This window comes from Mesoplodon densirostris, chromosome 2 (genome assembly GCF_025265405.1).
Source record: "Mesoplodon densirostris isolate mMesDen1 chromosome 2, mMesDen1 primary haplotype, whole genome shotgun sequence".
NCBI lineage: Eukaryota > Metazoa > Chordata > Mammalia > Artiodactyla > Ziphiidae > Mesoplodon > Mesoplodon densirostris.
In genome coordinates this window covers 154,085,575-154,157,663 of record NC_082662.1, presented here as the reverse complement: position 1 = coordinate 154,157,663, position 72,089 = coordinate 154,085,575, and the positions used below count along the sequence as shown (strand labels likewise).

The 72,089-nt window shown below is 44.6% G+C and overlaps 1 pseudogene; it reads left to right on the top strand.

Annotated features, from left to right (window-relative positions):
* Positions 1-53,466: 53,466 nt before the first annotated feature.
* LOC132483254 (antizyme inhibitor 1-like) lies at positions 53,467-62,547 on the top strand (annotated as a pseudogene).
* The last annotated feature ends 9,542 nt before the right edge of the window (positions 62,548-72,089 follow it).

The window sequence follows — 72,089 nt, the reverse complement described above, 5'->3', positions numbered from 1 at the left end:
ATTCTGTGGTTTGTTCTGTTAGTATATTTTATGACTCAGGCCCTCAAAAACAGGCTATAACTAACTGAGCGGGGACAATGATGATTTCTTCTTCAATTGATCATACGGCTAAATGCACATCGGAACCTGCAGTTGCTTTGCCCCAGGAGCATTCATGCTCATCTGTTCCGGATTCGGGCATTTCCTCCCTGTGCTGCAAGTTAACTAACAGCCCATCTGCATCATCCCAAGTTCATTACTGTGGAGAGGTGCCATGCTATGTAAGGGGAATGAACCCGAGATTTAGGGCCGAAATTTAACAGGTGCCTGATGGAAAGCAAAGAAACAATAAGGAAGGAATAAACACCACTGAGAAAAATTCTGGGCCTTGGAGCAACACTTGGCCCCTTGCCCCCAGCCCCTTTCAAGGAAAAGGTATGAAGATCTTCAAAAAGCAGAGTGAGGAGGAGAAGGGGATGGACAAGGCCTGGCTGAGCCCTGCTCCCTGCAGAATCACCTCACAAGAATAATTACCCCCCAACGAGCTGAGGGGCTGGTCTTTAGCAAGCAGAGATTTCATGAAAATTTAAAGACTGGAGCTGAGGCAGGCACTGCAAGTTGTCTTCACCGTGGCTTGGGCATCTTTGAAAACCCGAAGTCTCAGCGTTGCCTACGGAGGCCCCTGTGATGTCTGCATGGGTTTCCTGGATCCCAGAGCCATGGGGGCCCCATTCCCTGGGGACTCTGCACAGGGAAAGGAGGCCAGAGCCCCAATGTGAGGTTTCCGGGGTCCCTCTGCTGATACCTGTGGGCGGGTTACAGGTGTCCCCAAAGCAGCAGATCCACAGTGTGGTTACCAAGGCAACGCTCGCCCCTCCTGGGCCAGGGGAGGGAGAGAGTGCTGACAGAAGAGGATTTCATGAGATGCTTTTCCAGAGGGATCAGGGCTAAAAATACTCCCACAATTGGCACTTGCATGATTTTGGGAGTCTCTGCCTTGTGTGTTTCACTCCCCTACTGTGTTCTGATCCTCTGGGTGGGGGGCGGTCCTGCCTAGGGTGAGAGGGGCAGGCACTTGAGAAAACCCACAATGACCTTGATGGCCCTGGTGCGGAGGCGTGAGTTAGGGCTGGTGTGAAGAGGAGGGGGCCGCTGCTGCCCTGGCAGACACAGGGCCTGCCTTCTTTGACTGCACAAAAGTCATTAGCTTGGTCACCCCTGGGCAGCCTGCCTGGAATAATCAAACCACTGGCGGCTCCGGAGGGCACCGGAGACAGGCACAAATGCTCTGAGCCTGCCCACCCTCCCTGAGTGGCTGCTGAGGGTGGAAGAGGCCCTCCCAGTCACTGCTGGGCCTGGGCCCAGTCCATCCTGAGATTTGCTGGCCCTGGGGCTTCCTGCTGTTTTGTTCCATGTGGCAGAGACACACACCGTAGCAGAGACATGAGCTCGAGGCCCTGCTACTCCCGGGCTTCCAGCCTGCGCTTCTGAGGACAGCCCTGCTTCTGGGTCTACATATGGTGAAAGAGGAGGATTACTTAGGTCTGCGCTGTGAACAAGGACCTCTGAGGTGGGCCACTGAGTACAACCTCTGCGGCCTGTAGGAGGGTGATGTGGAGACTTGAGGCTGTGACCAAAGGGCCACACACCTGGTGACGGGCCACCCCTGGCAGGTCTCAGATAGGAGTCTGCTTGGCTGTCAGAGGGCCTACCCGGCTCACACAGAGGCTGCCTGGACGGCCTCTAGATTGGTGCTCCTCAAATGTTATGTGCCAAAGAATTCCCAGGGCATTTGTTAAAATACAGGTTCTGACTCCACAGGGCTTCGTGGGGCCTGAGACTCTGCATTTCTGACAAGCTCCTGGAAGGCTCAAGGGCAATGGTTCTCAAACAGGGGAGTAAATAAGAATCCCTGGGAGGCGTTTTAAAACTCCAGATTCCTAGGCTCTGTCTGTGATCCCCTGAATCAGCGTCATCATATGGCCAAATGTCGGAAAAGCTAACGGGTGATTTGTAATCACCATCCTCAAGCTTTTAGTGGGTGGCTAGACACGGGGAGAAATGCTTCTCCAAGCCAGTGTGGTTCAAACATTACTCTAGTTTTAGTAAGATTTGCCCCTTGCAAAGCTGGCCTACCACGGTTCATTCTTCAACAAATATTTACTAAGTCTCTTCTGTGTTTCCATAAGGGTCTATTCTTCCTCTTCTGGCTGGCCAGACAGACTGCAGGTGACTGTCCTGCTTCATGCCTCCAAGGCTGTGAAACTGAATTAGAGAAATCTCCAGTGGCTTAGGGTTCAGTGGGTTGGTTTCCTTACATGGTTACAGAGCCACTAATGTGTTCTTAATGAGCTGCCATCTACTTATGCAAATAGCAGGCTCCAGATGCCAGGGGGATTAGGGCTTAGTAGAGAGGCGTGCCTCTGCCTATCATTCATGTTTTAATACAGAAGCTGCCATCCTTTCGGACCTAACCCTGTTTTTCGTCTTTAATAGTCACTGTGCGGCCAGCGTGTTTGTGCGTGTGGATGTGTGTGTGTGTTTGGGGGGGTCTCAGCAAGCCACCCTGTCATGAAGGCATCTATAGCAGCCAGAGGTCCTGTGGAAGTCACAGACCTCTCCCTGCCCACGTCTGCTTTGGGCCCGGCCTCACGGAGCTCTGTGAAGACCAGACAGGGTGGGAGGCCAGGGCTGTTGAACTACATGGTATCACAGGCTTGCTAGAGCCAAGCAATGCTGTGAATGTCATTTCTGGTCTTCATGAAAAACTTTTAGCAAAAGTTCTTTTGCATCTTGTCAAAGGGCAAAAAAAAAAAAAAAAAAAAGATACAGCAAAGCAGTGTCTTCCTTTCTCTGCCGTTCTCCCAAGAAGCTTCCCCACCAGACAAGGGAAGGTGCTGCTTGGAGTGTGAGGGTGTGAGGTCTGGGTGTGTGTGGTTTTGGTATTGGCACATTACCTTAATTGGCACAGAGGAGCCCCTTGCTGGGGCTATTGACATTCAGTACCATACCAGGTGCTGTCCAAACAGAATTGAAAAGGCCTCTCTCCTCATTTCCCAGAGTTTTCAGAACGTGGATAGGAAAGCCAAAACCTGTCCAAACAGGTATGGCATTTTTTTTTTAACATCTTTATTGGAGTATAATTGCTTTACAATAGTGTGTTAGTTTCTGCTTTATAACAAAGTGAATCAGTTATACATATACATATGTTCCCATATCTCTTCCCTCTTGCGTCTCCCTTCCACCCTCCCTATCCCACCCCTCTAGGTGGTCACAAACCATGGAGCTGATCTCCCTGTGCTATGCGGCTGCTTCCCACTAGCTATCTATTGTACGTTTGGTAGTGTATATATGTCCATGCCACTCTCTCACTTTGTCACAGGTTACCCTTCCCCCTCCCCATATCCTCAAGTCCATTCTCTAGTAGGTCTGTGTCTTTATTCCCGTCTTACCCCCAGGTTCTTCATGACCTTTTTTTTTTTCTCTTAAATTCCATATATATGTGTTAGCATACGGTATTTTTTTTTCTCTTTCTGACTTACTTCACTCTGTAGGACGGACTCTAGGTCCATCCACCTCACTACAAATAACTCAATTTCATTTCTTTTTATGGCTGAGTAATATCCCATTGTATATATGTGCCACATCTTCTTTATCCATTCATCTGTTGTTGGGCACTTAGGTTGCTCCCATGTCCTGGCTATTGTAAAGAGAGCTGCAATGAACATTGTGGTACATGACTCTTTTTGAATTATGGTTTTCTCAGGGTATATGCCCAGTAGTGGGATTGCTGGGTCGTATGGTAGTTCTATTTTTAGTTTTTTAAACAAATTTATTTATTTATTTTTGGCTGTGTTGGGTCTTTGTCTCTGTGCGTGGGCTTTCTCTAGTTGCGGCGAGTGGGGGCCACTCTTCATGGCGGTGCGCGGGCCTCTCACTATCGTGGCCTCTCTTGTTGCGGAGCACAGACTCCAGAGGCGCAGGCTCAGTAGGTGTGGCTTACGGGCCCAGTTGCTCCGCGGCATGTGGGATCCTCCCAGTCCAGGGCTCGAACCTGTGTCCCCTGCATTGGCAGGCAGATTCTCAACCACTGAACCACCAGAGAAGCCCTATTTTTAGTTTTTTAAGGAACCTCCATACTGTTCTCCATAGTGGCTGTATCAATTTACATTCCCACCAACAGTGCAAGAGGGTTCCCTTTTCTCCACACCCTCTCCAGCATTTATTGTTTCTAGATTTTTTGATGATGGCCATTCTGACCGGTGTGATATGATATCTCATTGTAGTTTTGATTTGTATTTCTCTAATGATTAATGATGTTGAGCATTCTTTCATGTGTTTGTTGGCAATCTGTATATCTTCTCTGGAGAAATGTCTGTTTAGGTCTTCTGCCCATTTTTGGATTGGGTTTTTTGTTTTTTTGATATTGAGCTGCATGAGCTGCTTGTAAATTTTGGAGATTAATCCTTTGTCAGTTGCTTCATTTGCAAATATTTTCTCCCATTATGAGGGTTGTCTTTTGGTCTTGTTTATGGTTTCCTTTGCTGTGCAAAAGCTTTGAAGTTTCATTAGGTCCCATTTGTTTATTTTTGTCTTTATTTCCATTTCTCTAGGAGGTGGGTCCAAAAGGATCTTGCTTGATTTATGTCATAGAGTGTTCTGCCTATGTTTTTCTCTAAGAGTTTGATAGTGTCTGGCCTTACATTTAGGTTTTTAATCCATTAAAAAAATTTTTTTTTTGCGGTACGCGGGCCTCTCACTGTTGTGGCCTCTCCCATTGCGGAGCATGGGTTCTGGACGCGTAGGCTCAGCGGCCATGGCTCATGGGCCCAGCCGCTCTGCGGCATGTGGGATCTTCCTGGACCGGGGCACGAACCCGTGTCCCCTGCATCGGTAGGCGGACTCTCAACTACTGTGCCACCAGGGAGGCCCTTTAATCCATTTTGAGGTTATTTTTGTGTATGTTGTTAGGGAGTGTTCTAATTTCATTCTTTTAAATGTAGCTGTCCAGTTTTCCCAGCACCACTTATTGAAGAGACTGTCTTTTCTCCACTGTATATTCTTGCCTCCTTTATCAAAGATAAGGTGACCATATGTGCGTGGGTTTATCTCTGGGCTTTCTATCCTGTTCCATTGATCTATATTTCTGTTTTTGTGCCAGTACCATACTGTCTTGATTACTGTAGCTTTGTAGTATAGTCTGAAGTCAGGCATGGTATTCTTGAGAGAGTCGGAGACACACTTCTGACATGATTCCAGGCCTGTCTGCCCTGACATCTCATTAGCACAGTTTTGCTGCCCCTCCCCTTCTCCCGCAGTAACTGGTTGGATCTGCCGGGATGCCTCTGTGTTCACTGCTGAGAACAGCTCCCTCTGTCTATCCAGCCTGCCCCATAACCTTGTGGGAAACACCAGGTGGGAAACATCACAGATGCTGCCAAGTAGATGTCACACTTGTAAAATGCCCTTCCGGTCCAGTCTCCACCACCACCACCATCTCATGCCTCTTCAGGCCCCAACCCATCCCTTTCTCTCTCTGTGGCTGAGGACTTTACTGTGAACACATATAACTTCTTGCTGGGAACCCAGACTGGCAGGAACCGCTGGACACCATGACAGCTGGGAAAATGAGGGCATTTTTTGGTCTGTGCCCATTCCTCCAGCTCAGGAGTCAGCCCCTTTCATGAGGGATGTGTATCTTGAGCAGGGCGAGCCGATGTCTGCTTCTCCAGTGGGGAGAGAAGGCAGTGGTGGGGCAGACGGCAGGGCTGCAGCGCAGTAGATGTCCATGTGTGTTTCACCCCTGATTCTCACTTAAGACATAAATCACCTTGTCTCATGGGTCTCAGTTTCTTTATCTGCAAAATGGGGAGGTTGGTCTGAACTTCTCTGGCCTACACTGATTCCAAAAAGCAAAAAACACGAATGAAACAAACAAACGATTAAAGCATTAGAGCTCACCTTTGAAAGTTAGAGGTTTCATATAAAATTATGGATTTTATTCCTTCTCTAGAAAAATTGGCATACTTGGCCACATCACGGCTTCTTGGCAGCAATTGGCTAGTACTGAGTACCTGCTGCCCCATGCTGCAGGCAGTGCTCTGCAGTGGGGTCCACTTTGGCGCCCACTTCTGATTGCCACGCTGACTCACCTCATTGCTTTATATATTTGGTCTCTAGGTACCAGTTTAATTTCCTAGGGCTGCCGTAACATATTACCACAAACTGAGTGGTTTAGAACAACAGAAATTTATGCTCTGAGCTCAGAAGTCTGACATCAAGTTGTCTGCAGGGCCTCGCTCCCTCTGAAGGCTCTAAGGGAGAATCCTTCCTTGCCTCTTGCTAGCTGCTGGTGGATGCCAGCAACCCTTGGCGCTCCTTGACTTGTACATGCATCACTCTAATCTCCGCCTCTATTGTCACCTATGCATCCATGTGTTTCTTTATAAGGGCACTAGTCATTGGATTCGGGCCCACCCTAATCCAGTATGGCTGCATCTTAACTTGATTACATCTGCAAGGACCCTATTTTCAAATAAGGTCACAGCCTGAGGTTGCTGGTGGGCATGAATCTGGGTGGTGGTGGTGGGGGAACACTACCCAGCCCAATGTAGCATTTGGATGGGCAACCCTGGACCAGTGGCTCTGTGTCCTAAGACTTGCTGCCCTCCTGACTTCTACCCTCAAGTTTCTTCCTCTTGGTGGCATTTCACTCCTCCTTCAGCTCTCTGGATGTGAAAAGGAGGCACCACAGTTTTCTGGTCTTGGTTTGGCTACTTGAAGGCCCACCTTGGGGACAATCATTGTTCTTCTGGGTGTTTTGTTTCCATGTGTCACTGCAGGACAACTGATGCTGCCCTAGGCTGCCTACGGGATCACTTTTCTTCTGGGTCTGATGCAGCCCTCAGTGGCACTGTCTCTGAGCAGCCCCTCCCCTGACTTACCCCAGAGGTCAATTTTCCTTCTACTGAGCACTCACAGCACTTGAGACATACCTTTATTCTGTGATGGGGGAAGATATCTGACTCCATATTGGATCTGTTTCTTTTACTTTGACCTTTTTATTCTATTACTTTTTTTTTTTTTTTTTGCTGTACGCGGGCCTGTCACTGTTGTGGCCTCTCCCATTGCGGAGCACAGGCTCAGGACGCGCAGGCTCAGTGGCCATGGCTCACGGGCCCAGCCGCTCCACGGCATATGGGATCCTCCTGGACCGGGGCATGAACCCATGTCCCCTGCATCGGCAGGCGGACTCTCAACCACTGCGCCACCAGGGAAGCCCTATTCTATTGCTTTTGCTACAAGTTAATCACTGAAGGGATGTTGCCTATAGCTTAAAGTATCATGACAGCCCATCTCCGGGAACCCTGCTTCTCATGCCTGAACGTTAAGCTAAAATACCTTTGTTTAGCTCACAGGAAACATCCTAACCAGGTCCACCTATGAATGGTTGCACGAAGGAAGAAATTAACACATCCCCTAGAGAGTCTGGCTGGAACTAGGAAATATTTGCAACAACTTACTGCCTTTTTTACTTTACCTCCTCACCTCCCCCTCTTTGTTCTATAAAAGTAGTAGCATCCAAACCCAGGCAAGATGGTTCTTTGGGACACTATCCACCATCTTCTTGGTCTGATGGCTTTCTGAATAAAGTTGCCATTCCTTGCCCCATCCGCTTGTCTCTCAATTTATTGGCCTGTTGTGTGGGGAGCAGTATGAGCTTGGACTCGGTAACAATTCTAACACTTAATGACTAAACTGTAGTGAAGTGTTTACAGATCTGTTTCTTCTCTAGACACAGAGATCCATAAGGCCAAAGACTGTGCTTTTCATCTAGATATTCAGCTAGGAACATGGTTGGCCCTTAGTAAGTGTTTAATGAGCTGATGATGCTTGAGGGAGCCCGATCAACTTTATAATCAGGATGGGGTTACCCTCCTGCCTGACTCCTCTGTGCCACTGGAGGCCCAAAGCTTCAGTTTTACGTTCTTGAATGCTACAGCTTCTGACTCTTCCTAGGTCTACTGAGCTTTAATTGGGTGGATAATTGAGAAGAAATGGAGAGCTGGGCCCTCCCTTGACAGCCATTCTCACCACTAGGCCTGACATTGTGTGTGTTTTGGAGTTTCCTTCCCTCAACTTTCAATCCTGTTCAATAGAAACATTTCACTTAATTTCAGGAGGGAATAATCCCCAGATATATCTCCAGGGGTTGGATGATGCCCATGGTCTGCCTAATCCTGGCAGATTTCATGTCCTTGGTCAAGATCCTTCATCTCAATGAGACTCTGTTTCCCCATCTACTGTGTCTGGGCTTCATTCATTAAAATATTTCCCAGTAAACATCTACTGAGTTCTTATCACGTGCCAGGTGATGTTCTGGTTGCTAGGAATAAAGTAGTGACTGACTGAACACGGGCCATTGTCATAGAGTATGATTTGATTTAAATTGTGATAGGTGCTGGAAAAGCTAAACACACAGTCCTATGACTGTGTCTGTCAGGAGGATCTGACCCAGCCACAAGGGCTGGGGAAGGCTGGTTTCCTTGGAACATGGCATTTGAGCTGAGCTTTGAAGGATAGCTAGGAATCTGGTTGGTAGACATATGTGGGGACAGAGAATGGTGGGAACAGGACACGTGGAGGCCCTGAGGTGGGAGAGGTGTAGCCTCAACAAGGAGCAGGGAGAAGGTCTGTGTGTCTGGAGGTTGGAGAGTGGACGGGGGCGGTGGTAATGGAGAGGCCAGAAAGGCAGGCAGGCGCCTCACCAGGCCTCGTTGCCCATGTGGGTACAGTGGGAGTTACGGAAGCATTTTCAGCAGGGGAGTGATGCGTCCAAATTTGCATTTTCAAGTGCTCGTTCTGGCTGCAGTGTGGAGGAGAGATTGGAGGGTGCAAGAAGGAAAATGAGGAGAGCGGTGGGAAACTGCTGGAATCATCTCAAGCAAAACTTGATGATCGCTTGAACTGAGGTGCAGGGAGTGAGATGGGGCAAAGAAGGTGGATATGGGTAGTTGTTGGGAGGTCAGATGGCCTTGGCAGTGGATTGGATTTGGGGGGTGAGGGGAACGAGGTGTCAATGATGACTTGAGGCTTCTGGTTTATAACATCGGGTGGTGGCATCTGTCATGAATGGGAGCCAGGTTTGGGGGAAGAGCATCAGGAGTTCAGTTTGGGATATGACTGCACCTATTTCCTGGGACTCGTGGGAAGGACATTGCTCAGGAAAAACCTCGGGCTCTTTAGAGAAGCATCTGTGGTTAGATTCAGAGATGAGCCACTGTGCTTCCTTTCCTCTTTACCTTGGTCCACTTGAACCCTTGTAAGAAATGATCACAGAAAACATGCTCATTAGGGGGATGAATTGATCTGTCAGGTTAGCAGTTAGTGCCATGTGGCATTAAAAAATATGATGCTCGGGGCTTCCCTGGTGGCACAGTGGTTGAGAGTCCGCCTGCTGACGCAGGGGACGCGGGTTCGTGCCCCGGTCCGGGAAGATCTCACATGCCGCAGCGCGGCTGGGCCCGTGAGCCATGGCCACTGAGCCTGTGCATCCGGAGCCTGTGCTCTGCAATGGGAGAGACCACAACAGTGAGAGGCCCGCGTACCGCAAAAAAAAAAAAAAAAAAAAAAAAAAATGATGCTCTCGTTTCCTGGAAGAGTTAAACGTCCTTCCCACAATGAGCCATTCCCTCAATCCTTATTACAACCATGAGTGGGCGGGAAGCAGTGGACCACAGAGCTGGGCTTCAGCCACCCATTTGCTTGGTGACCTTGAGAGATCACTTACCTTTTCTGAGCCTCTACTTTCCATGGTGAGGATCAGAGAAGATGGTGTGGCTGAAAGGGCTTTAGAAAGTTAACTGCTGTATAGAAATAGCTGGTGTTTTATTCTTACTGTGGCTGCAGCTTCCTCAAGGTGCTGTCTGCTGCCCCTTGCAGATCAGGAGGCAGGTAACATTTGTGTCAATGACCGTGACATCACTTGGAGGGTTTGGCTGTCAGCATCGCCCCCATCTGTGGTCCCACAGCCAGATTTTTCTTCCACGTGATGCTGTTCTTACGCAAGAATTTTGCAAATTCAGTTCCTTGAGACACTGCGCCACATCCTTCAGCAAAATTGAAATCTTCCACATCTGCTCTATTCGTCTTAGTCACTAATTTTGGTAATTTGGTTACAGGGAAAACCCTCTCTGTTGGAGCTTTTGTGCTCTGGCCGAGGAAACTTGTTCTGCTTGAGGTGCCGTCTCCCCTCCTTCTGGAACAGGTTGTTTTTGCTCTAGAGTTTGGAAAATACAGACTTGCTGTGAGCTACAGTGGGCAAAGTGCCTCTAGTTCTTTTGAGAGTAGGGCAGGGAATAAACAAATAAATACATTCACATCTACATAAATACTTTGGGCAGCTGCTTCTGGAAAGGACTAATACCTGTGCGTGTTTTCCTGGAAAAAAAGAGGGACGGGCAGAGTGTTACAGATGACCTCACTTCTTGGCACCCGGAGCCCAGCCCAGCTGTTTGAGCTGTGAAAACGTGGGCAGGTCTTTGGTTTCTCTGGACCTCCATTTCTTCACTTGTAAAATGAAGGCATTTAAGGTGTCCTTTCCAGCTCAGAAGGTCATTCATTCATTCCACAAATATCTGTTCTAGGTGCTGGGGATGTAGCCTTGAATAAATTAGACACAAACTCTTGGTTTCAAGAAACCTAAATCCTAGTTCTGTAGTTGGATTGTTCATTCACGCAGGAATTAGTGGTTAAGCCCCTGCTATGTGCCGGGCACTGTGTGGGCACTGGGGAGACATTGGTGGCCCATGTAGAAGTGGGTGCTGCTTTGGGGGAGTTTGCAGTCCGAGAGGGAAGAAGTGATCACTATAAAGGGTCCTTATTGCATTGTGATGGGGTGAAGAGCAGGAATGCTAGGGTGCTGGAGGGCAGAGCATGGGGGACCTGCCGCTGTCTGAAGGTCTGGGACGGTCTCCTGAGAGGGGAAGGCTGAGTTGAAGGAGGGAGGAGGAGGAGGGAAGGAAGGGATGCTTTGGGCCAGGGAAGAGCCTTTGAGAAGCTGTGAGGAACTGGGAAAGGTCTGAAGTGGCTGCAGCTGGGAAGGAGAGGGCCAGCAGGGTCGGGGATGAGGGGAAGCAGAAATCTAGGCAGGGGACAGCTTACCAGAGTCATAGGCCATGAAGTCCAGATGGGGACAGGGAGACCCAGGGCCTTTGGGACCCCTTAGAGAGTGAGGTGCCCCTAGAGCCAGACCCTAGCCTGGGGGTGGCACTCCCAAGTTCAGGGTCCTCATCAGCCAGCCCAGGTCCCCCTTAGTTTATGCTCAGGCCCTCTTGCCTTCTGGGCCATTGGAACACCCCTTTATATTTGGCCTCTGCTGAGAAACTGCTCACCCCTAATTTCTTTCTTTTAACCATTTTTTTTCCTGAAGAGATGTTTATGGGATTTGAGGCATCTGAGGCGTTTGGTGATATGAAGGGGGTCTTTTATAACTGCACAGTTTTATTTTCCCAGTAAGTTTGGATCTTTCCCTGCATGTTTTCTTTGGAAGTTTTGCTGAGTGTTTGGCTGGACCCTGAACTCTGGTGAGAAGGCTGTGTAGGAGCTGGGGGTACTGATCATGAACCACGTAGTGCCAACGCCAGGAAGGATCCACAGACCCAAGAGCCAGTGCCAAACTCTAGCCACTCCGCACTGAAGCAATCTTGAAACAAAAATCTCATTTAAAAATAAAACACATTTTGGGCTTCCCTGGTGGCCCAGTGGTTGAGAGTCCGCCTGCCGATGCAGGGGATACGGGTTCATGCCCCGGTCTGGGAGGATCCCATATGCCGCGGAGCGGCTGGGCCCGTGAGCCATGGCCGCTGGGCCTGCGCATCCGGAGCCTGTGCTCCGCAACGGGAGAGGCCACAACAGTGAGAGGCCCGCATACCGCAAAAAGAAAAAAAAAGAAAAAAATAAAACAAATTTTGGGCTTCCCTGGTGGCCCAGTGGTTGAGAGTCCGCCTGCCAATGCAGGGGACAGGGGTTCGTGCCCCGGTCTAGGGAGATCCCACATGCTGCGGAGCAGCTGGGCCCATGAGCTATGGCCGCTGAGCCTGCGTGTCCGGAGCCTGTGCTCTGCAGCGGGAGAGGCCACAACAGTGAGAGGCCCGTGTACCACAAACCCCCCCACCAAAACACAGTTTTTCCACATGAATTATGTCCTCTGGGGTTGTGACACCCAGTGGCACTCCTGCCCTCTGAGCTTCAGCCACCCTGGCCACCTTGAAGCTCCTCAGACACTCTGTGTTCCCTCCCTCCTTGGGGCCTTTGCATGTGCTGTGCCTTCACCCTTGGAACACTTTTCCTTCACCTTGTACCTTTTGCCTCAGTTCCCCTTCCTCATCCTTCTTAGCTCAGCTTAAACATCACTTCCTCAGAGAAATCTTCCTTGACCCTCCCAGGCGAGATTATATCCTACCATGGCTCCCTGTTCTCTTCCTTCATAGCACACACTTCAGCTTACCGGCACATTTGCGAAGTGATTTGATTGGTTCTCCACTAGACTCTAAGTTCTCTGAGAGCAGGAACCGTGTCTGTTGAGTCATTGCTGTATCTTCAGCAGGGAGCACCATGCTTGGCACATAGTGAGTGCTCCATAAACGTTTGTTGCATGAGCAAACTATCATGAGTCACAATTTTCTAGCCTTTTTGGATGTGCTGTTACCATGAGGGACCTCAGAAAGTAGAAGTCACACTCTCCTTTGATGACTCTCTGGCTTGTGCTTTTGTGAAACCTGAGCTTAGACAAGCCTGTCAGGACATGTGTTTTAGACCATGTTTGACAACAGCTCTGGCCCAAAGGGAAATGAATGGGATATTTAGGGGTAAGGAGCTCAAGGTCCTGGGTAAAAGATCAGACATTTGGGCAGAAGCTGGGGGTTCGATGTGGCTGAGATAGTTAGTGCTCATCAAATATCCATGTGTTCCCTACATGCACTGGCATCCCTTGTAATTATACTGGGGCCATGTGCCTGGTTCTTTCCAATGGCCCACATGGAAGTGATGGGAGCCATTTCCATGGGGAGGCAGTTAAGATGCATGTGACTTTTTCATCTCTCTCTTCTCTTACGTTGAAGAACATGTGTCCATAGGACATAGCTGCAAGATGGAGAAGGGCCTCCTGACATGTGGCCGATTTTTTGTGAATGAGAAATAAATCTTTGTTATGGTAAACCTTTAGGACTGAGATTAATCTTATTAAAATTTCAGGATTTATTTGTTACTGTGGCATATCATAGACTGTCCTGACTAATACTCTTTCACCACGTGAAAGCATCCTCATGATTCAGTTTTCTCAAAAGCAAAATATTTATTTCATTTTAAATTCATCCCTTTACCCAGATGGCTTCAGACTTTCTGAAATTTGTATTAAGAATTCTAGGCATCCCACCAGTGATTTTCAGACACCATAGATCCTGTCAACATTTGGTTGCATAGGTCTCTTGATACAGGTTCCTTCCCCTCCTCCAGGAGCAATGTTTCACATCAAGTAAACGTCTTCCAGCCCTTGGTGGCATTTCTGACAGGTTATGGAAGACAGGTTCTGCTTGGCCGATCCCTGGAGTGTCTTGCACACCCTTCAATCTGACCTCTTCCAGGTGAGTTGGGGCAGAGAACACGTCCCATTCAGCCCCTGATTGCCTCCAATTATTCAGAAGACTCAGAATTGAAAGGCTCAGACCCCAAGCAGATGAAAAAAAATCCCTTCAACAGTCATTTAAAGCAGCAGTCCCCAACCTTTTTGGCACCAGAGACTAGTTTAGTGGAAGACAATTTTTCCATGGATGGCGGGGGGTCAGGGGTTGGGGGATATGGGTGAAGTGGTATTGCAAGTGATGGGGAGCAATGGAGAGCGGCAGATGAAGCATTACTCACTGGCCCACCGCTCACCTGCTGTGTGGCCTGGCTCCTAACAGGCTGCCGACCGGCACCAGGGGCTGGGGACCCCTGATTTAAAGGGTATAGGAGGCCCTTCTCTGTAGTAGCTGCTGAGGGGAAAGGGGCTTGTGCTGGGGTACGGGGGCTGCTGTCAAATGACAGATCCTGTTAGTGCTGAAGGGGACCTCTTGCTTTCCTCAGGGTCTAACTAGCTGGCTGACCTTGGGCAAGCCACTCCCCTTTCCTCGTGTGTGAAATGAAGTGTGTGAGTGGGGGTGGGGTGATGTAACACTTAGTAGTTTTCAAACCACTGACCCTCAGGGATCATAGGGCTGGGTAATGGGGGCATAGGACACTGACTCTCTTTGCTAGAAAAGCCCTGCTTTTATTTATGTCGTTTATGTGGTGGGATAATCCATCGATGCACTAACTACTCTATTTATTAATTCATACTTTGTTCTGGCTCTCATGAAAGATTCCAAAGAATGAGGTGAGGTTTTTTCCTCCCATAATCTGGAATTCTGGTCTCCTGGCCCTAGGGGTTTGTTAACAGCATTTGAGATTCAGGACAAAAAAGTTCATGCACAGGGTGGATCACTCTCCCCCAACCTGTTTTATTTTTTTAATTAAATTAATTTATTTATTAACATCTTTATTGGAGTACAATTGCTTTACAATGGTGTGCTAGTTTCTGCTGTATAACAAAGTGAATCAGCTATACGTATACATATATCCCCATATCCCCTCCCTCTTGCATCTCCCTCCCACCCTCCCTATCCCACCCCTCTAGGTGGTCACAAAGCTCCAAGCTGATCTCCCTCTGCTATGTGGCTGCTTCCCACTAGCTATCAGTTTTATGTTTGGTAGTGTATATATGTCCATGCCACTCTCTCACTTCGTCCCAGCTTACCCAAACTAAGTTTTGTTTGGAGGTGGGTTGTGTGGGAGGAGAGGAGAGAGAGTGTGGGCTTGGGGAGGTCCTTCCTGGGAGAGCAGAGCTGGCTGGGGCCAGTGAGGGGTGGAGACCTGTCTCACCTGCCAAGGTGATGGTACTGGTGGTTAGATGGCTGCTGTGTGCTTTTGGAGGCCAGTGCTTCGGCCTTGAGAATAGCCATGGGTGGGTCTCTGTGGTCAAGTATGGCTTGATGAATGAACCTAGAAGAGAGTTGTGGAGGGTGGTCTTCTCTGCACAAGGAGCAATGGTAGATGTGGAGATGAAGCCCCGGCCCCAGTGGCCCAAGGGATGGGATGTGGGAGAGGGTGCTTCAGTAACTGGCTGTTATTCATACTGGACTCCTTAGCTACCATGATTAGACACTTGGTGCTCAATTTAGAAGAATAAGGAATGTGAGTGATGTGGAGGGACTCCTTTGCCCTGCTTGTTTGGCCTTCTAGATAAAAGTCCTTTTAGAGAAGAGGTAACTAAACATTTACAACCCACTGTACTGAATGACCTCTGAGTTTCTTTCTAGAGCAGACAGTCTATGACACTGTACTTTTAATGGTGACTTAAGGGTGGTAAGTGTCTCCAACTGGGGGAAATCCTCTTACATCCTCCCCAGCTCTGCTCTGTACCAGGGGGCACATCTGTGGAAACTATAGAGGTTCAACCATGGTTGGGGAGTCTAAAAGGGTCCTCCCACAGATTTGGAACCCAGTTCACAGAGTGTACATGAGACTTTGGGAGCAGCAGAGCTGGATGTGTGGTTGGAGAACCTGGATCCTGGCTTGCTTGAACGAGCACTGATTCGCTGATAACTAGAAGTGCTCAGGGAATTTATACGTTTGACCCGCCAGGCCAGCTGAACTCTCCAGCTTTGGTGCTGTTACTCAAAGGCACAGCTCCTGCAAATGAAATGAGCCACTGGTCTCACTGGGGGCTCAGCTGGGGTTCTTGTGAGGTCATACGAACAACACGAATGCATACGTGAGCTAGAGGTGTTTATATGCCTGGTCACATCAGTGGCCGCCCTCTGTGTTTCACTGGCCAGCGGGGCACGAAGGTCTTCTCCAGGGCCTACTCCACAGACTTGACGCTGCCTTTTCTCTTGAACTTGAATCCAAGTCAATCGCTGGCTGGTTTGCTTGTGCTCACGGACAGATTTACCTGGAATTCATGAGGCTGAGGCTCCAGGCTCTGGGAGGTACTTGGGTTTGAAGAATATTCTATGTGGAGAGGGGAATTTCCATGGAAGCATAAAGAGATCTGGGGAGAAAGGTCTTGAATCTCTAAGGCTCCAATAATGACTTGCTATTATTTCTTACCTTATTTGAAATAAATGTACTCTTTAATACCTAATTTTGTATTAGTTATTGTGTGTTCTTTTTCTTGCAGAGGGCACAAAAATATTGTAAGTTTCAGATATCACAAAACCCAGATCTGTCCCTGCTTATGCTAACACACGTGTGTTTGGGATATGTTTGCAACCATCAGTGACTAGACAGGAGTGTGTACAGGATTCTCCCAAGTACACCCTGTACTTTCCATTGTTGGTGCTTTGGTCCAGCCCATTCCCCCTCCGGAGTGCCTTCCCCATCCTTGTAGGGGCTCCAAAGTCCACATCTGAGCCAGCCACTCCGGTGTGGCCAGATGTGATTTCTCCACGCCTCCAACAGTTCTGGACATTTTCTTTAAAGTCCATTTAGTGAGTTCTCATGTACAACTTTATGATATTTCTTTTGTTGTTTGTCTTGAATTGAAAGTCCAGTACCAGATTGTTATTTAACGTTCTATGTTATTTTGTCATATCTCCCCAAATCAGAGTGTAAGCTCCTTGAAGACAGGGGGCCGCCTTCACAAAAAGAACGGTATTTTCCACAGAGGTTGGCTCCAAGTAAACTTCTCAACATACACCTGTTAGTTTGTTTGAATAATGACTACAATGTTTCCAAAATTTACTATCTTACTCAACTAAAAGAGGCAAAATAGGTAGATATTTTCTGTTTTATATAATTGAAAAATTCAGCCGAGATGCAGCTCCTGTAGGAACTATTGTTCCAAGGTAAAACAATTTTAAATCATTTCAGATAGATGGTTCCATCTTATTTTTAAGTTTTTTCCAAAACGTAGAAATTTCCAGCAAGTCCCTTTCCAGCTGGTCCTGTTTATCAGCGAGCCTTCTCTTCTGGCTACCTTAAACCTCCTCTGTTCTGATTCAAAGTTTACCTGCATTTTCCCTACACCCCTGGAGAGATCTTTTCAAAACACTAACTGTGTCAGCCCCCTGCTTAAAATCCTCCAACGAGTTGAAAGGAAACCAGCATGTAGTGACTTTCCACCCTGAGTGAGTCAGCCTGGCCTGCCTCCCTAGCTCTTCCTGCCTTCCTTTTCCTTCTCTCTGCTCTAGTCACACGGCTCTTCTTACGCTTCCTAGGACACACCAAGAGCTTTGCACGTGCAGCCCCACTGCCCGCTCTTCCTCCTGTCCCTTATCCTTCAGGTCTCTGCTTAAATATCAAAGGATCCTCCTTCAAAGGACCTTTTGACCACCCATCACGAAGACATCCCTGCTCTTCTAGACTCTATCACAGCACTGAATTTATTTCCCGGACAGAATTTTTCACAGTCTGAAATGATTCTGATTATTGCTCACTTCAGCTGTTTATGATCTGTCTTCCCCAGGAGTGGATTCTGTGAGGGCAGGGACCCTGTCTGTTTTATACACTGTTGCACTATCCCCAGTCCCACCTCTACTTGTCACATTGCAGGGGTTCAATACATATTTGTCAGCTGGAGGACAGAAGTATGTCATTTGTTGATCTTGGGGTAAAAGAGAGCACAGGACCCACCTCTCAGATTTTGGTCATAAGAGGCTCAGTTGAGATCGAGAGGCCACCTGATGACAGGTGCCCATCTTTGGATGAAGGCAGTCAGTTGGCCTGGCTGGCAGGACAGTGGTCTCCTTCTCTCTCACTGCTCTAGCCCCTGTCTAGACTGAGTCATAGGCCTTCCTCTCACCCTCTCCATGGCCTCATCCAGCAGGTCTGAGAAGGCCAGTGGGGAGCTGGTGAGCAGCAGGTGCTGCTTGTATCTCTGAAAAAAAATGAGGTTTGGCACATGAAAGGATGCTCAGCATCACTAATCATTAGAGAAATGCAAGTCAAAACTACAGTGAAGTATCACCTTACACCAGTCAGAGTGGCCATCATGAAAAAATCTACAAATAATAAATGCTGGAGAGGGTGTGGAGAAAAGAGAACCCTCTTACACTGTTGGTGGGAATGTAAATTGGTACAGCCACTATGGAGAACAGTATGGATGTTCCTTAAAAAACTCAAAATAGAACTACCATACGACCCAGCAATCCCACTACTGGGCATATACCCTGAGAAAACCGTAATTCAAAAAGAATCATGTGGGCTTCCCTGGTGGCGCAGTGGTTGAGAGTCCGCCTGCCGATGCAGGGGACGCGGGTTCATGCCCTGGTCCGGGAAGATCCCACATGCCGCGGAGCGGCTGGGCCCGTGAGCCATGGCTGCTGAGTCTGCGCGTCTGGAGCCTGTGCTCCTCAACGGGAGAGGCCACAATAGTGAGAGGCCCAGGACATGGAAGCAACCTAAATGTCCATCAACAGATGAATGGATAAAGAAGATGTGACACATATATACAATGGAATATTACTCAGCCATAAAAAGAAATGAAATTGAGCTATTTGTAGTGAGGTGGATGGACCTAGAGTGTGTCATACAGAGTGAAGTAAGTCAGAAAGAGAAAAACAAATACCATATGCTAACACATATATATGGAACCTAAAAAAAAAACAAACATGGTTCTGAAGAACCTAGGGGCAGGACAGGAATAAAGATGCAGACGTAGAGAATGGACTTGAGGTTACGGGGAAGGGGAAGGGTAAGCTGGGACAAAGTAAGAGAGTGGCATGGACATATATACACTACCAAATGTAAAATAGATAGCTAGTGGGAAGCAGCCGCATAGCACAGGGAGATCAGCTTGGTGCTTTGTGACCACCTAGAGGGGTGGGATAGGGAGCGTGGGAGGGAGATGCAAGAGGGAGGAGATATGGGGATGTATGTATACGTATAGCTTTACTTTGTTGTAAAGCAGAAACTGACACACCATTGTGAAGCAATTATACTCCAATAAAGATGTTAAAAAAAAAAAAGAAAAAAAGTGTGGTTTGGGAGACCCCCCTACTGCCCCTCACAGCCCGGTCTTTTCCTGAGGCCTCCAAGTGTGAGCGTTGTCACTTAGCGACAGAATGGATTTGGTGGTTTGTCATCTCCAGGGAGGTGGGATCACTCAGGAAGATGAGTCCAGATGAGATTTTCAAACATGCTATTGTCTGAGGTGACAGAGAACAGCCCGTTTTAGGGCCCGGGGTCTCGCCTGGGAGTCCATGGATAAAAGAATGACTTAGTAGCTAGAGAAAGGGAAATGAGCTTCTGAGGCTTCCTGCAGCTGCTCAGTCATAATACCGTCCAAGAGCTGACCTTTAATGTGGGCGTGTGAGGCCAACCTGCTGGGTCAGACTAGAAGAATCAAGCCAAGAGATACTGATGGCAAATCTAAACCAGCAAGGGTGGAACAGCCAGGGGGCACAGCCTGGTGGGGAGGGCGGCCTGAGAGCCGGGAAATAAAAAACAGCAATCAATGTTTGCAGTGGGACCAGTGAATGCAGAGGGGTTTTGTGGGGTGTTGAAACAGTGGGAGCCACACTAGGCCTGAAAGCCATGCCAGCAGAAAGACAGCAGTGTCCAGGGAGGCGATGGGAAATGTTACTCCCACCCCAGAGCTGGGTGGGCATGGATGCCTGGGGCTGCTGCGGGAGGTGGGTATCATGCGACTTTGGAGGATATTTAGTGGTGCTTGGCAAAGCCCATTTCATGTAGACAGCCTCCTTCAAGCTTAGGAGGAATGTATCACCTGCATTTCCCAGTATATGGAAACAGGCCCTGGAGAGGCTGAATGGGTTACCTGAGGCCCCTGGCTAGTGAGTGGCAGAACCAGGATTGGAAGTTGGGTTTTCTGAGGCTGAGGTCAGGCTTTGGTCCTTTCTGCTAAGCCAGAGAGGTGTTTTGTGAGCTTTGGAGCTCCCCCTGGAGGGTATGGCCACCCTCCCTTGCTGGATCTTCCTCCTCCTCAGTTCCAAATCAAGTCCATCATCTTCATTTCCAATCAAGTCAGGTACCGAGAGGCTTCAAAGGACCCAAGCTTGAGCAGGTTCTGCTTCCCTGATCCATCAGTCCGGGAGGTAACCCTCCTTACCCTGGACTCGGCACTCCAAGAGATCCACACTGTGGGATTTGGGGCAGAGAAAGATGGCGGATTCTGGAGTCAAGCATTCTGTCTCAGACTATGCCATCAGAGGGATGGAGAGCCTATATGTTTGTAAGAATTGGATGATCCCACGAAAACCTCATTGAGGGTCAGGGTGGACCACTGACCTGACTTGGATGGCATTTCTCTTTTCCCAGAGAGGCTGTGGTCGATTGCATTAATGCTCCTATTCTTCGACTCTAAGAATGGCCTCTATTCTTCCCTCTCTCTTTATCCATGCCCTTTACCATGTAACTTTGTGTATTTTATTTCCTTATTTCTTGAATCTGGGATTAGTCATGTGACTCGCTTTGGCCAATAGCATAAGGCAGAAGTATAATTTCCAGCCTGGACCTCAAGAGACCTTGCGTGTTTGGGCTTGCCCTCTCACTCTCTCCCTCGGAAGATCATGCCTGGGCTCACCTGCTGGTTGATGAGAGGAAGAAGATGAGAGACGTGTGGAGCAATGTTGCCCTAGCTAAGGTACCAGCCAAGCATCCCAGAGAGAGCCCCACAGCAAATCTACAGATACCTGGGGCGCCAGCCTACACCAGCCACTCTGCACCGCCATGTGACCTAGAATTGTTTACTTTTGTGTGCCACTGGGGTTTTGTGGCTGGTAAGCAGTAGCCTGCTGGTGGTAGCTTACAGATACAGAGGTACTTGAAGAGCTAATAAAGTACCAGTGCCTGAAAAACTAACTCAATATATTATGTAGAAAAAGAAAAAAAGTGAGAAATTTGGTGGAACAGACCTTTGCTCAGGAAGGGGCTCAGGGCTGCTGAGTCCCACCCCTTCGTCCTGCAGGTGAAGAATTGGAGTCCCAGAAAGGTGAAGTGACTTGTTCCAGGCCACACAGCTGTCTTGAGAGTAAGAGTCCTGTTTCTCAGGCCCAGGCTCTTTCAGGCTCCTGCCTGCAAACCTGCCTGCCTCCTGGTTCAGACAGGCACACTGGGCAGGTGGGGGTCTGAGCATGTGGGTGAAGGTCAAGGGTGGGGTATGCTCCATAGCCATGCTCTTAACCTCTGAACCCTGCAGCCTCTTGGCCTCAGGGTCTGAGATTGAGTAAACAGCCTTAAAGCAGGAGGCCAGTCCCAGAGTGACCACTCCAGCCTTCAGTAGGGCTCTCCTGGCTCCAAATGGCAGCTGGTTGCTGCCTTCAGCTGCTAAGGCCCAGAGGTCACTTTTGAGCTCTGTCATGCCTAATTGGTTCTGTTCCCAGAAAACTGTGACATGGCCTCAGGCAGTCGGATTACACTATAGGCACTGGCATTTCCCTGCCCTTGGAGGCCCAGAAGCGCTCCTTTGTATAGCGGGCATGGTATAGAACCGTTGGCTTGTGTCTTCCTATGCTGCTGCAACTGCACTGCTTCTCAGGTTGGACTCGAATCCAGCCAGAACTCAGATTGGGACTTGAACCCACGATCCCTGACTAGGAGAGGGCTCCAAACCACTGTCTTTTCATTGAAACCACTCACCTGGGGTCAGGACTTACTGAAGCTCAGATTCTTTTGTCTCATCGTGGAAGGAATTCAGCGTGAGGCAAAGCGGCAGGCAAAGAGTGAGTTTATTAGCATAGGACGCTTGTGAGAGACATAAGCAGACAGGTGAGAAGGCTATGCCCCGAGGACTGAGAGGACTTTATTTTTATAAACAGAAGAAAAGTGGGGAGGGGGAGAAGACCATCTTCTTCCTCATTCTTGGGCAAATGTCAAGGCTTCCATCATTACTTCCTCCTTTGACCCTATATGGTTTAACTGGGACTGTCATGGTGCTATTTAAATCATGTGTATGTTAGCAGAAGGGTGGTAACGTATACTAAAATATGGTAATTCATCTCAGGTTTCAGTATAATGTCCCTTTTCATCTAGTTTTTTCCCCTTTCACTTATATTTCTGTCTTGGCTACATGCAGAAATGCTACTCTTCAAGGACTTTTAACTCCCTGACTTCATGTAACAAGATTCAGACCCCATATCTACTGTCTTGTGTCTTAACTATCAGGGTTTGTGGCTTGGGTGTGTTTGGCACTTGGATGCACCTGGTCTTCCTTCAAGGTGGTGTAGATTGTTGCTAGGTTACTGGATTCTTTTCTTGAATGGTCATTAGCTTACAACAGTCTTCCAAACACCCTTAAAATTCCCTTTGTGTCTTTAATCCCCTAGTGGGATTTTTAAACTATTTAATTAGCCTACTCTAGCCCTCTCACTGCCAGCTTCATCACTTGCATACCTGTTCTCCCAGAGGTGGGCCAGGGGGCCAACCGCTGCCAGGAAGCCAGGGGTGAGTTTGCACATATGCGTACATGTGCGCCTGTAAATGTGGGCACTGAGACTGGGGTGGGACAGTTCCAGGGTGTATATGATCAGGGATCTGTGAAGCTCTCCTTCTTCTTGGATAGACCACGATGGGTTTAATGATCCTTATGCTTTTCCATAGTTCTTCTGTTCCAGGGTCTCCCACTGGTCTTGTCTCCTTTTCATTCCCTTCCTACTGGACGTGCATTAATTAAATCTGTGTTTGGGAGAATCAACACTCCAGCCCAATTCTGAGAGGAGGGCAGGTGTGGGGCTCCAGGCAGCCAGGTTGGAAAAGAACAAGTCCTACTGAGCCTTCTTCTGCTTGGTCCCCACCTTCATCCAGGCTCTGGGGTTCTTGGGTCTGTTGATGGATCAGGACAAAGAGGCTGAGCTCAGGCTCAGGAGACCCGAGGCTGCTTTCCAGTTCCCTGAGGTATTTTGCACTGTGATTTCCAGTCTGGCTACACATTAGTATCACCTAGGAGTTTAAACAAATACCTATATGCCCAGACTTCACCTCAGTAAGATCAGAATCTTTGTGGTTAGGTGAGCACCCAAGCAAGGTATTGTTATAAAACTCTCCAGGCAACTCTTTTTTTTTTTTTTTTTTTTTGGCGGTACACAGGCCTCTCACTGTTGTGGCCTCTCCCGTTGCGGAGCACAGGCTCCAGACACACAGGCTCAGCGGCCATGGCTCACAGGCCCAGCTGCTCCGCGGCATGTGGGATCTTCCCGGACTGGGGCACGAACCCGTGTCCCCTGCATCAGCAGGCTGATCAACCTGATCAGCAGGACTCTCAACCACTGTGCCACCAGGGAAGCCCCAGGCAACTCTTATATGCAGCCAGAGTTGGACCCACAGTCTGGGCCTATGGATATTTTTTGAACTGAGCTCAGTAAGAGCTATGCCATATCTTAAATTCTTATTTTCATTAAAGTAATATATATATATATATATATATATATATATATACACACACACACATATACATATACATGAATTTAAAAGTTAAAAAAATGTACTGCAAGGATTATAATGACCATCATCTGTCCCCATCCTACTTCTTCCTATCTCAAATTCAGAGGCAATGTCTTTCAACTCTGTTAGCTATTTATTCTGGTTTTTAGCCTCCGTGTTTCTCAATGACATGTGGGTACTGCTATTTCTTGATTTGTCAGTTTGAGACATTATCTATTGACTCTCCACTAAGGATAATGATTAACTTTTTCATCCTTGTCTCTATCCCTTTCAACAGACCCAGTTCTCTCCCTCCGTCTTCTCCCAAGGGGGAAAGAAGGATTGGGAGTTTGGGATTAGCAGATGCAAACTATTATATATGGAGTGGATAAACAACAAGATCCTACTGTATAGCACAGGGAACAATTTTCAATATCCTGTGATAAACCATAATGGAAAAGGATATGACAAAGAATATATATGTATAACTGAGTCACTCTGCTGTATAGCAGAAATGAACACAACATTGTAAATCAACTATTCTTCCAAAAATAAGTGAAGGACTGATCCTGGTCCTCAAGAAGCCCACTGCCTAGTGCAGGGATGGAGCTGTGGGATGGAAATGAGGGGGGACAGGAGAAGACTTAAATCTGGGAAGCAATTATTGGGCTACATAAAAACTTCAGGATATACTTAACTGCTAAGTGAATGTTGTGGCACAGACTGTCACTGTTTTTGGAGGTCGGAGGTATATGAGATCAGTGAAGCATAGGCTTCCCGGAGAAGGTGGGATTTCCTCTAGGCCTTGAACAGTACATAATGTCCACACAACTGAGAAAATTTGGGGCTGAGAGGGGCCCAAACCCATTCATTCATTTAACATATAAGTTCTAGGTGTTTACCATGTGGTAGGTCCTGTGCTTGGTGCCTGGGATGCAGCAGTGAATGGAAGAGACCAATACAGTGTTTGTCCTCATGGAGTTTAATTCTTGGGGGGAGAGATAGACAATAACAAAGAATAAATGTTTATGGTATGTTAGTAGGCATAGAGTGTTTTGAGAAGAATAAGACAAAGAAGAGTGATATAGAGGGTCAGCAGATGGAGTGGGTGAAAGGCTGGACTCCCTGAGAAGTGAGGTAGAGAGCCATGCAGATCTTTAGGGGAAGAACTTGTGGGCAGAAGGAACAGCAAGTGCAAAGACCCTGAGGTACCTGCATACCTGGTTTATGCAGTTTGTTCAGAGAGAACTAGGGCAAGAATAGTAGGAGATTGGGTTCAAGCTTTTTCTCTTACTCGGAGCAAGAGGGGAAGCATGGGAGGGTATATTAGTTTCCTATCGCTGTGTAACAAATGACTAGAAACCTAATGGCTTAAAGCGACATACATTTACTCTCTCACCATTTCCAAGGGTTAGGAGTCTGGTATGCTTGCACTGGGTCCTCTACTCAGGGTCTCCCCAGGCTGAATCAAGGTGTCAGCTGAAATTGCAGTCTCATTTGGGACATGGGACCCTTCTCCAAGCTCACTGACTGTTGGCAGAACTCAGTTCTTTGCAGTTGTAGGACTGAGATTCGTGCTTTCTTGCTGGCTGTTCACCTGGCGCCATTCTCAGCTCCCAGAGGCCACTATTCCCTGCCAGGTGGCCCTCTCCACAGTGTGGCTGTTTTGGAGGGCACCTCTGCTGTTTCAAATCTCTCTGACTTCTGGACCTTCTTTTAAAGGGGCTCACCTGATTAAACCAGGCCCACCCGTACCAGGGACAGGAATCTTGGGACCATCTTAGTATTCTGCCTACCAGAGAGGGCTTCGAGCAGGGGAGGGGCACAGTCTGGCCTACGTTTCAGTAGGATCACTCTGGTTCTGCATGGAGAATAGACTGAGGGGAACATAAGTGGACACAAGTTAACTAGTTAGGAGGCCTAGTGGGGTGTTGGGCTGGAGAGGGCTGAGAGTGCATGTTGAGACTGCCGCCTGGCCAGGGACTGCCTGGACGCCTCGCTGGGGATCCTGGGCTTTGAAGGGGCCGTGGTAGCATCCTGAGTTGGGGAACAAGTGTAACTTTAGATTCACTAGAACACAAGGGCTCTGATGTACGTCTGCCTCATCCTGCGAAAGGATTTGCCAGTAGTTAAAAGCACAGTGGTGAATGTAAAGTAGATAGCTAGTGGGAAGCAGCCGCATAGCACAGGGAGATCAGCTTGGGGCTTTGTGACCACCTAGAGGGGTGGGATAGGGAGGGTGGGAGGGAGGAAGACTCAAGAGGGAACAGATATGGGGATATATGTATATGTATAGCCGATTCATTTTGTGATACAGCAGAAACTAACACCATTGTAAAGCAGTTATACGCCAATAAAGAGGTTAAAAAAACAAACACAGAAACAGCACAGTGGTTACCAGTGGGCAAGAGGCAGAGTGGAGGTGAGTGAGATGTGTCTGCGTTTGCTGAGGGTGCTGGGGCCAGGCGGGACAGGTGACACACCTGGAGAGGCTGCGAGCTTGGGCTCAGGCCAGCGCCTCCATATTCCTCCCTCGTCTGAGCACCTCCTATCACCCCTTCTTCCCCTGTCAAGAAAGACGTGTCACTGGCTCCCACAGAAGGGAAGGCAGCAATGGCCCTGAGCCGTGGAAGACAGACGCAGTGTGAAAAGCACAGCAGGGACGTACCCCTGAATATCCGCTCATCTGTCTCTGAGACTGTCAGCGCTCCCCGAGGGAGAGAGAAAGAGCACGAGGACGCATGCGTGAGGCAGGGGTGGTGAGGACTAACGTGGAACTCGATGTGACAACTCCTAGCCCGGTGCCTGGCACAGAGCAGGCCCTCGAACCGGTGATGTTTATTGAGCGCTAGCTCTGTGTGCTGGGTGACTAGCACTCCATTTCTGCCTCAAGGAGTTCACAGTTTTGTCGAATGTGAGTTTTCAAATAGCCCGTGTGCAACAAACACACACGTGTGTGCGTGTGTGTGTGTGTGTGTACTCTCAGGTCAGACTCTGTGGGTTGAGATCTTGGCTCCAGCACTTATTTGCATGACATTGTACAAACCACTGAACCCTCTGTGCCTGGGCTCCTTTTTGTAAATGGGGGCACAGTAAGAGGACCTGCCTCAGAAAATTGCTAGAAGGGTCGCATTTACAACACGAATTTGTAAAGTGTTTAGAGCAATGCCTGGGGTAGAGGTATGTCACATAAGTGCTTGGTGCATGAAAAGCATGAAGCTTGAAATCTCCAGTGATGTCTCCTCATCTTGTGAGGTTCTTTCTCAATTCTTGGAATCGCCTTGTACCGGGTGTGAATGGAACTGAAGGGCTGATGAACGAAGGAGAGAGGGGTCCCAAGTGCTCCTGGGGGGACACCAGTGGTCAGTGGTCATCTACACGTGGCCTCTGGCTCCACCCCAGACTACTGAAGCCCAGTGTCTGGGGACAGGAACGGGGACTGAGCTTTTAAAAGGAGCCTGGGAGATTTTGGTATCTAGCTAGCTATGGCACTCACTGATAGTATTGACTTGTCTTTTCTGCCTGTGTTTAATTTTGACTTTTGTCTGTGGAGAGTGTGCATATGTGTATGAGGTAATCCTTTGTCACCCACCTGTTCTGACAGAGCTCTGGGAACACCAGGCTTGGATGTGGGCTTTTGTACCAAAGCTCATTCCATTGTTAGGTCGGTGAATAATGCTCATTTCTGGTTCTGGTGCTCCTGTCAGGGTGTAGGGAGCTTTCCTCCTCTGTGCTCCCAGCCCCCTCCGTGTGCAGCAGGTGTGCGGGCCTGATGCGCCCTTCCTGACCATTGCCTGCATCCCTTTCTGAGTCAGTAGTAGAAATATCTGAGGGCCAGCGGTACTGACAGTTGCTGATCTGGGGGGTCAGAGAGGGAAGCAGAAAGATGAGGCCTGAGCTTACTGTGAGGAGAGCAGGAGAGCTTCTGAGACTTTCTTTTCTGGAGAAAGAAGAGTCCCTCCTCTGAGCCCTACAGCCCGCTGGTGTTGCTGAAAGGAGGGTCACGTTGAAGAATTCAGAATCGCATCTCTAGGGGGTTCTGTTCATCACCCCCCATCCCACCCGCAGAACTAGAACAGGTCACTTGGAATGGCGCTGTCGGTCTTTCCGACCCTCCCTGATTGTTTTGTTATGGCTGATGGGCTGATTTCTAGTTACATAACCTCCTCTCTGCTAGATGAGGTCTTATTATCTCACAGTGTGGTGCACTTCAGGTCTGGGCTCCCGTGGAGCTACCTTAGGGAAGCTGGAATGTGCTGTTTCTCATCATTTCCACCCAGCAAGGGAATCGGAGAGAGAGAGAGCTACACCCAAGCCAATAATGGTGAATCCTTTGGGGCTGTTGTGTAATCTTCCACGCACAGTGGAGTGGAGTGGGCCTTGCCCTTCTGGTGGTTGCACTGGCCAAGGCACCATCTTTTCCTTACTTGGCAGTAGTTCTCTTTCAGACCCAGAAGTTTGTGTTTTGTGTTGGCTGTGCCCACGCTGCTTGTGGGATCTTAGTTCCCAACAAGGGATTGACCCTGGGGCCACAGCAGTGAAAGCGCCGCATCCAAACCACTGAACCACCAGAACTCCCTCAAACTGAGAAGATTTTGAAGTACATTCATATGTGGTTTGGTGGGGACTCCTAAATTCGCTTGAGATTTTCTTGCACACCAATAAACAAAAATAAGGAAATAAACAAAAGCAAAGAGAGGCTTTCCTTCCAGGCCTGGTAGCTGCTGTGTCTTAGGTCCTGAGTGAGCTTTGAACTAGGCAAATCAGGTCACCAGCACAAGAACCTTTGAATCCAAATATGAAAACCCTGACCCCCAGGACAGAGACACGGCTGCAATGGAGAGCAGAAGCTTCGGTGAGATGCCAGGGCCTGGAGTCCTCTGAGGCAGTGATGTGGCAGGACGGCATGGCAGGGGGAGCACGGGGGCTTTGGGGTCAGCAGAACTGGTTTGACTCTGCTGCTTACCTGTCATGTGATCTTGGACAAGTCACTGTATCAGTCAGGGTCCAGTCAGGAAAACAGAAGCCACTCTTAATCTTTCAATAGAGGGTAATTAATTAAACAGGGAATGGAAGAGCCAAAGAGACAAGCAGTGGGTGGGGAACACGGGACCAGCACAGCAGGAAGCTCCCATTTCTGGGACCCAGGGAGCCAGTGGTCTTATCAGAGTTCAGAAGCCAAGGCTGCTGTTCCCAGGAGCTGGGACCACAGAGACAGGGAATGTCAGGGGAAGCTGGCATCAGAGGGGAGGTAGAGCCGTGGCTGGACATGCCATTCGTATCCAGAGAGATGATGAGGAGAGATGCCCCCATTGGCTGAGCCTGCTCGAGGGCAAAGGAACCTGCAAAATGAGTCTTCTGTGATGCAGAACAGAGCACGGCATGGGTCTAAGAACAAATAGGTGCATGGCTCGCACAACCACTAATGTCTTTGAATAAACAGTGTCTAATATGAACTGCTACTGCTATCCTCGGGCTGAGGCTTGGAGCTGGACTGGTGGATGGACACTCTCAGTTGTCTGGGAGGGGAAGGAAATGCAATGTCGCCCACTTAGGTACCTTCTGTGGACATAGCACCTCAGCCCTCCATGATAACCTCAGTGGGGCCAAGTCAGAGTAAATGTGACCCCATGTGCTTCCATTTTACTGCTTTGTTTCTTTCTTTTAGAAGCCACCTACCTCTTCCTTTTTTTTAATGGCTAGTAATTTTTATTTAACTTTGCAAGCCTAAAGTGCCACCTACCTCTTCTAAAAAGACTTTTCAGGCAAAACCCAAATCTGCCTGAGTGACTGCAGAAAAAGAAGTACTAGGGAGAATAGGAAGCTGATAGCACATGGGATGTGGTTGAAAGCGTGTATCAGACAAACCTGCTCTGCAGTGTCCTCTCCAGCTGATGCCTGGAAACCTCAGCCATCCTCATCCCCTCCTTCTCCTTTCTCTCCATTTGCTTTTCACCACCTGTCTTGATCAGCCCAGTTCCCAGTAGGAAAGAGATGGTTTAACTAAAGGAAGTTTAATAAAGGTTCTATTTCTGTGTGGACAGGGTTCAGGGAATCCCCACAAATGGTGACCCGTCAGGGACAAGTGAGATCTGGAAGCTGTTACCACCCACAGGCCTCCAAGGAGCCATAGTGCTGGAGCCTGCAGAAGAGCTGGAGCCTGGAGGAAGGGTCACCGCTCAGAGGCTTATAGAGATGCAGCTGCTGCATTTCCCAAACTGTGGCAAGACGTGAAGGGAGCAGAGAAATGAATACCCAAGCATCTCTCTCGCCTGCCCTCACATCTCCTACTGGTGCCTTGTATTGGCTGAACCAGAAATGGGAGGGCAGGATGCCAAGTGTAGCAGCCCATGGAGACCAGCCTCTGAGGTCAGAGCAGAACAGAGAGGGTGAGGAAGGGATTTGGGGGACAAATCAAGATTAATCAGCACAGTGTAACCTGTTTGTCACTTGGCATCTTTCTTGTCCTTTATTTAGTGAAGAAATGTGTGTTTCTCCAACACAGGAAAAGCCCCAAGTCCCATGAACCCCTCTATCATCATAGGATGATGTTGATTCAATAACACTCCAATCTCGAAAGCTATCATGTTGGCCATTGCTCTTCATATAAAGCAACAGAAAAAAAGTAGGGGAAAGAAACAACATAAAGCTTTTCTTTTTTCACCACTCATTTTGTGTTCCCCCAAGCCCTTGCCCGCACCTTGACTATTGGGCACCTGGTCGATGACCCAAACCTTCATTTGTGCAGGATCCACAATTTTAGTGGTCCCATCTTTACTGGGTTGCCATGGCTTCCCATTGACCCTTATTACTGGCCATGGGAGCACTGAGAGATGTCCCAGGGAATCCTCTCAATTTCAGTCTTAGTCCCTTTTGCCCCATGTAGCAGCAACCAACTTCCTCTTGTTTTAATTAAATTAATTCGTTAATCATCCCCTTCTCTGACCATCCGTGAAGAGCTCCAAATGGCCCAATGTAGCTCAGAGTGTGTTCTCTGGTGGCAGCCTTGCCTCAAATACACTATCTTACTTTGGGTTCCTCCAAAAGCTGACCTTGGGACAAGGACTAGGGTGTAGGTAGTTTATCTGGGAGGCGATCTCAGAAAACATGAGTGAGGGTGTGGGGAAATGAGACAAGGAAGGGAGAAGAGCCAATGAAAGGTGAATGAATGATCAAACGACTGTGGCCACTGGGCTTGGTCCTGCTGGAGACTCTGAGAAATAGTGTGAAACACACTTCAGAATCATCCTACCAGAGAAGAGGGAGGCTGGGTCTGGGACTCCCATCCACCGTTGGTAGAGGTTTCGATCTTGACTTCTAGGTGTGTCTGTGGTGGAACAAGCTCCCACAGTGCTGGAGAAAGCCCTCTGGAAGAGAAGAAGAGAGGTGTGCACTTGGCCCTTATGGCATGCTAGGATCTGCCTGCCCCACTTCGGGGTGTCTCAGGTGGGCCAAGGGAAGTGGGGCATAGCCTGAGTGGCATGTGTCACCACCACGGAGCCCAAGGGAAGGAAAAAAATCCCTAAAGTGGGTTACTGGGCAGTAAGACATGTCATTCTTACCTTTGCCTCTTGGTTCAGAGACCTGGGTTATCTGACTTTAGGGGAAAGAATACACATTGGCCACGGTACCTCACCTTGCGGGATAGCATCCGCACCTTACAGAGTGTGGCCCCCCCAGCTGGCACCATGGAAAAGGGACTGCCCTACTGAAGCTTTGGCCATGGGTGAATACAACCTGCCAAGACCTCAGTGAGGAAGGGAAGAAGTGAGGGCATAGTGGGTGTGGAAAGACAGTCCTCGACCTCTGTCCTCTGTTTCTTCCTTCTACAATCGCCTACTGGTGCCTCTCATTGGCTGAACTCAACTGGAAGCAGAAGGGAAGGTGGCCTGGATGGTGCAGCCCACAGGGGTCAGTCTTCTGGAGAACAGCACAGGGCAAAGAGAGCCAGAGGGATGGGGGGAGGGGAGGACAGCCATGGAGAATAACCAGTGTGCAGTCTGATCAATTGCCTCTAGAGTGCCTCCCCCCTTTCCATCCATCCCCACAGTCATCGTCTCTGTTCCAGCCTCATTATCCAACCCTGGAATGTTGGGATAGTCTCTGAACACATCTCTGCATCTCCAGTCCACCATTCCTAATGCCTTAGGCACAGACTGAGTCCCATCATTCCTCCTTTCAGAGAACTCCAGTGTTCCCCATTCTCTGGTCTTTACTGAAGATCCAGGTGCAAGACATTTTAGGACATAAAAAGATGATTCAGAGGCTGCACTCGTTATTTCTAATAAGGAGGATAGGTATTAAGAAGCTAGAAATGGATAATTTCACCATAAAAGAGGTGTGGTTAAAAAGAGGTGTAAATTTGGACTCTTAAATGTCTTAGCATCATATTCAAGGCTCTTCACAGTTTAACTCCAAATTTTCCTTCCAGACTTGTTTTCTAAGACTTGTGTTCTACTGCATTCTCCCACATGCCCTGGGTCCCAGCTCTGCTGATTGCCTGGCATACTTTGCCCCACACACAGTCAGGATTCAATGCCTTAGCTCTTGCTGTACCTTCAGCCCAGAAAGCCCCTCTCGAGCTGGCCTTCGGGATGGTCTGTTCAGTCACTCACAGCCGGGTGAGTCAGAGCACCAGAATTCTAGGGTCTCCTACTTGGAGTGTGGTCCTCAGAGCAGCAGCATGGCATTGCCAGGGGGCTCGTTAGAACTATGACTCTCAGGCTCACCCGAACCTAGACTCAAAATCTGCACTTGGACCAGACCCCCAGGTGATTCCTATGTACTTGAAAGTCTGAGAAGCATCAGATGTTTTGTGAGCTACCTAAGTGAGGCTTGTAGTGTGAGCAGGGCAGCTTGCCCCCTTCCCAGTATTCCAGAATAAAGTGCAAGTGCTTAGTTCTAAGTTGTAAACTGTTTATGTTCCTAGCTTTTAAGTTATGAGGATGAGGGGGGTTAACAAAATGATTAAGAGAATGGGCTGTTACATGATATAGCCATGGGTTCAAATCTCAGCTGTGCCACATATTATCTTGGGGCTTTAATAAAAGCAATTAGGGGGCTTCCCTGGTGGTGCAGTGGTTGAGAGTCCGCCTGCCGATGCAGGGGACACGGGTTCGTGCCCCGGTCCGGGAAGATCCCACATGCCGCAGAGCGGCTGGGCCCATGAGCCATGGCCGCTGAGCCTGCGCATCCGGAGCCTGTGCTCCACAATGGGAGAGGCCACAACAGTGAGAGGCCCGTGTACTGCAAAAAAAAAATAGCAACAACAACAACAAAAAACCCAAAAGCAATTAGGGAATTCCCTTGTGGTCCAGTGGTTAGGACTCCATGCTTTCACTGCCAAGGGCACGGGTTCAAGCCCTGGTTGGGGACTAAGATCCCGCAAGCTGTGTGGCTAAAGTAAATAAGACAATTATCCTTTCTCAGCCTCAGTTTTCCAAAACAGAATGTATTAATGACGTCACAACACAGGTGCAAGGATCAAATGAGATAAAATATGTACATTGTTTTATAAATGTTAACTGCATTTGTTATTTTGCAAACACGTGAAGAAAAGCAAAAAGCAAGAAACCCTTGGGTGGGAAGGTCTGGGCCAGATAGCCAGTGATGGGAGGGGCAGGTCTTTGGTGCCAGAGCTCAAGGGCCTCAGAGTTACAAATCAGAGCTGAGAAAAGCGCATCCAAGAGCAGCTGTGTTGACCTGGCTGAACAGATGGTCCCCCAGCAGAACAGTGTCCTTAGGCACTGTCTCAAGGCAGGTGGTATCCTGGTGGGCTCCCTGGAGGTGGGGTTGTGGCCCCTCCCCTGAGGTACGAAGTCAGCTGTGTCTTATCAGCCAGGACTAAGAAGGAGATGTGCGCCCTCTTCCTGGATGACTCATCCCAAATAACTGCCACCATCCAACGTCTGACTAGTGTTCTACTACTTATACAACACGCATCTTCATCATCTTGTTTAATTTGGGCAGTGACAGGGTATAGCCTGCTGGTTCAGGTCTCACACAACTGCCCACTTCTTCTGACTCACACAGGAGAAATGATCTAGTCAGGGTAAAAGACAACCTTGGGGCTTTCCTGGTGGCGCAGTGGTTGAGAGTCTGCCTGCCGATGCAGGGGACACGGGTTCGTGCCCCGGTCCAGGAAGATCCCACATGCCGCGGAGTGGCTGGGCCCGTGAGCCATGGCCGCTGAGCTGCGCGTCTGGAGCCTGTGCTCCGCAATGGAGAGGCCACAACAGTGAGAGGCCCGCGTACCGCAAAAAAAAAAAAGACAACCTTGAACATGTCTCCACAGACTTTGACATTTTGAGCAGGAGATAGAAAGACTTGAGGGCTTGAAAACGATGTGTTTTCATCCCTCCTTCCTGTCGAAGGTTGTGACCTTGGAAGAGAGAGGGGGCTGTGGGACGTGCGCAGCTGGCTCTGGGGAGGGTTTTGAAGTATGAGATCAGTGGACTTAACACACTAGAGGGATGGGTTGCTGGCAGGGACGGAGTGAAAACCCAGGAAGTGTGGGTTTTGGCCTGGATGCTTGCCAAACCCATCTCGAAGACTTCAAAGGGGCATCTGAGACTGTGGAGAAAAAGGCCCAGAAAAAAAAAAACGGAAAGCTCAATATGATCCACGGCATATGCAGCGACATGGAAGCAGTTGATAAATTTTCAAATGAAAATCAGAAGGAAGGGGTTGGGAATGTGACTGTAGACTCTAGACCCAACTGCTCAGGGTTTGGGCCACAAACAATTGAACTTGAATGTTAACGCAAGAAGGTAAATTCGTGTGCAGATTTATTTTCTCCATCTTGCAGGTTTATGTCAAACTGAGGACTCACCAGTGCTGTGGACATGCTGTATACCCTGTTCCAAAGAGGCAGTTGCCCAGTGGGTAAGTCTTGGCCTCAGGAGTTCAAATCCTGGCTTCTACCTCTTACTCTGTGACTTTGGGCCAGAACTCTGACTTTGCTTAGTGGTAGTTTTCTCACCTGTGAAGCAGAAGAATAACCAAGCCTAACTCATAAGATTAGTCAGAGGATTCAGTGAAATGATGTAAGCCAAGAACACCACTAGGTACACGGTAGATGTCCCATTTCTCTCAGTGGAGCCTTTTCTGTTCTGGTGACATAACCTGGCCCTTCCAGGTGTTCTCTCCAGGCCCCCGACCTGGCCTGATCTGCATTGCCAGAGGCACAAGGATGTCCAGAGTTCCCCAAAGCCACGCAAAATACCACATGGGTAGAGAAGGAGACATCCAGGCAAGAGATGGGAGGGTGCTGACAGCTAAGTAGGAGGAAACCAGGAGCAAGTCATGTCTCGAACGCCCCAGTAGGATGGATTTGATGAGAGAGGAGTGGTCAGGAGCTAGTGTGCAGGGAGCTGTGCCATCCAGGGAGAGCGCCTGTGGACCTGGGAGGTGAGCTGGGGTGGAAGGAGGGAGACCTGGAGACAGCCCCACCTGCTGTGAGGTCTTGGAGTCCGTGGACCTCTCTCTCTTGACCTTCCTAACTGTTACGATTGCCATAACAGTTAAATGCTTTAAATGATTCCATGCTTAAAGACTTGACTTTAAGCTGGACATGAAGTTTCAATTCAATAAGCATTTACTGAGCACCCAGGAAACTTACTGTGTCCGAGGCACTTTTGGGAACACACACCTGGTTTGGAATCCTGGATCCGTCACCCCCTGTAGTTTGATCTGGGATGAATCATTCACCTTGAGCCTCAGTTGCTGCACCTGTTCTAACAGTTATTGAGCCCTGGCTGCCCTGTCAAAGTACCAGGTGTTTTCAGTGAGATTATCTTATTAACTACTTAAAACCCTGTGAAGAGTTTGTGCGTGAATAGGACTTAGAGAAGTTGTGTAATTTACTCAGGGTCGCATGCCTGTGAGCCAGGGAGCTGGGAGGTGAGCTGAAGTCTGCCTCCCCCCACATGCTGCCTCTCCATGGCTGTTTGCCACTTTATGAGCAGAAGATGCGCTGCCAGGACGATGTGTGTGTACCATAGAGCAAGCCTGGTGAATTACAGTTAGTTATTCATCCGTCTCTCCTGCAAGGTGTAAGATTCTCAAAAGCAGGGGGTGATTCTGAATGACCTTTTTGTATTCCTAGAGCCTAGTAGAACATATGGTATATAACAGGGGCACAAGAGATGTTGGACCAGGGATTAGCACGGGTTCTGTGGATGGATTGAAATATATAGTCACTGCTCTCAAAGACTCACAATCTAATGGTGATATGGGAGATACAGCTATGTAAAGACAACACAATGAGATACTTACTTTAATGGACATATGTATAATGTGCACCTTTTCTTCTTATTAAATTTATCTACATGAATACATTTTTTAAATTAAAATTAAGGTAATTTTTATTATGGAATATTTCAAGCATACAAATATAAAGAATTTGATAAAGAACATCTGTGTATCTACCATCTAACTTTATCAAATCTTAACATTTGCCATATTACCTGAAAACATACGCCACAAATGCACTGCAGATCAGCTGAAAGAATCTATATATTTCTTCAGATCTCATTCTCTTGTTAATATGAATTTGGGTTTATTATCCCCATGTATATTCTTTTTTAATTTTTTTTATTTTTGGCTGCTTTTGGGTCTTTGCTGCTGCATGCGGGCTTTTCTCTGGTTGTGACGAGCAGGGGCTACTCTTCGTTGTAGTGTGCAGGCTTCTCATTGCGGTGGCTTCTCTTGTTGTGGAGCACGGGCCCTAGGCACGCGGGCTTCAGTAGTTGTGGCTTGTGGGCCCTAGAATGCAGGCTCAGTAGTTGTGGCACACGGGCTTAGTTGTTCCGTGGCATGTGGGATCTTCCAGGACCAGGGCTCGAACCTGTGTCTCCTGCATTGGCAGGCGGATTCTTAACCACTGTGCCACCAGGGAAGCCCCCCCATGTATATTCTTATATACTATTGCTTTGTCTAAATGTATTCATAAACAATATATAATATAATTTTTTGTTTTAATACTTTATGTAATTGTTTTCATAATGTAGGTATTATTCCTTAGCTTTGCTCTTTTGCTCAAAATTACTGTTTGAAATTTATTCATGTTGATATACTATAGCTCTAGTTCATTCACTTTTAACTCGTGTACAGTATTTCATATCATATTTTTGTGCTTTAAGATGACAAGTTAGGAGCTTCCCTGGTGGTGCAGTGGTTAAGAATCCTCCTGCCAATGCAGGGGACATGGGTTCGAGCCCTGGTCCAGGAAGATCCCACGTGGCGCAGAGCAACTAAGCCCGTGCACCACAACTACTGAGCCTGCACTCTAGAGCTTGCGAGCCACAACTACTGAGCCCACAGGCCACAACTACTGAAGCCCACGCACCTAGAGCCCGTGCTCTGCAGCAAGAGAAGCCGCTGCAATGAGAAGCCCACACACTGCAAGGAAGAGTAGCCCCCGCTCGCCACAACCAGAGAAAAGCCCGTGTGCAGCAACAAAGACCCAACACAGACAAAAATAAAATAAATAAAATTAAAAAAAATAAAATAACAAGTTAAAAGTAATACTTGCTACGTTAATCTGGATAATACAGATGCATATAAAGAAAAGTTACCCTCCCCCAGCCTGTTCTATTTCCTCAGGTAACCGAGGAGATTACCTGTTTGGTGGGTGTCCTTCCACAACTTTCTCTTGGCTCAGACAAGCATATATACAGCATATATAGATACCTTTCCTTCTTCCTTCCTTTCTTTCTCCCTCCCTCCCTCCCTCCCTCTTTCTTTCCTCCTTCCTTCCTTCCTTCCTTCTTTCCTTCCAACAACATAGGATTCTACAGAGCACATTACACTGAGATGTGTTTTGTTCCACTTAATCTGTGCAGATTTATTGAATCAATGACTTACTTGCCTTTCATCCTGTGTTGGCAAAAGTGAGAAGTTAGGTCGGGTCCTATGCCTCTCACCAGAGATGTCCTCTCTGCCCTTAAACTGGCAAGAGAAGGTCCCGAGAGAGGCAGGTGGGAAAGAGGCAGAAATGCTCTGCTGGGCTGTGTAGGAGCACCAGGCTTTGGGCAGGAAGGACCTTTGCCATCATCTAGAACCATGGCCCTCCACAGACGTGGGTATGTTCAAGCTGGAGTTAGGCTAGGCTACAAGAATTTTTTTCAATAATAACTGGTAGAAGCTTTAGAATTTTTGGTTCGAAGTTATCCCTGGAGCAACATAATTTTTCAGGCAACCCTGGGTCATCCATGGGCTGAGTTAACATATCACATACCTCTGAGAATATGATCTGAAACCCAACTCCCACTTCCTGCATTACCTTCGTGTCAGTTAGGATGCAGGTTTTGCTAGTCTGACAAAGACCTGAAGCTGGAGTTGTCACAAATTTTCAGAATTCTTATGAGCTGGTTGTTAAGCATAGCCATCCTTAAAAGTTTAATTATATAAACTTAAAAAGGAATAAACTATCCTAAAACCAAAGGCAATGAATACTCAAAACTCACCACTTCCTAATTATTTTACTACAGTTTACTATTTTCTGTGCTTTGATATACATCTATTGCATGAGCGTGGTTGTACTGCGCTACAATGGTGTGGTCCTGTAGCCCCACGGTTCTGACCATCCAGGCTCCTTTGATCTTGCTGCTCTGGCATCTCAACATCTGCATTCCATCCTGGGTCCAGGGAGGCTTGCCTAAGTTCTAACATCCTGCCTGTACCCCAGGCAGAGGAAAGAGGGGAAAGAGGAGGGGGAGGTTCACTCCTTTCCTTCTGAAGCCATGGTCTTAAATTTGCATACATCACTTTTGCTGACATCCCATTAGCCACACCTCACTGCAAATGATCCTGGGAATATGGCCTTTATCTGGGCTGCCAGGTACCCAGCTAAAACTCTCTTCACTCAAGAAAGAGAGTAGATACTAGGCGGACAGCTGGCACTCTCTGTTCTTACATTTCCTGGATTCTTCTCAGCTATCCCTAGGCCACTAAGCGTTCTAGCCCACCCTTGCCCTACTTCCCTTGAAGGCCTGTTACAGGGCTCAGGAAAGTCTCTTGCCATGGTCACAGCTGGTATAGACATGGCACCCTTCAGCCAATCTCACTCCTCAGCCTCCAGGCAATGAGAAGAGACTCAGAGGCACATGAGGCAGGACCATTTCTTCCAAAGACAGAGCTCCAACAGATGAACAGTGGTGTAGGAGCCCCCCTCTGTTCAGGGCTGAGCTGGGCTCCAGGTGGGGAGGGGATAAGGATACCAGGAAAAATGAGATCGTACCAGCCTCAAGGAGTTTCTAGTCCAGGTGAAACGCTTATACCTGGAAGATCACTAACAATACAGGCAATGGCTGGTAAAGACAAGGTAATTCCTCTCTAATTTTAAATTCTGGGCAGAGAACCAGTCTCCATGAGCAACCAACTCATGGATGGACTAGGCTCTTGTTTTTAGCTTTTACAGTTATAATCAAATAAAACTTCCAGGAAAGTTAAGTTGACATTAGTTAAAGATCTATATAATTGTTGTGCTGCATGGTAATTAGGCAGAAATGGTGAGCAACTCACATAAATGACTGTAATTAGCATCATTTTTACGTAGCCAACATAGTTTTAATTTTCCCTGTTACCCTGTATAGTTTATCCGTTGTCACTCTTGGCTCCAGCAGTAACTAACACTTTGCAGTAGGTAGGCTGCCTGGCCCTCTCCAGTCTCTGGCCAGAATGGCTTCTCCTGCGCTTCCCCTCCAAGCCCCTTTCATACTGGGAAGTGGCAAAGTTGTCACAGGCTTGGGCTCTGGAGTCAAAATGCCTTCACAACCCACTCCATGACTTAAGCCAGGTGACCTTAGCGAATCATTTAACTTTCGCTTCCTCAGAATCACCTAGACATCATTCCTGAGAATGTGTCTAGGACATAACTAATAATATATGTTAGTCATTATGCGCTCATTTATTCATTCATCTATTTGACAAAGAATTTTTTTTTTTAAAGAAGATGTTGGGGGTAGGAGTTTATCAATTAATTTATTTATTTTTGGCTGTGTTGGGTCTTCGTTTCTGTGCGAGGGCTTTCTCTAGTTGTGGCGAGCGGAGGCCACTCTTCATTGCAGTGCGCGGGTCTCTCACTACCGCGGCCTCTCTTGTTGCGGAGCACAGGCTCCAGACGCACAGGCTCAGTAGTTGTGGCTCACGGGCCTAGTTGCTCCGTGGCATGTGGGATCCTCCCAGACTGGGGCTCGAACCCGTGTCCCCTGCATTAGCAGGCAGATTCGCAACCACTGCGCCACCAGGGAAGCCCCTTGACAAAGAATTTTAGCATCTGCTGTCAACCAGGTGCTGCTCTAGGTGCTGAGAATTGGTAGTGAACCAAAGCCCTGCCCCCATGGTTTACATATGAGAGGAGGGAGACAGACAGCTCATAAATACCGCAGTTTATCAGGTGGTGATCCACTGGATGAGGAAAGCAAGACAGAGGAAGGTATCATGGTGGGGCAGGTTGCTATTTCAGCAGAAGAAGTGGATCAGGATAAACTAGGTGAAAGTGCAATAACAGAACAACTCCCAAATCTCAGGGGCTTCCTTTTGCTCATATGCTGCTTGTCTGCTGTGGGACAGTGGGGATTCTACTTCACATCTCTATCACTCTGGAACCCAGGCTGACTGTCTTCATCCTCTGGACTGTCCCTGGTCATTATAGGAGGTGGAAGGGGGAACGTGAAGACTTATGTCTGGAAGTGACACTGGCCAAGTCAAGTTGCATGCTGTACTTGACTTCAAGGGTAGCAGAGAATGTAGGGACCTACCCTGTGCCTGGAAGGAGAGGAGCCAGAAACACTGATGTGTTGAGTAACTTCATTTATTCCAGATCTGCTCTCTGTCCTTCTTTGCCCTGCTCCGTGCTCTTGTCCCTAAACTCCATGGACTGTATCACCCGGGCTCCCTGGCCCTCTGACACCCGCTTGGCTTTGGCCAAAAGGGTACACCAGGAGGAGATCCGAGGGTGGGGAAGGGCGGGCACATGTTCTTTGTGCTCCCTGCTCTGCCAGAGCTCTGCAGTGACTGTTCTCCTGTAGCCACAGCTCCACCAGGCACTCTCACACCCACGGCTCCAGCTCTCAGAAGGGCTCTGGTAGCACCATTTCCTTGCCTTGCTCCTTCAGGAGTAAGGGTGAGCAAGGGTGGTGTCAGCCTCCCAGCGTTGCTAGTCCTTGAGGCCTTAAAACCTATTCTTGGTTTCCTCTGTGAATACCATCACAGAAAGATCTTTTCAAAGATGGGTGTTCCATCTACATCTGGCTAGGCCCCCCTGAGACAATAGGCAAAACTATCTATGCCACAGAGGTCCCTCTGAGGAGATGACATTTGACGGGAGGGAGAAAGTCAAGCAGGTATCCGGCAGAAGATGGTCGAGCAGACAGGGAAGACCTAGGGGAGGAGTGGAGGGTGGTGCTTGACACATTCAGGGGAGAGGAGCCAGGCCTGTGTGGCTGGAGCCGTGAGCGTGGTGAGGTGTGGCTGGCGGGGAAGTGGGAGGAGTCCAGACCAGAGAGGTGGAGGCCCAGATTACATCAGACTCTTCTAGGGGATGGGAAGGATTTTGGATTTTATTCTGAGTGACATAGAAAACCATGAGAGGTTTGGAGCAGGTGAACAATGCGACCTAACTTACAGGTTTTTTTTTTTTACATCTTTATTGGAGTATAATTGCTTCACAATGGTGTGCTAGTTTCTGCTTTATAACAAAGTGAATCAGTTATACATATACATATGTTCCCATATCTCTTCCCTCTTGCGTCTCCCTCCCTCCCACCCTCCCTATCCCACCCCTCCAGGCGGTCAGAAAGCACTGAGCTGATCTCCCTGTGCTATGTGGCTGCTTCCCACTAGCTATCTATTTTACGTTTGGTAGTGTATATATGTCCATGCCTCTCTCTCACTTTGTCACAGCTTACCCTGCCCCCTCCCCATATCCTCACGTCCATTCTCAAGTAGGTCTGTGTCTTTATTCCTGTCTTAACCCTAGGTTCTTCATGACATTTTTTCCCTTAAATTCCATATATATGTGTCAGCATGCGGTATTTGTCTTTCTCTTTCTGATTTAATTCACTCTGTATGACAGACTCTAGGTCCATTCACCTCATTACAAATAGCTCAATTTCGTTTCTTTTTATGGCTGAGTAATGTTCCATTGTATATATGTGCCACATCTTCTTTATCCATTCATCCGATGATGGACACTTAGGTTGTTTCCATCTCCGGGCTATTGTAAATAGAGCTGCAATGAACATTTTGGTACATGACTCTTTTTGAATTATGGTTTTCTCAGGGTATATGCCCAGTAGTGGGATTGCTGGGTCATATGGTAGTTCTATTTGTAGTTTTTTAAGGAACCTCCATACTGTTCTCCATAGTGGCTGTACCAACAGTTTTAAAGGGTCATTCTGATTTTGGGGACAAAGTGTAGGTGATGAGTTAGGAGGCTAATGCAGGAGTCTCAGAGGGAGATGTGGTGGTTTGGACCAAGTTGAGAGCCGTGGAGGTGGTGAGAAGGGGCCAAATTAGTGTTACGTGTTTGAGGTAGAGATGATACAAGATTTGCTGACTGCTTGAATGTTGGTGTGAGAGAAAAAGAGAACTAAAGAATGACTCCAGGTTTTGGCTTGAGAGGGAAAGATTGAGGAGGTATTTTGGGGGGAGGTGAAATTGTGATCAGTTTCCATCATATTAAGTTAAAGATTCCTGTTAGGAAAGAGAGAAACAAATACTGCATGCTAACACATATATATGGAATCTTAAAAAAAAAATGGTACTGATGAACCTAGTTTCAGGGCAGGAGTAAAGAGGTAGACATAGAGAGTGGACCTGAGGACATGGGGTGGGAGGGGGAAGCTGGGGCCAAGTGAGAGTAGCATTGACATATATACACTCCCGAATGTAAAATAGTTGGCTGGTGGGAAGCAGCAGCAGAGCACAGGGAGATCAGCTCGGTGTTTCGTGATGACCTAGAGGGGTGGGATAGGGAGGGTGGGAGGGAGGCTTAAGAGGGAGGGGACATGGGGACATGTGTATGCATATGGCTGATTCTCTTTGTTGTGCAACAGAAACTAACACGGTATTGTGAAGCAATTATACTCCAATAAAAATCTATTTAAAAAAAGAAAAAAGATACCTGTTAGACCATTGAAGGTGAGCTGTTGAGTTAGTGGTGAGAGGGAGAGGTCAGATCTAGAAACAAAAGTTTGCTGGTTTCTAGTGGTAGGTGGTACTTAAAGCCAAGATATGGAGGAGTTTTCCTAGGGAGTGAGAGCTGTAGAGAAGAGGAGAGGTCTCAGGATCAAAAACAGGGCATTCTAACATTTTTTTTTCTTTTGCCGTACTCGGGCCTCTCTCTGTTGTGGCCTCTCCCGTTGCGGAGCACAGGCTCTGGACGCGCTGGCTCAGAGGCCATGACTCACGGGCCCAGCCGCTCCGCGGCACGTGGGATCCTCCCGGACCGGGGCACGAACCCGCGTCCCCTGCATCGGCAGACGGACTCTCAACCACTGCATCACCAGGGAAGCCCCATTCTAACATTTAAAAGTTTAGAAGATAAGGAGCCTCCAGCAAAGGAGATTCAGAAGGATTAGCTGAACAGGAGGAGAATTAAGTGAAGCAAGTGTTTCAAGTGGGAGGAGGGCGTATTAAGTACATCACATGCTGCTGAGAGACTGATTTAGATGAAGACACTCTTTCAGGTCTTAGCTTGAGTGGCCCTCCTCTAAGAAGTCTGTTCTAACCCCCAGAGTGGATTCAGGAGCTTGTGATGTGCTCTCATACACCACTGCCTCCCCTCTGCACTGTAATTACCTTCTGCCATGTCACTGTCCCTGACTGTACACAGTTCCTTGAGGGCTGGGCTGGTGTCTTACTCATTAACCGCACTGAAGTCAATGCCAAGCACTTAGTAGAGTTAAATTAACATTAGTTCACACACACAAAAAAAACCCTCATGAATCAATCAAGATGATGTACACACTCATTCCCCCAGCCGCCGCCCCAAATACATTCACTGTCCAGGGCTCCAAATTTTATTCCCAAGAGCTGAAGTTTCCTATTTTTTTCACCTTGCAGAGGACTGATGATTTGTGGGCTCCTTTTAAGCATTTCCATTATAGTGGTTGGGGCCCCACCAATGTTCCTCCTGCTCATGATGCTGGGAACCTCTGGGACTATTTTCACTGGTTGAGGAACCTAGGTACCCTGGGATGGCGCTGCAGAAACATGGAGATATGGATTTACAAAGTGTCTTCCTTGGTGATAACTTACTGAATTCTAAGAGAGAGACAGAAGTGGGGAGGAGGAGGTGAGAGGAAGAGGGAGGAAAGGAGGGAGGGGGAAGGAGAGAGACCCAGGACAGGGGCAGTGACACAGTACGTATGAAAGAGGTGGCCTTGGGGAAATGAGCTTTTTCTCCTCTGGCATCTCAGAAATGCTTTAGCGTAACCCCCTCTTTGTACAAAAGGGAAGTTGAGGCTGAGAAGTGAATGACTTACTCAAGATTTTGGCATTGGTGGTGTGGCAGGGTTGGCCTAGACTGTCTTCCTTGTGTCTGTCCGTTCAGTGCACTTTTTATAACATGGTGGTAACTTTAGAGACAGGAATAGTTGTCTCCTTTTCCAGGCAAGTATCTTCTACTTATTCAACGACACATGGAGCTGCTTTAAAAGACAAGCTTCTTGCTCCACAAATGAGAGGAGAAGGGCTGAAGTTGCAAATGATGGGGAGAGAACAGTGACAGGGATGCCTCTCTGCTGAGGGATAAAGGATGGCAGCTCCTTAGGGGAGGCAGGGAAGGGGGAGCTATCCCAGTGCCTCCTGGGAAGAGAGCGCGGAAGGGATAGAAAAGAAAGATTAGAGGTGTGGAATTCAAACTGAAATTGAATCCCTTGCCTGTTCCTTGATGGCTAAGTGGAGACATCTGAAGAGCTCCTACGTGACAGAGAGGGGAGCAAACTAGCTATCTAACTTCTGAGCATGAATAGAACCATTTCACGATGGAGCGACTGGACTGAGCACGTTGAGAAGGCGGAAGAAAGGGAGAGAGGCCCCGTTCTCAACCAGCTAATGAGAGTGGGGTATGAATCTTGAATCTTCTCCCATTAGGGGAACAAGTGGTCTGCTGAGGAGGGTTCTGGTTCGAGGAGTCAAGTGTGACTGAGTTGGGACGTTCTCCTCCTGGTGATGGCCTCAGTGCTCTCTTGGGCAGCATCCATCCTGTCCTGTGTACCACTGCGGGTGGGAGAGTGGGGTTGTGTTCCAGGCCTTATTGAGATCTGCAAATCTGGGCGATCCTGGGGTTCAGCAGTGGGCTTGGTCCTCAGTCCCGTGAGCTGAGCGTTCCTGGGTTGCTGGAGTCTGAAGGCTTTGCCAGACTGTCTCACCTAGATCTTTCTAACAGTGCTGATTTCCAAACCCAGTCATTTCCACAAAGAGCCTGGCAGCCTCACCTCCCTTCTCAGTGAAGGTTTAATAGCAGAGCACTGAAACAGGTCTCATTGCTAAGCCTTCATTATTTCCACAACATATACTACAGGACTCCTACTAATATACCGGGAAGTACTGTCCTCATTAAAACTAAACGACTCATGTCAGATTAAATAAGCGGAGTACATTGCGTTAGCCAGGGCTCTGGCTTGCAATTGCGTGTTTGTTTACTTGTGAATTGGCCAAGTTCAATAATCTACAGCAGCCTTTTCTTCTCATCAATACAAATTACTGACGCTTCAGACTTGGTCTGTTGGGGAGCCCTGGCCGGGGAGATGAGATACCTGACAATCTGTCCCACTATGTCATCTTGTAAAGCTGTTGAACTGAGGTTCTCCTGGAGCAAAGGGAGCATGATATTCACCAGCCTCCCACTTCTTGTGGATGCTGCAAAGCTACTGTAAAGTGGAGACATCTGAAGAGCTCCTACGTGTGCTCCCCTTTGGAAGATCTTTGATCCAGCAGAGCTTCGAAGGTTAGTGTACCCAGAAACAGCCTCATGGGTCAGACATTTTTCCAATTCACAGATGAGAAAACTGTGGCTCAGAGAGATTGCGTATCTTGCCCAAGTTCACACAGCTAGTACTTCCCTGTGGTTCTGGTGTCCCTCCTCAAAGCACACACCCACCATGGCATCCATCACAAGGTCTACCGCCCTTTTCCTACCTGCCTCTGGTACCAGCTCTGAGCTCTTGAGCACCTAGTGGCTTCATGGTGGGCAGATGTAGTTCATGTCATTAAATGATGGCCCTACGTGTAGATGGTCACCATGGGAGCCCATTGCTGTGAGAGCATATCCCTTGCCTGTTATTTGATGGCTACATTTCTACAATTTGGCATTTATTCTTTTGGTTTAAGGCTCATATTTTGTGTAAAAATGGTGAATACAGTGCCTTTGCCAGGTGTTATCATTTTCACCTACTTGTGAATGAGTATACCAGGTTAGCACTTTCTCCAGAGATGCAGCCTTCTCTCACAGGGGAGGGGACTACGACTCAGAGAAGTCCCACAGCTCCTAGGTGGCAGCTCTTAGGTGGCAGCTCCGAGGTGGCAGAGCAGGGCTAGAACACACATCCTTTACTTTCCAGCCAGGTCTTTTCCCCTTTGTGTGATGCACAGAGGGATGGCTTCGACTGGGCCGGTGAAGGAGGGCACCTGTCTTACTGGGAGCCTGGGGTCAGGAGGATTGTAGGAAGATCCTCGGGCAAGAACTCCCAGCCAATAGAGGAGGGGTCCCAGGGGAAGGGGCCCCGGGCTCTTCTCGCTGCACAGCACACAGGGCATGCCCTGGGGTTCCCTCCCTCACACCAAGGTGGGTTATTGTCAGAGTGAATACCCTAACCTCCTCCTGCCACTGGTGTTCAGAAAATAACGCAGGCTGTCATTAAACAGTTAGCGTAATTTAGAACCAGCATGAAAAAGAGCGAAAGAAAAGGGGAGCAAGGGAGAGAGTTTACCCAGGCGGGAGACAGCACAGCTTCCCGATGGCTCTCCCTGAAGCTGTGCTGGCATCCAGGTCTACCTGGAACCCCAGGTTGCAGCCAGTGTTTTGGTAGCTGAGGAGACCCACGTGTGTGAGCTGGCCCTGACCTGACCACACAATGGTCAATGTGCCCTGCTCTGCACAGACCATTCAGGGAGCTGTTAGCTACAATCCAGTGCACTTTGCACAAATGCAAAAAGATGTGTATGGGATCCTAGAATGTTCGTTGCTATAGCAACATCTGCCTTTATTATCACCTAAATCTATTCTCAGTATAAATATAGTAACTATTTAACTTCCCCACCCCCCGTCCACTTGGTAGAATTTTTTAAAATTGTGACAACCAAAAAATAAAAAAAATAAAAAAGAGAAGAAAAGAAAACGCCAATAAACTGCAGTATCACGGGTGTATGTGTAGAAGTGAATTTTGGAGGTGGTGAAAGTATGAGGACATTTGTGGTTGGGGTAAATTTTCACAGGTTGCAAATTAGTGGAGAGACTAATCCTTATAACCAGTTCAGGAAGGTGAATTCCTAGAAGTAATGGGACAAATTTCCACTTGGAAAGTTGAAGAGGAATAAAGTGGTAGAAGTGCAGAAGAGGGGAATATTGTAGTGAAAAGGATTCTGATTTGTAGTCAGACAGACATGGGCTCAAATCTTGGCATCACTGCTTATCACCTAAGTAACACTGGGCTACTTGATTCCCTGAGCCTCAGTTTCCTCATCTGTAAAATGGGAAAACCATACCCTGCAGCCTGTTTCAGCAACTTGATTTCCTTGGGCCAGAGCTTGACATTGGTTCACCAGCAGACATTTATTTCCTCTGCACCAGCTCAGTCCTCTGCAGGGGAAGGTGAAAAGGGGCAGGCCCAGCAGGGGTTGGGGAGGGTGATCATTGTGCCAGTTTTGGAGACCATCTTTGAAGTGAATGCCGGTCCAAGGTGGAATGGGAAATGGCATGGCAAGTACCGTGAGTACCCTTAGGATAAAACATTCTCCTTCCATCATATAGTAAAGGTGACCTTAAAAATAAAGGGTAGAGGAGTTTGGGAAGGAAGGAAAGTCTAACACCTGAGCTACACGTGGATATGCCATTATTTATTTATTGAACCATTTCTCCTTTGTGAGACCTTTGGTTTGTTTCAAGGTCCTTCTATTATATGACACTGCATGGACATTATTGCATATAAATCCCAGTCTGCATCTAGGATTATTTCCTTAGGATAAATTCCCAGGAGTAGAATTACTGGATCAGCGAAGGGAGGATTTTTAGGGCTCTTGACATATATTAATAACCACCTCCTCCTAGAAAATTTGTACCAAATTATACTATCATTAGCAGTGTACAAGATTGCTCATGTTCCCACGTGTCTGACAACATGGGGCATTTTAACTTAAAAAGAATTCTTGGTTCTCTTCTTACTTTTTCTTTGCTCTTTTTCTAGGTTATTCTTAGAAATATTTTTTTCCACTTTTATTGAGATATTATTGACATATAACATCTGTAAGTTAAAGGTATACAATATGTTGATTTGATACACTTATGTATTGTGAAATGATTACCACAGTAGTGTTAGTTAACACCTCTAACATCTTTTATTTCTTTTTTTGTGGTGAGAACATTTAAGATCTGTTCTTTAATCACAATGCTGTGATTAGACCCCCAGAATTTACTTCTTATAACTGGAAGCTCATGTTCTCTGACCAACATCTCCCCATTTCCCCCACACTCTAGCCTCTGGCCACCACCATTCTACTTTCTGTTTCTACGAGTTCAGCTTTTTAGGTTCTACATGTAAATTGGTATCATACAGTATTTGTCTTTGTCTTTCTGCCTATTTCACTTAGAATAATGCTGTCAAGATTCATCCATGTTGCTGCAAATGGCAGAATTTCTTTTGTTCTCATGTCTAAATAATATCCCATTGTGTGCATGAGTGTGTGTGCATGTGTGTGTGTGTGTGTGTGTGTGTATCAAAACTTTATCCATTCATCTGTCGGTGAACACATAGGTTGTTTCCATATTTGGGCTGTTATGAATAGTGCTGCAATGAACATGGGAGTACAGATATACCTTCGAAATCCTGAATTCATTTCTTTTGGATATATACCCAGAAATGGGATTACTGGATCATATGGTAGTTCTATTTTTAATATTTTGAGGAACCTCCAGACTGTTTTCCACAGTGTCTGCACCAATTTACATTCTTACCCACAGTGTACAAGGTTTCCCTTTTCTCCACATCCTTGTCAGCACTTATCTCTTGTCTTTTTTTTTTTTTTTTTTTTTTGCAGTACACGGGCCTCTCACTGCTGTGGCCTCTCCCGTTGCGGAGCACAGGCTCCGGACGCGCAGGCCCAGCAGCCATGGCTCATGGGCCCAGCCGCTCCACGGCATGTGGGATCCTCAAGGGCCCAGGCGCTCCGCGGCATGTGGGATCCTCCCGGACCGGGGCACGAACCCGCGTCCCCTGCATCGGCAGGCAGACTCTCAACCACTGCGCCACCAGGGAAGCCCTATCTCTTGTCTTTTTGATGATAGCCATTCTAACAGGTGTGAGGTGATAGCTCATGGTGGTTTTGATTGGCATTTTCCTGATGATTAGTGATGTTGAGCACCTTTTTATGTACGTGTTGGCCTTTTTGTGTCTTCTTTGGAAAAAGTCTCTATCCAGGTCCTCTGCCCATTTTTAAAATAGGATTGTTTGGTCTTTTGCTATTGAGTATGATTTTCTTATGTATTTTGGATATTAACCCTTTATCAGGTTAATTTGCAAATATTTTTCTCCCATTCTGTAGGTTGCCTTTTAATTTTATTGATTGTTTCTCCTGATGTGCAGAAGCTTTTTAGTTTGATGTAGTCCCACATATTTATTTTGGATTTTGTTGCTTGTGCTTTTGGTGTTATATCCAAAAATTGTTGCCAAGACCAATATTAAGGAGGTTTCCCCCTGTGTATTCTTTTAGGAGTTTCACATTTTCAGGTCTTATGTGTAAGTCTTTAATTCATTTGAGTTAATTTTTGTGAATAGTGTAACATAGGGGTCCAATTTCATTCTTCTACATGTGATTATTCGATTTTCCCAGCACCATTTATTGAAGAGACTATCCTTTCCCCATTGAGTATTTTTAGCTCCCTTGTCAAATATTGGTTGACCGTATACGTGAGGGTTTATTTCTGGGCTCTCAGTTTTGTTCCATTTGTCTATGTGTCTCTTTTTATGCCAATGTCATACTATTTTGATTACTAAACCTTTGTAATATAGTTTGAAATCAGGAAGCATGATGCCTCCTACTGGGTTCTTTCTCAGACTTGTGTTGGCTATTCAAGGTCTTTTGTGGTTCCAGACAAATTTTATGATCTTTTTTTTCTATTTCTGTGAAAAATTCCATTGGAATTTTGATAGAGATTGCACTGAATCTACAGATGGCTTTGGGTAGACTGGACATTTTAACTATACTAATTCTTCCAACCCACGAACATGGGATATCTTTCTATTTAATTGTGTCTTCTTCAATTTCTTTCACAGAAGTCTTATAGGTTTTAGTGTACAGATCTTTCACCTCCTTGGTTAAATTTATTTCTAAGTATTTTGTTGTTTTTGAGGATATTGCAAATGGGATTGTCTTCTTTATTTCTTTTTCAGATATTTGGTTGTTAGTGTATAGAAACACAACTGATTCTTAGAAAGTAACTTTTAATGGGCTAAATTAAAGAGTCTGTTTTCTCTTCAAAAAGTAAGGTGGGAAATATCATTTTGCTTTAGAAACCTGACAATCAGTTTTTTTCTTTTATCCATTCTCCTCAGTCAGAAGTAGAAAACTTTAGGTTGCAAATAAAGAACATGAAACCCCTTCTTTTTAATGTATGTTACAAATAGCAGATGGTCCTATGAGATTTTCCTGAGCCTCTCCTTAGCAATGGCCCCCAATATGTCTCTGCAAGAGTCTCAAAATCTTACTTTGGAGAACTTGTCTTCAAGTTTCAACATGCTCCTAAAATGAATTTTAAACAAGGGTTCCTGATAGAGATTTAAGTAAAGTCATGAGTTAGTTCTTTCTGTTTGTCCTTCCAATTGTCTGGATAAATTAATTATTGAAAGCCAGCTAAGTGTCTTGCACTGTACAAGATGCTGTGAAGTATGGGCAAGCTTCCTTATTCATGGATTCCATATTTATGACTTTGCTTACTTGCTAAAATTTATTGTAATCATAATCAATGGCTCTTTTATGGTTATCTGTGGACATATGTAGTACAGGGAAAATTTGAGTTGCTCAAAATGCACATTCCCAGATGAGGCAGAACAAGGTGTTGCTCTATTTTATCTCTCATACTCTAAATAAGCGTCCTTTGTGCAATGCATTTAATGCCATGTTTTTGCATTTTTCTTGGTGATTTCCCTATTTAAAATAGCCCCTAAGGGTAGTGCTGAAGTGCTGTCTAGTGTTCCAAAGCACAAGAAAGCTTTGATGTGCGTTAGGGAAAATATATGTGTGTTAGATAAGCTTTATTCAGTCATGAGATATAGTGCTATTGGCTGAGTTCAGTAAATCAACAACATATATTAAATAACGTGTCTTTAAACAGAAACACACATAAAACAAGCTTACGTATGGATTGGTTGATGAAAATGTTGTGACCAGAGTCTCACAAAAATCTAACCCTGTATTTTCCCTAGGAACGATGCTTCAGTATTTGCTAATTCAGTGTTTACAGCAACTATATGGAACATAACCAGCAGGAATAACCAGAATTGACTGTATATCAAAGGGTGACAGTTTGCCTTGGGAGATGAGAGGAACACACACAAAACAGATAATGAACAACGTAAACAGTATAAGTGGTATAAATACCAAAGAATCAAAAAAATCAGAGCAAGCTAGAGGAAGGCTTTGTGAAAGCGGTGGTCATAAGTCTGGGCTCTGCAGAATGAAGAGGGTATATGTAGACCGAGGAAGCTAAGAGTAGGAGTGAGGAGTAGTCTTGTTTGGGGAGGAGAGGTTGAAAGCCAACTTGTTTGCATTTCAGGGTAATATTGAATCTGAGGCATATGAGAAATAAGAGTAGAAAAGTAGTGTGGAGGGTCCTGAATATTAGTCTGAGAGAATCTGAGTGTGTTCTTTAGACCAGTTGTTTGAAAAAGAAACGAAATAACTTTACTGAAGTGTAATTTGCATAAAGTAAAATGCACCCATTTTAACTGTATAGTCTGATGAACTTTGACACATGTAAACACCACCACAATCAAGATATAAAACATTACTACAACCCTGAAATATTCCCTCATATTCCTTTGCAATCAACACTCCTATCATTCATAATATTGGCAAAAGATATGGCATAAATTTGCCTCTTACAGAATTTTATATAAATGAAATAGTAAGTGTTCTTATGAGACTGGCTTCTTTTGCTCAGCATAATGTGTTTGAGTTTTATCCACTTTGTATATAGCATATAGTTTCTTAAAAAATGCTGAACAATATTCCATTTTATGGATATACCAAAATTTGCTGATCCATTTGCCTCTTGTTACAACATTTAGCTTGTTTCCAGTTTTGAGCTATTATAAATAAAATTGCTATGGCCATTTATGTACAACTCTTTTTGTGGAAATATGTTCTCATTTTTCTTGGATAAATATCTAAGAGTAATACTGCTGGGTCATAAGATAAGTGTATGTTTAACTTTTTAAGAGACTGCCAAACTATTTCCAAAGTGGTTGAAACATTCTATATAACCCTAGCCATGTATGAGAATTTCTGTTGCTCCATATCCTAACAACTAATATAGTTGGTCTAATATAGTCAGTCTTTAAAATTTTTGCCATTCTAATGGATGTGTAGCGGTATCTCATTGTAGTTTTAAATTAAATTTTCTTTAAGATAAATGCTGTTAAACATATTTTCACATATTTGAGATTTTATATCTTATTTTGTGAAGTATCTGTTCAAATATATTGCCATTTAAAAAATTGGTTGTTTGTCGGAAGACGTTATTGGCTGGAAGACATTCCTGAAATATTCTGTATATTGGCCCTTTGTCACACATATGTATTGTGAATTTTTTCTTGTGTGGCTTTTCATTTTTATGATGGTGTCTTTCGAAGAGCAGAAGTTTTTATTTTTGATGAATATCAGTTTATTTTTTAATGGTTCATGCTTTTTTGTATCCTCTCTAAGAAATCTTTGCCTATCCCAAGGTCACAAAAATTTTCTCCTCTATCTTTTCCTCTAGAAGTTTCATAGTTTTAGCTCTTACATTTAAGTGTATGATCCATATCAAGTTAGTTTTTGGTATATATGATGTGAGGGAAGGGTTGAGGTTCATTCTTTTCTGTATGGATATCCAGCTGTTTCAGTAGCACTTGTTGAAACAACTCTCTTTTCCCCACTGTATTCCCTTGACACTTCTGTCATTAGTGATAACTGACCCATGTAAGTATGGATCTATTTCTGGACCCTCAATTCAGTTCTGTTGGTTTATATGATTATCCTTATACCCAAACCACAGTCTTGATTACTGTAGCTTTACAGTGAGTCTTGAAATCCCTTACTTTAAGTTTTCCAACCTAATTCTTTTTCAAAATTGTTTTGGATATTTTAAGTTCTCTGAAGTTACATATCAATTTTAAAGTCAACTTGTCAAGTTCTGCAAGAGAGCCTGCTGGCATTTTCATCAGAATCCCAATCTGGATCTACATATCAATTTAAGGAGAATTAACATCTTAAAAATAGTCAGTATTTTTAAGATGTTAATTCCAATCTATGAATATCAGATATCTTTCCAATTATTTAGTTCTACTTTAATTTACTCAAAAATGTTTTGTATTCCCCACACTCTGTGGCTCTTCACTCGGTTGCAGTGTTTCTTTTTTTCGCCTTCTCTGCCTTTTCTCATCCTTTCTCGCTCTCTGCTCTGCGGTGTGACGAGGCTGAATCCTCTCCGCGCCCAGCCCTCGCCTTTCTTCTGCCCGCGCTGTTGTTCTGTTTCTCTCCTTCGGCCGCCGCCGCCACTGCTCCATAGCTGGTGTCGGTGCCGCACTTTTCCCCCAGCGTCGTCCCCGCAGCCTATGGCCCAGGCCGCCTTGGGTATTTCTGCTCAAGGTAACCACACCCTTCTTTTAAAATTCCGCCTAAAAAGAGAAGACGCTTTACCCGACTCTTTGGGCCGTTATCTCACGGCGAACTTTCTGACCAAGTATACAACTACCCAGAGGGCCTAGGAGAAGTGCTGTATAGAGAGCAGTTCGACTTCAAAGCGGAGCCACCTTGGGAACCTAGATGATGATGGGGGGGTTCCATCTCCTAACTTGTCCATTTTGCTGCATATTCTAAGGACCCAGCTGTAAGGCTTGGTGGCCTGTCTCTTGTTTTTCCTGGTTTATGACTTTCGGCTTTGTGGAATACGGCTGAGATGAAAGGATTTATTGACAATGCAAACTACTCCGTTGGCCCGTTGGATGAAGAAACAAACCTTGGAAATGTTGTTGATAACTATGTTTATGAACATACCCTGACAGGGAAAAATGCATTTTTTGTGGGAGATCTTGGAAAGATTGTGAAGAAACACAGTCAGTGGCAGAACATAGTGGCTCAGATAAAGCCATTCTACATGGTAAAGTGCAACTCCACTCCAGCTGTCTTTGAGATTTTGGCAGCTCTTGGAACTGGATTTGCTTGTTCCAGTAAAACTGAAATGGCTTTAGTGCAAGAATTGGGTGTATCTCCAGAAAACATCATTTACATAAGTCCTTGCAAGCATCTCAGATAAAGTATGCAGCAGAAGTTGGAGTGAATATCATGACATGTGACAATGAAGTCAAATTGAAGAAAATTGCACATGATCACCCAAATGCCAAGGTCTTACTACATATCGCAACAGAAGATAATATTGGAGGTGAAGAGGGTAACAAAGTTTGGCACTACCCTGAAGATGCCTGCCCTGTAGGCATCTTTTGGAATGTGATAAGGAACTTGATGTCCAAATTATTGGGGTTAAATTTGATGTTTCAAGTGCTTGAAAAGAATCTCGCTGTTCCGGGTAAGATGGCGGAAGAGTAAGACGCGGAGATCACCTTCCTCCCCACAGATACACCAGAAATACAGCTACACGTGCAACAACTCCTACAGAACACCTACTGAACGCTGGCAGAAGACCCCAGACCTCCCAAAAGGCAAGAAACTCCCCACATACCTGGGTAGGGCAAAGCAGAGAGATTCCCGCACAGAGGAGCGGTGCCGAGCGGCACTCACCAGCACGAGAGGCTTGTCTGCTCCCCCGCCAGGGCGGGCGGCGCTGGAGCTGAGGCTCGGGCTTCGGTCAGAGCGCAGGGAGAGGACTGGGACTGGCGGCGAGAACTCAGCCTGAAGGGGGCTAATGTGCCACAGCTAGCCGGGAGGGAGTCCGGGAAAACTCTGGAGCTGCCGAAGAGGCAGGAGACTTTTTCTTCCCTCTTGGTTTCCTGGTGCGCGAGGAGAGGGGATTAAGAGCGCCGCGTAAAGGAGCTCCAGAGACGGGCGCGAGTCGCGGCTGAAAGCGCGGAGCCCAGAGACGGGCGTGGGACGCTGGGGCTGCTGCTGCCGCCGCCAAGAAGCCTGTGTGCGAGCGCAGGTCACTGTCCACACCGCCCTTCCGGGAGCCTGTGCAGCCTGCCACTGCCGGGGTCCCGGGATCCAGGGGCGGCTTCCCTGGGAGAACGCACGGCGCGCCTCGGGCTGGTACAACGTCACGCCGACCTCTGCCGCTGCAGGCTCGCCCCGCACTCCGTGCCCCTCCCTCCCGCCCGGCCTGAGTGAGCCAGAGTCCCCGAAGAGGCTGCTCCTTTAACCCTGTCCTGTCTGAGCGAAGAACAGACGCCCTCCGGCGACCTACACGCAGAGGCGGGGCCAAATCCAAAGCTGAGACCCAGGAGCTGTGAGAACGAAGAAGAGAAAGGGAAACCTCTCCCAGCAGCCTCAGAAGCAGCGGATTAAAGCTCCACAATCAACTTCATGTACCCTGCATCTGTGGAATACATGAATAGACAACAAATCATCCCAAATTGAGGAGCCAGGAGTCAGTGCTGTGCCTCTGAGGTGGGAGAGCGAACTTCAGGACACTGGTCCACAAGAGACCTCCCAGCTCCACATAATATCAAACGGCGAAAATCTTCCAGAGATCTCCATCTCAACACCAGCACCCAGCTTCACTCAACGACCAGCAAGCTACAGTGCTGGACACCCTATGCCAAACAACTAGCAAGACAGGAACACAACACCACCCATTAGCAGAGAGGCTGCCTCAAATCATAAAAAGTCCGCAAACACCCCAAAACACACCACCAGACGTGGACCTGCCCACCAGAAAGACAAGATCCAGCCTCATCCACCAGAACACAGGCAGTAGTCCCCTCCACCAAGAAGCCTACACAACCCACTAAACGAACCTTAGCCACTGGGGACAGACACCAAAAACAACGGGAACTACGAACCTGCAGCCTGCAAAGAGGAGACCCCAAACACAGTAACATAAGCAAAATGAGAAGACAGAAAAACACACAGCAGGAGAAGGAGCAAGATAAAAACCCACCAGACCTAACAAATGAAGAGGTAATAGGCAGTCTATCTGAAAAAGAATTCAGAATAATGATGGTAAAGATGATCCAAAATCTTGGAAATAGAATAGACAAAATGCAAGAAACAGTTAACAAGGACCTAGAAGAACTAAAGACGAATCAAGCATCGATTAAAAACACAATAAATGAAATAAAAAATACTCTAGATGGGATCAATAGCAGAATAACTGAGGCAGAAGAACGGATAAGTGAGGTGGAAGATAAAATAGTGGAAATAACTGCTGCACAGCAAAATAAAGAAAAAAGAATGAAAAGAACAGAGGACAGTCTCAGAGACCTCTGGGACAACATTAAACGCACCAACATTCGAATTATAGGGGTTCCAGAAGAAGAAGAGAAAAAGAAAGGGACTGAGAAAATATTTGAAGAGATTATAGTTGAAAACTTCCCTAATATGGGAAAGGAAATAGTTAATCAAGTCCAGGAGGCACAGAGAGTCCCATACAGAATAAATCCAAGGAGAAATACACCAAGACACATATTAATCAAACTGTCAAAAATTAAACACAAAGAAATCATATTAAAAGCAGCAAGGCAAAAACAACAAATAACACACAAGGGAATCCCCATCAGGATAACAGCTGATCTCTCAGCAGAAACTCTACAAGCCAGAAGGGAGTGGCAGGACATACTTAAAGTGATGAAGGAGAAAAACCTGCAACCAAGATTACTCTACCCAGCAAGGATCTCATTCAGATTTGATGGAGAAATTAAAACGTTTACAGACAAGCAAAAGCTGAGAGAGTTCAGCACCACCAAACCAGCTTTACAACAAATGCTAAAGGAACTTCTCTAGGCAAGAAACACAACAGAAGGAAAAGAACTACAATAACGAACCCAAAACAATTAAGAAAATGGGAATAGGAACATACATATCAATAATTACCTTAAATGTAAATGGACTAAATGCTCCCACCAAAAGACACAGACTGGCTGAATGGATACAAAAACAAGACCCATATATATGCTGTCTACAAGAGACCCACTTCAGACCTAGAGACACATACAGACTGAAAGTAAGGGGATGGAAAAAGATATTCCATGCAAATGGAAACCAAAAGAAAGCTGGAGTAGCAATTCTCATATCAGACAAAATAGACTTTAAAATAAAGACTACTAGAAGAGACAAAGAAGGACACTACATAATGATCAAGGGATCAATCCAAGAAGAAGATATAACAATTGTAAATATTTATGCACCAAACATAGGAGCACCTCAATACATAAGGGAAATATTAACAGCCATAAAAGGAGAAATCGACAGTAACACAATCATAGTAGGGGACTTTAACACCCCACTTTCACCAATGGACAGGTCATCCAAAATGAAAATAAATAAGGAAACACAAGCTTTAAATGATACATTAAACAAGATGGACTTAATTGATATTTATAGGACATTCCATCCAAAAACAACAGAATACACATTTTTCTCAAGTGCTCATGGAACATTCTCCAGGATAGATCATATCTTGGGTCACAAATCAAGCCTTGGTAAATTTAAGAAAATTGAAATTGTATCAAGTATCTTTTCCGACCACAATGCTATGAGACTAGATATCAATTACAGGAAAAGAGCTGTAAAACATACAAACACATGGAGGCTAAACAATACACTACTTAATAACGAAGTGATCACTGAAGAAATCAAAGAGGAAATTAAAAAATACCTAGAAACAAATGACAATGGAGACACGACGACCCAAAACCTATGGGATGCAGCAAAAGCAGTTCTAAGAGGGAAGTTTATGGCAATACAATCCCACCTTAAGAAACAGGAAATATCTCGAATAAACAACCTAACCTTGCACCTAAAGCAATTAGAGAAAGAAGAACAAAAACATCCCAAAGTTAGCAGAAGGAAAGAAATCATAAAAATCAGATCAGAAATAAATGAAAAAGAAATGAAGGAAACGATAGCAAAGATCAATAAAAGTAAAAGCTGGTTCTTTGAGAAGATAAACAAAGTTGATAAACCATTAGCCAGACTCATCAAGAAAAAAAGGGAGAAGACTCAAATCAATAGAATTAGAAATGAAAAAGGAGAAGTAACAACTGACACTGCAGAAATACAAAAGATCATGAGAGATTACTATAAGCAACTCTATGCCAATAAAATGGACAACCTGGAAGAAATGGACAAATTCTTAGAAATGCACAACCTGCCAAGACTGAATCAGGAAGAAATAGAAAATATGAATAGACCAATCACAAGCACTGAAATTGAAACTGTCATTAAAAATCTTCCAACAAACAAAAGCCCAGGACCAGATGGCTTCACAGGCGAATTCTATCAAGCATTTAGAGAAGAGCTAACACCTATCCTTCTCAAACTCTTCCAAAATATAGCAGAGGGAGGAACACTCCCAAACTCATTCTACGAGGCCACCATCACCTTGATACCAAAACCAGACAAGGATGTCACAAAGAAAGAAAACTACAGGCCAATATCACTGATGAACATAGATGCAAAAATCCTCAACAAAATACTAGCAAACAGAATCCAACAGCACATTAAAAGGATCATACACCATGATCAAGTGGGGTTTATTCCAGGAATGCAAGGATTCTTCAATATACGCAAATCAATCAATGTGATACACCATATTAACAAGTTGAAGGAGAAAAACCATATGATCATCTCAATAGATGCAGAGAAAGCTTTTGACAAAATTCAACACCCACTTATGATAAAAACCCTGCAGAAAGTAGGCATAGAGGGAACTTTCCTCAACATAATAAAGGCCATATATGACAAACCCACAGCCAGCATCGTCCTCAATGGTGAAAAACTGAAACCATTTCCACTAAGATCAGGAACAAGACAAGGTTGCCCACTCTCACCACTCTTATTCAACATAGTTTTGGAAGTTTTAGCCACAGCAATCAGAGAAGAAAAGGAAATAAAAGGAATCCAAATGGGAAAAGAAGAAGTAAAGCTGTCACTGTTTGCAGATGACATGATACTATACATAGAGAATCCTAAAGATGCTACCAGAAAACTACTAGAGCTAATCAATGAATTTGGTAAAGTAGCAGGATACAAAATTAATGCACAGAAATCTCTGGCATTCCTATATACTAATGATGAAAAATCTGAAAGTGAAATCAAGGAAACACTCCCATTTACCATTGCAACAAAAAGAATAAAATATCTAGGAATAAACCTACCTAAGGAGACAAAAGACCTGTATGCAGAAAATTATAAGACACTGATGAAAGAAATTAAAGATGATACAAATAGATGGAGAGATGTACCATGTTCTTGGATTGGAAGAATCAACATTGTGAAAATGACTCTACTACCCAAAGCAATCTACAGATTCAATGCAATACCTATCAAACTACCAATGGCATTTTTCACAGAACTAGAACAAAAAATTTCACAATTTGTATGGAAACACAAAAGACCCCGAATAGCCAAAGCAATCTTGAGAACGAAAAACGGAGCTGGAGGAATCAGGCTCCCTGACTTCAGACTATACTACAAAGCTACAGTAATCAAGACAGTATGGTACTGGCACAAAAACAGAAAGATAGATCAATGGAACAGGATAGAAAGCCCAGAGATAAACCCACGGACATATGGTCACCTTATCTTTGATAAAGGAGGCAGGAATGTACAGTGGAGAAAGGACAGTCTCTTCAATAAGTGGTGCTGGGAAAACTGGACAGGGACATATAAAAGTATGAGATTAGATCACTCCCTAACACCATACACAAAAATTAGCTCAAAATGGATTAAAGACCTAAATGTAAGGCCAGACACTATCAAACTCCTAGAGGAAAACATAGGCAGAACACTCTATGACATAAATCACAGCAAGATCCTTTTTGACCCACCTCCTAGAGAAATGGAAATAAAGACAAAAATAAACACATGGGACCTAATGAAACTTCAAAGCTTTTGCACAGCAAAGGAAACCATAAACAAGACCAAAAGACAACCCTCAGAATGGGAGAAAATATTTGCAAATGAAGCAACTGACAAAGGATTAATCTCCAAAATTTATAAGCAGCTCATGCAGCTCAATAGCAAAAAAACAAACAACCCAATCCAAAAATGGGCAGAAGACCTAAATAGACATTTCTCCACAGAAGATATACAGACAGCCAACAAACACATGAAAGGATGCTCAACATCTTTACTCATTAGAGAAATGCAAATCAAAACTACAATGAGATATCATCTCACACCAGTCAGAATGGCCATCATCAAAAAATCTAGAAACAATAAATGCTGGAGAGGGTGTGAAAAAAAGGGAACACTCTTGCACTGCTGGTGGGAATGTGAATTGGTACAGCCACTATGGAGAACAGTATGGAGGTTCCTTAAAAAACTACAAATAGAACTACCATATGACCCAGCAATCCCACTACTGGGCATATACCCTGAGAAAACCATAATTCAAAAAGAGACATGTACCAAAATGTTCATAGCAGCCCTATTTACAATAGCCCGGAGATGGAAACAACCTAAGTGTCCATCATCGGATGAATGGATAAAGAAGATGTGGCACATATATACAATGGAATATTATTCAGCCATAAAAAGAAATGAAATTGAGCTATTTGTAATGAGGTGGATGGACCTAGAGTCTGTCATACAGAGTGAAGTAAGTCAGAAAGAGAAAGACAAATACTGTATGCTGACACATATATATGGAATTTAAGAAAAAAATGTCATGAAGAACATAGGGGTAAGACAGGAATAAAGACACAGACCTACTAGAGCATGGACTTGAGGATATGGGGAGGGGGAAGGGTAAGCTGTGACAAAGTGAAAGAGCGGCATGGACATATATACACTACCAAACGTAAGGTAGATAGCTAGTGGGAAGCAGCCGCATAGCACAGGGAGATCAGCTCGGTTCTCTCTGACCGCCTGGAGGGGTGGGATAGGGAGGGTGGGAGGGAGACGCAAAAGGGAGGGGATATGGGAACATATGTATATGTATAACTGATTAAATTTGTAAAATAAAAAAAAAAGAAAAGAAAAAAAAATATAAAATAATGTGACAGACATAGCACAAAGGTTTCAGATTAAAACACAGTTAATGCAAAATACTTAGGAAAGTTTAAAACACAGGCAAAGATACATCAAACAAATACAAAAAGGTCTGGCAAGTAATGTACCCCATGGGGAAAATAGTCAATATATCGTAATATCTTTGTACAGTGACAGAGAGTAACTAGACTTACGGTGGTGATCATTTTGTAATGTATAAAAATATTGAATCATGATGCTGCACACCTAAAACTAATATAATATTGTAAGTTAATTTTACTTCAATTAAAAAAAAAAGAAGAAGGCCTGGCAATACTCATAGCAGAAAGCAGAAAAGTGGAATCCAAGGCTTAAGTCTTCAACAAGACAAAGAGAATCATTTTCTATGAATAAGAGGTAAAAGATGAATGAAGAAATATTAAAGCTTGTCATGTAATTTTCTAAATACACAATTGTAGCAATATGTTTGTGAGTTCCTATTGCTCTGTCACCAAATGAACAATAAATACATTTATTAAAAAAAAAAAAAAAAGAATCTCAAGTATATGTACATGCTCTATCTGATGCTCGATGTGTATTTGATGTGGCTGGAGAATTTGGCTTCACAATGAACATGTTAGACATTGGTGGAGGCTTCACAGGAAACGAATTTCGATTGGAAGAGGCTAATCATGTTATCAGCTCTTTGTTGGATGTCTACTTTCCTGAAGGATCTGACATTAAGATAATGTCTGAACCTGGAAGCTACTCTGTGTCTTCTGCATTTACACTTGCAGTTAATATCATTGCAAAGACAGTTGTTGAAAATAAGTTTTCCTCTGGAGTAGGAAAAACCGTAAGTGATGAACCAGGCTTCGTGTATTATATGAATGATGGGGTTTATGGTTCTTTTGCAAGTAAACTGTCTGAGGACTTAAATACCATTCCAGAGGTTCACAAGAAATACAAGGAAGATGAGCCTCTGTTTACAAGCAGCCTTTGGGGTCCATCCTGTGACGAGCTTGATCAAATTGTGGAAAACTGTCTTCTTCCTGAGCTGAATGTGGGAGATTGGCTTATCTTTGATAACATGGGAGCAGATTCTTTCACGAACCATCTGCTTTTAATGATTTTCAGAGGCCAGCTATTTATTTATTTTTTTTATTTTTAATTTTAAAAATTTTTTAGTTTTTTCATTTTTTTTTTGCGGTACGCGGGCCTTGCACTGTTGTGGCCTCTCCCGCTGCGGAACACAGGCTCCGGACGCGCAGGCTCAGTGGCCATGGCTCACGGGCCCAGCCACTCCATGGCATGTGGGATCTTCCCGGACCAGGGCACGAACCCATGTCCCCTGCATCGGCAGGCGGACTCTCAACCACTGCGCTACCAGGGAAGCCCCCAGCTATTTATTATATGATGTCATACGGTGATTGGTATGAGATGCAAGATTCTGGAATTACTTCAGACACAATGATGAAGAACTTCTTTGTACCTTCTTGCATTCAGTTGAGCCAAGAAGACAGCTTTTCCACTGAAGCTTAAGCAGGCATTAACGCTTTTCTAGATCTGAAGTTGCAGGTTAAGCTTGTCTGGTCTACATTCCAGTGTGGAAAAAATTTGAATAATCTTATTCAGTTAATTCTCTTGGAAACAAAAACTACTAGTAATTGCTATTTGGGACCAGACAAAATTAGCTCTCATCTATAATTCACTGGGGGTAATTGAGATGAAGATAATGTATCCACATTTAAACTTACCAGTTTGCTCTACCCCTTAAGCGTTTAAAATAAAATATGCAACAAAATGGATGACTTAGTGGAGATGGAAGCCCATTAATTGGGTTCCTCGTTAAACCGTTTACATACAAATACACAGTTTTTATACTAAGGATTTGTGTTAAAAAGTCTTGTAAAGTTAATGTCTTTCACCCAGATATATCAAATATCAGTGGAAGACCAGTGTGACTTCATTAGATATGTTTAGCGTATTTAGAATGTGTAAATTTGTGCTTTGAACTGTAGTTTAATAAATGTAAAATTGCATCATAGCACTTGTTGTATTTGACCTCATGTTACCCTTGTATGACTGCAGTAAAATTTTGTGTAGATTTTACTGTTTTTTCAGGCTAAAACTTTGGGAAAGGGGCTAGCTAGCAAAGGCAGTTTCAAAAGAGATGTGTATATGGACTGTTTAGAAGGTTATTTTCCTATATAGCCCATTTAAGTTTAGTCTGGCTCAGTACATTTTTCAGTTATTTAATTAGTAATTTAAGTAAAATGTTTGGTAAATCATTGTGAAGTTGAGATTCATTATGGAGAGTTGATGTGCAGTAAGCATGATGTTTAACAATTTTAACACCAAAAATGTTAAGCCTGCATAAACCAATTGTAATAATTAATAGCTGTTTCTGTACAGATAGAATGCATAGAGTACCTTAGTAAATCTTTGAATCACATATCTTTTGGCTGAAATGGAAGATTCTCTTAAGTACCTTGAATAAACTTTGGGGGAGGGAAATAAAATTGCAGAAAACTCTGCAGCGCACTAAATCTTAAAGAAGGGCTACATCTATATCCAGAAACCTGAGGCTCCTTTGCACGGAATATTATTTAAATTGAAAATTGTGAGGTGGGTTGTGGTGAAGCACACCTATTTTCAATTTCTCCATTGTAGTGATTTCAAACTTAGGGTTTGTTTTGTTTTAGCTATTCACTTAGCTTCTTGTATTTCCTATTTGTTCAACTTAGTGTAGTTTTAATTCTTTTCATACTAAAATTTTATGGTGATTGGGGGAAGTGAGTTAGAGTCACTAACCTGACAGTTGTTGCCAGGAATTTGCGTTGTTCACCGCTAGTATATTTGTTACCCTAGATCTCAGAATCACAACAGTAATAAACAACAGGGGTCATTTTTTCCTAACTTACTCTGTGTTCAGATATGGAATTTCTGTCTACCAAGAGGAAATGTGACTTCACTTTGGTGCCAATGGACAGAAAATTCTACCTGTGCTAATAGGAGAAGTTTGGAACGCACTTAATAGCTGGTTTTTACACCTTGATTTCAAGGTAGAAGGAAATTGGTTATGAATCTCTAATGAATTTCAATCTCTTAAACCAGTAGGTGTTTAATATTTTTGATTTGATTAATTCCCATTTGAATTTTGTGGGTTCTATTAATTTTAAAAAAAGGACCCCAATCTGTTGTTCTAATTACCCTTGGACTTTTCCAAGGTGTAATGTGGGGTTTTATGCAAAATTCCAAGCTACCATGCAACTTTTTTTAACTGTAATAAGGAGGAGACATTGTTCCTAACCTTCTTTACTTGTTGTGCTTTTTGGTCCAGAAATGCCAAATCTTTTAAGAGATGGTACAACTTTAGTCATTGGCCTGACTGTACAACTTTGAGCTTCATGGCATGTCAATTTTACCATATTTATAGGAGAGCTATTCTGTGTATAACAGCTCTGAGTTGCAAGTAAAACATGTGAATGATACGGTAACTTTAAGAAATATCTGCGTTGTATTTGAAGACTGTTTGCCATAAATCTGAAGTTTGAACTTATGTATTTCAATTTGGTAAGCTTAAAATACTGAATTAATGTAACAATCTTTTTTTTTAAAAAAACAATATTGTAATCTCAGTTCAGAATTTAACTGAAACTATAGAACCCAAATGATTTCTATATAGTAAATTGAACTGTAAAGGTAACTTGTGTGTGATTCTGAATACACAGATAAAATGTTTTTATTCCTCCTTAAAAAAATGTTTTTATTTTTCAGGTTTTGCACATATTTTGTTTAAATTCATATTTTGTTTAAATTCTCCCTGAATATTTCATGCTAATTGATGCTATTGCTAATGATCTTTTAAAACAATCATTTTTTCATTGATTTTTCTCTGTTTTTATCCATTTTCTATGCTATTGGTTTTTGCTTTTATTTTTATTATTTCCGTTTTTTCCTTCTTAGTTTAGTTTTAATTTGCTCTTTTTCTAGCTCCTTAAGGTGAAAGTTTAGATAATTTATTTTATACCTTTCTTCTTCTCTAATATAAGTGTTTAAAACTAGGAATTTCCCAATTAGCACTGTTTTAGTTGCATGCCGTATATTTATATATATGTTTGCATTGTCATTCCTTTCAAGATATTTAAAAAATTGTTATGATTTTTATTTGGTCCATGGATTATTTTCAAGCATTTTTTTTGATTTTAATACATTTTGATATTTACCAATTAATTTTTTTATTGTTGATTTATTCATTTTTTTGTGGTCAGAGAACGTTATAAGTTCTCTGAGTACATGCTACTGAGTGGAGTGGAATGTTCTGTAAATGTCAGTTATTTCAAGTTGGTTCAAGTGTTGGTCAAGTCCTCTGTTATTTTTATTGAATTTTTTTAGTCTACTTATTTTGTCAATTAAGATAAATTGAGAAGTTTGTCAAATTTCTTAATTTCTCAAATTAAGACAATTGAGAAACATGTTGAAATTTCTACTTATAATTATGTGTTCATTTTTTCCTTTCAGTTCATGTTTTGCTTCCTGTATTGTAAAACTCTGCTTTTAGGAATTGGGACTATTATGTTTTCTTGAGAAAGTGACCCTTTTATCATTATGAAATGTGGCTCTTTATCCTTGGCTCTATTCCTTGTGATATTGACATAGGTACTCCAGTTTTCTTTTTGTTAGTATTTGCATCATATATCTTTTAAACATCATTTTAGTTTTAACTTATCTTTGATTTTATATTTAATGTTGCTTTCTTCTAGATGGCGTATGCTCTTGGGTTATGCTTTCTTTTTTTTCTAGAAACTCTTATTTTTAAAAATTATTTATTTTGGGCCTCCCTGGTGGCGCAAGTGGTTGAGAGTCCGCCTGCCGATGCAGGGGATACGGGTTCGTGCCCCGGTCTGGGAGGATCCCATATGCCGCGGAGCGGCTGGGCCCGTGAGCCATGGCCGCTGAGCCTGCGCGTCCGGAGCCTGCGCGTCCGGAGCCTGTGCTCCGCGACGGGGGAGGCCACAACAGTGAGAGGCCCGCATACCGCAAAAAAAAAAAAAAAAAAAAAAAAAAAAAAAAAAAAAAAAAAATTATTTATTTTATTTTATTTTTGGCCACGTTGGGTCTTCATTGCTGTGCACAGGATTTCTTTAGTTGCAGCAAGCAGGGCTACTGTTCGTTGTGGTATGTGGGCTTCTCATTGTGGTGGCTTCCCTTGTTGCAGAGCACGGGCTCTAGGTGCATGGGCTTCAGTAGTTGTGGCATGCGGGCTCAGTAGTTGTGGCACACAGGCTTAGTTGCTCCGCGGCATGTGGGATCTTCCTGGACCAGGGCTCGAACCTGTGTCCCCTGCAGGTGTACTCTTAACCACAGTGTCACCAGGGAAGTTCCGGGTTATGCTTTTTTATTTAGTCTGACAACCTCTGCCTTTTAATTGGACAATTTAGATCACTTGCATTTAATGTAATTATTTATATAGTTGGCTTTAAATCTACATTTTTCTCTTTGTTTTCTCTTTATATTTTCTTTACTCTGTTCTTTTTTCATATTTTCCTCTTTCTCTACCTTTTTTTAATTGAATATTTTGTGGTATTCTCTTTTCTCCCCACTATTGGCTTACTAGCTATACCCCTTGTGTGTATGTATATGTGTGTGAATGTTTGCTCTAGGGTTTACAATATGCATCTTTAACTTAACATAGTCTACCTTTAAATAATATTATACTTCTTCATATATAATACAAGAACTTTAGAATAATATACTTCTGTGTTTCCTTTCCTGTCCTCCATGTAATTGTTGTCATATATTTACTTCAAAATATATTATAAACTCCACAATACATTCTTGTTAGTTTTTAAAATAGTTATCTTAAAAATATGTGAAAATGATTTTTACATTTTATCCTCATACTTATTATTTTCAACCTTCTTCATTCCTTTGGGTAGCTTCAAGTTTCTATCTGGTATTATTTTCCTTCTTCCTGAATAATTGGATTTACATTTCTTGGACTGAAGATCTCTGGCAACACATTTTCTCAGCCTTTGTCTGAAAAATACTTATTTTCACTTCATTTTAAAATTTCATTTTGATATTTTCACTGGATTTAAAATTCTAGGCTGGCACTTTAAAAATGTCATTTTATTGTCATCTGGCTTGCATTGTTTCTGATAAGAAGTCTGCATAGGGACTTCCCTGGCAGTCCAGTGGTTAAGACTTCACCTTCCAATGCAGGGGGTGCAGGTTCAATCCCTGGTCAGGGAGATAAGATCCCATGTGCCTCGTGGCCAAAAAACCAAAACATAAAACAGAAGCAATACTGTAACAAATTCAATAAAGACTTTAAAATTTGTCCACATCAAAAAAACTTTAAAAAAATAAAGAAGTCTGCATAAATCTTACCTTTGTTCCTCCATATGGCATTTTTTTTCTCTATGGCTTTTTGAAAAGATATTCTCCTTGTCACTGGTTTTGAGAGGTAGATTATGACGGTTCTCTGGTGTGTTTAGAATGCTTCGACTATATGCTTAAACCATTTATTCAGTGTCTTTGATCTGTAGATTTATAATTTTTACAAAATTTGGAAAACATTCAGCCATTTATGTATTCAAATTTGTTTTTATTCTTCCCCTCGTCCTTTCTGGAGCTCTAACTACACATATGTTAGACAGCGTGATATTGTCCTACTGGTTACTGAGGTATGGGTATTTTGTTTTGTCTTATTTTTTTCTTCTTTTTGTACTTCATTAGGATAGTTTCAACTGTTATGTTTTCAAGTCCATTGATATTTTCTTTTGCAGTATTTAATCTGCTCTTAATGCCATTCAGTGGACTTTTCATTTCAAATAATGCATTTTAATCTCCAGATGATCTATGTTATTTTTAGTTATATGTTCCATTCCTCTCTTCATATGTTCATGCTTTCTTTTAAATATTTATACATAGTTGTAACATTTATAATTGTTGTGTTACATCCTTGTCTGAAAATTCCCCATCAAATCTGTCATTTCTAGATCTGTGTCCATTGACTGATTTTTGTCATGGTTTTGAGTCACAATATTCTGCCTTTTTGCATTTCGAATAGTTATTTTCTTTGGAAACTGAGCAGTGTGAATTTTCTTTGTTGAGTGCTTGATTTTGTTGTATTTCTTTAAAGAGTGATGGTTTTGTTTTGGCAGGCAGTTAAGTTGCTTGAAGATCAGATTGATCCTCTTGAGGTTTGTTTTAAAGGTTTTTTAGGGCAGGTCTACAGTTCCAATATAGTAGGGTCTATTTGCCACATTACTAAGCTATGACCCTTCTAGTGACTTTACTGAATGATTCCTGAATTAAGTGAGATCTGTCCACTCTGGCTGATGCAAACTCAAATGACTTTCAGATCTGTTTGAGCTCTGGGAATTTCTTGGCTTACAGCTCTCTGCTAATTGTTCTTTCTTGGCATGTTGGAACTTGACCCTATGTGCGTACAGGTTAGTATTCAGGCAAAGATTTGAGGGAACCCCTATACAAATTTCTGGAGCTCTACCTTCATATAGCTCCCTTATTTTCAGTATTCTACTCTGGAACTTCTAGCTTCTTTGGCCTTCTCAAATTTCAATCTCTGTCTCCTCAACTTGGCAAGATCAGCAAGCTTTGTTTGGATTCCCCCTCCTTGTGCTGCAATTTGGAATGTCCTTGCAGGTGGATAGTCAGGATGAATATAAAACTTTTATTATATTTAACTCCCTTTTTTCAAGGGTCATAATCTTGCATTGCTTATAGTCCAATATATGAAAATAGTTGATTAATATATTTTATCTAGGTTTTTATTTGTTTAAGTCAAGAGAGCAATTTCCATAGCAGTTATTTATTCATGGGTGGAACTGAAGTCTGGAACAGTATTTATCAATGTGTATTTGAGTTTGTGTAATGAGGTGTATGTGTGTATTATGTGTGCCTTCATACAGTTAATATGGGTCATATATATTGTCTTAGTTGGCTTGGACTACCATAACAAAATACCATAGACTAGATGCTTAAACAATAGAAATTTATTTTTCTCATTTCTGGAGGCTGGAAGTCCATTATCAGGGTGCCACAATGGTTGGGTTTTGTTGAGAGCTGTCTTCGTGGCTTGCAGTTGGCCTCCTTTTTACTATGTTCTCACATGCGAGGGAGAGAGAGAGGGAGAGAGAGAGAGAGAGAGAGAGAGAGAGAGGGAGGGAGGGAGAGAGGGGAGAGCTCTAGTGTCTCTCTTTATAAGGGCATTAATCCCATCATGAAGGCCTCACCCTCATGATCTCATCTAAACCTAATTGTCTCCCAAAGGCCCCATTTCCAAATACCATCGCATTGGGGGTTGGGGTTTCAACATATGAATTTGGGGGGATACAATTAGGTCCATGGCACACATTCCTCAGAAATATTATTTCTAACAATAAATTTTTCCAACTTATGTGGTAGCCACTCTGCTAAGATGTGTTTTAGGATTTAAGTGACAAAACTCTCACCTTCTATTCTATTAGTGCTATGCAGATTGAGAATTACTGCATGCAATAGGGAGTCCTTACATCCAGGTTTTTGAGCAGGGAGTTGACATGATGAAATGGTGATTTAGGTGTTGAAGTATAGAGGGCTAAATGTAGGAGGGTGACAGGGACAGCAGGTTATTTAATGATTATTATGGTCACCAGCTGATGAGTTCTCTCAGAGTTGGGGGTCAGCAGAATTTGTCACTAGTCATTTGCTTAGTTGATTGTGCCCAAGCTTATGATTATCTCAGCCCTAGAACCTCAGACAACTCTAGCAGTGAAGAAGTCTTCAAAGACTCATAAGCTGAAATGCATTATTCATTCATTTAGTCATCTAGCATCTATTTTATTTAACTGTTGTTATCTAGCATTTTTAAGGAATACAAAATAAAGACTACTGCTCTTACCCTTAGGGAGCTTATGAACCCTCTGGGGAAGGGAGACAAATATATAAGTTAAAATATAATCATAATAGGGCTTCCCTGATGGCACAGTGGTTGAGTCCGCCTGCCGATGCAGGGGACGTGGGTTCATGCCCCAGTCCGGGAGTATCCCACATGCCGCAGAGTGGCTGGGCCCGTGAGCCATGGCCGCTGAGCCTGCGCGTCCGGAGTCTGTGCTTTGCAACGGGAGAGGCCACAGCAGTGAGAGGCCCGCGTACAGCAAAAAAAAAAAAAAAAAAAAAAAAAAAAAATATATATATATATATATATAATCATAATAATAATTCATAATTTTGGTATTACTCTTTTAAAGTGAATTCTTATACCTTCTTTAGTCAGAAGATAACCAACATACTGTCTTACACATCATCCATATTCTTTAGAGAAAGAAACAGGATAGTCAGTGTGGGATGGCACTAGCCAGAGAAGACTTCCAGAGGAGGTTTTTTGAGTGTTTTTCTTGAAAGATATGTTGAAGAAGAGGTGGAGGTTCCTTTGGGCTACAGAAATCTCCTGGCAGCCATCATAGGAGTTCAGGCTGACCCAACCACGTTAGAAGTCATATTTGGGAAATATGACTGGATAAAAGGAGGACCCCAGATAATAGAAATCTTTAATAGAAATCTTTAAGGCCTGTCTGAGGCATGTGGACTTGATGCAACAAGTTGAGAGAGAGTTGTGGGAGGTTCGCCTGCAGCAAAGTGATGGAAGATTTTGTCCTATGTATTCTGTCCCCTTCTTTTTCTTCCACTTTCATGTGAGCTTAATTTTAAACTTACTTTTGACACTAAAGAGCTTTTAAAATAAGTTTTATGCTTACATTTTATTTTTTAAACAAGGCATAAAATAGATCGTCACCACAAAAACCTGTAATAAAATTTTAAGACCGTAACCATTACACAAAGTTTCAGCATTTGTTCATTCACTTGTTCAGTCAATATCTTATGATGCTTAACCTGTCCATGTCTTCAGTGTCTTACAATCTAGTGATCAGATGGGACTGAACTAAATAAGGCAGTATGGTACTGGCACAAAAACAGAAATATAGATCAATGGAACAGGATTGAAAGCCCAGAGATAAACCCACGCACATATGGTCAACTTATCTTTGATAAAGGAGGCAAGAATATACAATGGAGAAAAGACAGCCTCTTCAATAAGTGGTGCTGGGAAAACTGGACAGCTACATGTAAAAGAATGATATTAGAAAACTCCCTAACACCATACACAAAACTAAACTCAAAATGGATTAAAGACCTAAATGTAAGGCCAGACACTATCAAACTCTTAGAGGAAAACATAGGCAGAACACTCTGACATAAATCACAACAAGATCCTTTTGACCCACCTCCTAGAGAAATGGAAATAAAAACAAAAATAAACAAATGGGACCTAATGAAACTTAAAAGCTTTTGCACAACAAAGGAAACCATAAACAAGATGAAAAGACAACCCTCAGAATGGGAGAAAATATTTGCAAATGAAGCAACTGACAAAGGATTAATCTCCAAAGTTTACAAGCAGCTCATGCAGCTCAATATCAAAAAAACAAACAACCCAATCCAAAAATGGGCAGAAGACCTAAATAGACATTTCTCCAGAGAAGATATACAGATTGCCAACAAACACATGAAAGGATACTCAGCATCACTAATCATTAGAGAAATGCAAGTCAAAACTACAATGAGGTATCACCTCACACTGGTCAGAATGGCCATTGTCAAAAAGTATACAAACAATAAATGCTGGAGAGGGTGTGGAGAAAAGGCAACCCTCTTGCACTGTTGGTGGGAATGTAAATTGATACAGCCACTATGGAGAACAGTATGGAGGTTCCTTAAAAAACTAAAAATAGAACTACCATGCGACCCAGCAATCCCACTACTGGGCATATACCCCGAGAAAACCATAATTCAAAAAGAGACATATACCACAATGTTCATTGCAGCACTATTTACAATAGCCAGGATGTGGAAGCAACCTGTGTCCATTGACAGATGAATGGATAAAGAAGATGTGGCACATATATACAATGGAATATTACTCAGCCTTAAAAAGAAATGAAATTGCGTTATTTGTAGTGAGGTGGATGGACCTAGAGTCTGTCCTGTAGAGTGAAGTAAGTCAGAAAGAGAAA